The sequence below is a fragment of the Macaca fascicularis genome, chromosome 10 (assembly GCF_037993035.2).
Source record: "Macaca fascicularis isolate 582-1 chromosome 10, T2T-MFA8v1.1".
Lineage (NCBI taxonomy): Eukaryota > Metazoa > Chordata > Mammalia > Primates > Cercopithecidae > Macaca > Macaca fascicularis.
In genome coordinates this window covers 41,765,405-41,837,325 of record NC_088384.1, presented here as the reverse complement: position 1 = coordinate 41,837,325, position 71,921 = coordinate 41,765,405, and the positions used below count along the sequence as shown (strand labels likewise).

At 47.3% G+C, this 71,921-nt stretch overlaps 1 protein-coding gene and 2 pseudogenes across 5 annotated transcripts; 2 read left to right on the top strand and 1 right to left on the bottom strand.

Moving 5' to 3' along the window:
• Positions 1 to 40,489: 40,489 nt before the first annotated feature.
• On the bottom strand, positions 40,490 to 48,797 carry LOC135965507 (uncharacterized). Of its 5 annotated transcripts, none has more exons than XM_074004572.1 (4): positions 46,838 to 48,797; positions 45,120 to 45,229; positions 44,277 to 44,452; positions 40,490 to 43,471 (listed from the first exon to the last, which is right to left on the bottom strand). In XM_074004572.1, the coding sequence occupies exons 1-3, from the start codon at positions 47,784 to 47,786 to the stop codon at positions 44,291 to 44,293; spliced, it is 1,221 nt and encodes a 406-aa protein (XP_073860673.1). In that variant the 5' UTR covers positions 47,787 to 48,797; the 3' UTR covers positions 40,490 to 43,471; positions 44,277 to 44,290. The 5 variants fall into 5 exon arrangements, with proteins under 5 accessions (XP_073860673.1, XP_065378656.1, XP_065378655.1 ...); XM_065522584.2 differs by having other exon boundaries at positions 44,277 to 44,359; XM_065522583.2 differs by having other exon boundaries at positions 40,490 to 44,359.
• Positions 48,798 to 49,954: 1,157 nt separating this feature from the next.
• On the top strand, positions 49,955 to 63,019 carry LOC141407878 (endogenous retrovirus group K member 113 Env polyprotein-like; annotated as a pseudogene).
• On the top strand, positions 56,206 to 59,626 carry LOC102140895 (B-cell CLL/lymphoma 7 protein family member C pseudogene; annotated as a pseudogene).
• Positions 63,020 to 71,921: the final 8,902 nt, after the last annotated feature.

The following is a 71,921-nucleotide window of genomic DNA, read 5'->3' as shown; positions in this document are numbered from 1 at the left end:
GGGGAGAATGCATTTTCATTATCAAGGCTTTTAGGCTTTTAATTAAGAAACCAAAGACCAGTGCCTGAAGCGAGGATGCAGGGACTCTGCATGACCCACATGCTCATTTCCACCTGGTGCAAAGGACCCTGGAGTGAGGGTGCAGTGCCTGCTTTGAGTCACCAGCACACTCATCGTTTCTACTTAAAGAACCTGTGAGTCTGTCCCAGGACTTTTTCGCCTAGACCTGAAAATTCGCAGCCCAGGAAACCCTAACCATTTTAGGAACCTGAGGGGTGGGCCAAGGGGATCTCACAGAGTTTGGTGCTGGCTATGGGGCCAGAAAAGGGCAACTGGGTCTTCCCGCAAGCACTCCCGGGAGGCCGTGCACTGGACCGAGGCTGGTTCTGCCTCCTGTCCTCGGTTCTCATGCCCAGCCATGAGGAGAGCCCCCCATTCAGGAGTGGTCTCTGGCTCCAGGCCCTAACGTCCGTGTCCAGGCCCCTGAGAGGGCTGCTTCTACCCCAGGGAGGCTGGGATTGGAGACAGCCTGGAGCTCTAGGCAATCCTGGCAACCAACTGCTTCCCGAAGTGGCTGCAGACAAAGTCGTGTTTCCAAAACCTGGCACGGGTTGTGTGAGGCCTGGAACGCAGGAGGTGCACTTCGCAGTGTCCCTGCTCAGATACAAAAGCAAGGCTAAGAGCAGGAAAATTGTTTAATTACCCTCTCATGCTTATCAAGTAAAATCATAGTCGCTTAGACCCATGTGGACTGGAAGTATACACATTATAGAATTGTATATAAATGTAAATATATACATGTTTATTTTTCTTTTATATATCTTACATATATGTGTATACGTGCATATGTATAAAACATGGATGATAAACCATAGTTAAGATTTCAAATTGCAGTCACAAAGATCTCAGAAGCAAATTACTATCCTTAAATTCTAAACAAAGACGTAACATTTTACATTCTTACAAACAAAACGTTCTCTATTAGCATTTTATTTTAAAAACTAAGAATGCATTGCACTCTCTCAATTTCCATTTTAAATAATCACTTTCACTGATTCTATAACTTGCTACACCTTGAAGATTTCCAAAAATAGCAGCTCATTAGTTTAAGCATTAGGGAGTTTGTTTTTAAATACAACCACTGATTAAGAAAAACTGCTCTACAGGACTTTTGCTATTTTAAAGCATAATGATGTCTCTCTCTCTATACTCAAGAACAAAAAGATGGGCCGGGCGCGGTGGCTCAAGCCTGTAATCCCAGCACTTTGGGAGGCCGAGACGGGCTGATCACGAGGTCAGGAGATCGAGACCATCCTGGCTAACACGGTGAAACCCCGTCTCTACTAAAAATACAAAAAACTAGCCAGGCGAGGTGGCGGGCGCCTGTAGTCCCAGCTACTCGGGAGGCTGAGGCAGGAGAATGGCGTAAACCCGGGAGGCGGAGCTTGCAGTGAGCTGAGATCCGGCCACTGCACTCCAGCCTGGGCGACAGAGCGAGACTCCGTCTCAAAAACAAAAAAAAAAAAAGAACAGAAAGATGCCAGTGCAGATGTTTTCAAAGCAATTCAGACGAGATGGTCTAGAAACACAGTTTAAGACAATCACATTTTCAATGACGGAAGATCAAGACCAAATCCAGGATATTCTGAAAGTGTCACATTATATTTAAATTATTTCATATATTTGTAATTTGGGTGGATCATGACATCCTTAAAGATAACCAAATAATGCATCACAGCCCTTAAAAACCCACAGCATATCTCCTTTGTTTTAAATACACTTAATTTTGTCACATTTTCATTTTATAATTTCAAAATTTCTAAACCTCCTAAAGCCTCAAATCGAGATAGAGTTTGACTTTGGCAATTCCCAAGCCACAAGCAGGTTGTATGTCCACAGCTATTCGGAATGTGATTTCTGATGAAATCCTTCTGAATTGCAAAGGCTGACTCAGCATGTCTCAGAATGAAAATACATACATTTGTGATGGACGACAGAACAGATACTAATTACTAAAACAACAGGAAAGCCTACAGCACTTCTCATACAGAACGAATGCAAAGTGTTTGAGGAAAAGTCTTTCCAACTGAAAACGTCAGAGTTGATTGGAACAAAGCTTCTGAAGAAAATCCTGGCTGTTTTATGAGACTTCAGAATTTTCCTCATCTGCAAGTGAAAATGAACCTTCTGCTTGCCCACTGAGGACAGGGAGAGCACAGAGTAGGATAACAGGCCTTCGAATGCTTCACAGGGGGAGAAAGGAAGATGGGCCAGCCCCGTACACCTATTGGCACACCCACACCAGCTGTGCAGATGACTCAGCTAACTGCAATGGCCGGGCATCTCAATGACACAGCCGGGCACGGGTGACCTGCCAAGCGACAAAGATGGCCAAGTTTGGGCGGAATCCCTGGAGGGTGGTCACTCCAGGGCCTCTCAGGTCTGTGCCCAGGAATCTGCGTTTCCAAGTAGCCCAGGTGAGCTGCTGCCCAGAGGCCCTCACCAGTCATGGCTCATACAGGCAGTGGAACCCCGCATGCCTGCTCCTCCTGCAACGCCTGGCGTGGATTTTCCTTAATTGCCGACACCACGCTCCTCTACGCCTCCTCTCACCATTGGTCCCGAGTTTACTGAACTTGTCCCGAGTTTACTGAACTTACAAACAGAACACGAGAAGGTAACCACAAGGGAAAGCATCCACCTGAAACAGGACTGACCGGGGCTCGCGTCAGCAGACACAGCAAACGCGGCACATATCTGTGCATCGCTCAGCACTCAAAGCCCACAGCAGCGCAATTTCCACTCGGAAAGTCCGGGTGGCTGTGGGCAGGGAAATGCTGCACAGCTGTTTCTATGCTAAATATTTAAACATGTGAATTTTATTACATATAAAAAAATGTGTGTTTAGCGTACAAATGTGTGCATTTATGTTAAATACATGAAAACACATAATCTAGGTGTTTCGTTCATACCACTGTGGAGACTTTTCAATTTCTTTTCATACAACTGCCCAACTGGGGCCCAGAACCAACATCCTCCAGCTGTGTCACTGCATCTCTTGTTTTACTGTCACACATATCAGCCCTACCCCCCCCCCACACACACACACAAAAGCTATGGCACCTAATAAAAATTTAATTTTACGTTATTAGAGAGGACTTGTCCTCTTTGAAGAGATTGCAGCACATGAAGCATTTCAAATACAGGTATGTGCTGCGTCTCCTGATCTCAGGACCCGTCCACACTGGTGGTTTTAAGAGTGCTTCATGGAAACTTCCGGAAGGCATGTGTGTCATGTCTAAGAGCAAACTAGAGTTCACGTCTCAGCACTGTATGCCTCTTCTTTCTTCCATCCCACGGGCACCGTCTTCTCCCAGGGAGCTGGTGCTGTGCTCTGAGGCTCTGTCCCACCCGACAGAGCCTTGCTCCCTGGTACCATTTTGGAGAACCAGCTTCCATCTGTCCAGGTGTGTTGTGCAGAAAGCAACTCATCCAAATCTGTTTAAAAACCACACATTTGCGACACCTATAGGCCTCAGAAGGTGGAGGCAGACAGGATAAGGGCAGCTGTCGTGAGGGCTGAAGATCAAGGGCGTCTGTCTGGTGATTGATGGGCACTGTCTACACCGAGCCACCGCACAATTAGCGAGGCTGTCTGGCTCCTCATCTCCGCCAAGCCTCCACCCGTCGCATCTGGCCTGGATTCTCCGACACCTGCACGGCCTTCACTTGGTTCATAACTCAGCTCACAAAGGCCCCCTTACCGAGGCAACAACTGCGGTGGCTGTGGCCATTTATCCTCTCTGCATCTAGCTCCTCTCCCTGACGCAACAGTAACTCTGAAGTCACAGCCTGGCTCCCAGCTCTCCCCTGTCCCGAGCTGCTTGGCGTGTTGCTCTGCTGCACACACCTCAGCAAATACTGCTGATTAGCCAGAATCATCCGGAAATCTCTTAACTTTGATTCTGGCTGCTTTTGTAATTTGTAATATTTGTACTTCTGGTGTGATCTGAGGAACAACAAATTTTAAAATTAGAGAAGATGTGGTTTTTATTCTCTCCTTTCTACCTGCGACCTTGAAAATTCAAGTAGCAGCAAGGGTTTGTTGAAAGTAACTTCCACCAAATAGAACCTATTACAAATGTACTACAGAGTGTCAAATAACCACATAGATGTAAAATAGAGATGCAGACATAGATATAAAATCCAATGGTTAAACCAAATTGAGAAATGCTCACCAGTTTGTAGGACTTCTAAAACTTGACATAAATGTTGGCTAAGAAATAAAAGACGTTATGAGATGAGTGAGATGTTTGACCTAGGACAACAGGCTCTCTCCTCTTTACAGCAGAAAATCCATAAGGAAGTCAAATCTGAAAGAATCAGGTACTGTTGAATGACATAATCAGTGGTCTTTCTCATCCCTGGGCCAGCTGCGGTGAGTGCAGCCAGTCGTTCACCAACATCCATCATCCATCCTCCAGGCCATGGCTACACTTTACTGCCAGCTCCCTGCCATTATGTAGATTAGGTAAATCATGGCCACTCTTGCCTTAAGCCTCCCCCTGACAGCGTGGCAATCACCAAGCCCCAACCACAGCAAGGACAGCTGTGTCCTTGGGAACACAGAGCAGCGGTCTGGAACGAACCTGGATCCCTGAATGGAGCAGTCACCAGCCTGGAACATCCTCCCTGATGGGTTTGCAAGAGAGAAAACCCCTTCGGTTCCTCAAGCTACAATACTGCAGAGTCCCTGGTCACAGCATCCTTAACTACCCTCGTTAGGAGCCATTCATGCTCATCAAGACATAAGAACAAATCTGCAGTGGCACAGTCACACACACCCAGAACGCAGACCACCTGCTGCTCACATTCATCATATTAACACTAAAAAGCCACCGTGGTGGATATCCTGAATGTGAACACTCGGCGGCTTTTTGCTGGAGATGCGCTGTGTGTGTTTATCGCACGACCATCTTGGCGTCAGGAGGGGCTGCGCAGATGGCAGCTGTGCACGTCACGGGGAGTCTCACTCACTCACTGGACTCTCGGCCAGCTCCCAGCATCAGCGCCCGCAGGGTCTTCTCCTCTGGGAGCAAGTGTTTGAATGCCACAGTGTCCTGTGGATCCATACAACCATGCTGTGTGCCCCAGGAGCTTAGAAAGTACCACTGCATCATTGCGTCCACAGGTGAGGCCGGGGGCAGAAGCCAACCTCGACGGTCCTCCGTGGGGCTGGCGTCCAAGCAAGAAGGCGGCTCAGCAGCTCTCCTCTCACTGTGGAACTTCCTAGGTCCCCACATGAACAGAACCTAAATAACACGCAACAAACAACAGGAGCGAGAACGCTACCAGCAGCTTCTGAGATGAGCAAGCTGGGCTGATCATGAGACACCTGACGAGGACGGTGCCAGAGCCCCTCCCAGTGACCTGTGAGGACAGTGCTGCCAGCATCTCCCCAAAACCAGCCCAAGTCGATTTAGACTCGAGGCTTCCCAGGAGTGGTCAGATCCATTCAATCCCACAGTCTGAACCTTCTAGGCCGTCTCATGGCCCTCATCTCACAGTTGGGAACCAGGACACTGCACCATAGAACCGGCCCCAAGCCCCCGTTCCTTCTTCTACACCACACACCAGTACAGTGAGCACTCAGGGACTGGGCATTTGCGTAAAATGCTGCTTAACTAAAACTTCTGATTTAGAAAACGTTTAATTACTACTCACAGAGCTGAAAGTGTTCTGTCCGAGGAGGTGGCAGCTGTAATTAAGCTTGAGAGAAGAAGAAGGGATCAGAGCAGTGCCAAGTATTAAATATTCCTCTGTATCTATTCACCACATCTCCATGCTCCTGTCACCTGCTTCATTTTCTGTCCTTAAAAGACACAATAGTTATTTTTCAAAATAGACAACCTGTTTTACTGATGCTTAGCTATAAAGTAGTGAGCTACGTATCCAAAAGGGAGGTATGGGAAAACAGAAAATGTTCACAAGCGGTTGGGTGGGAGGGCAGCTGCAGCAGCACCTGGCTCTGATGCGTTGTGAGCCAGCCACATGCGCTGGACAATTAGCCACTGAAATTACCTCATCTAAGATTTTGTTGCAGTTGCTTTGAAAAATTCTCCCTCCTGCTATGAAGAGTAAGGTTTAGCTGGCTTTTTTTTTTTTTTTTTTTTTTTTTTTTTTTTGCGTCGGAGTCTCCCTGTCACCCAGGCCGGAGTGCAATATTACAATCATGGCTCATCGCAGCCTTGACCTTCTGGTTCAAGCAATCCTTCAGCTTCAGCCTTCCAAGTATCTGGGACCCACAGGCGAGTTTCATTTCTTTGCTAATGAATTCCTAATTCACCGCGTGGCGGGCCTGTCAGGGCCATCTGCCTGGACGTCCACCTTGCCGACCGGCTGTGTGGTCTCTAAGGTGGATGCACTCCGGTTGCCCGGAATCTGCACGCGATGCTGAATCTCTAAGTCTGCCGCGCAGCACGTGAGCACAGATCAAAGGGTGTCAGCAACTAACCCATTCCCCAGGTACTAAGCAGAGGACCAAGGAAGTGTTTAGTTCCTTATTTGCTATAGGCTTGATTCAAAACAGCTTTCTGGGATCCTGGGGACAAACACCTCTAATTGGTGAGAATTCTTGCTTTAGAAACGGAAGAATCACCTAATGCCCACTTTGTAACTGCTGTTCTCATCAGAACTTGAGACCAAAAGGAAAAAACAAAAGGGGGGCCAAGATCGTGACACCCCAGTTTGCACAAGACCAATCAGCCTGCTTGAGGGGGTGAAAGGAGTAGGATTTTTAAACTGCTGTGTTTTAAAAATATGGCTGTAGGCTGGGTCCACTGGCTCATGTCTACAAGCCCAGCACTTTGGGAGGCCGGGCTGGGAGGATTGCTTGAGGCCAGGAGTTCAAGACTAGCTTGAATAACACAGCAATACCCTATCTCTTTAAAAAGAAAAAAAAGGTTATTAAAATAGTAATAAAAAGGTTAATACAATAAATTACTATGTCAACATGGCACCCCCTGCTGTCAGACAAGGTGCACTCTCTGTGGCTACGATGAGGCCCGGAGAGAAATGTAACCGGCATCACGGGGAGGAAGGTCGACCCCAAAGCCCCACGGCACTAACTCCTGTACAGTTTGTTAACCAGCATGAAGTCTCCTCCACAATCAGACAGAAGCCTGGTTTAGAGGAATGCTGCCCACAGGACCTGGGTGGACTCCCGATGCCGGCCGACCAGACATCCCTATGCTGGGATCCTGCCAGCAGCCCCGACTGGACAGAATGGCCTCATGAGTGTCCTTTCCCACTGCAAGCTGCAGACCCTGAGCCAGTCCTGGCTGTGACTGAGTCTGCGCATAAACGTCTGCGCCCAACAGCTCACCTTTGTACATGACATGCTGAGTCCACCTCATTTCAAATGTTACACTCGCCCCAAGGCAAACATGGATGTTAGAGGTTAATTCACTGCACGTGTGCTAGGTTTTCCCTGTAAGTGTTCAGACATTCCACGAACCGATGAACAAACCCCACTTTCCCTGTAAACGTTCAGACATTCCATGAGCCCGATGAACACACACATCGAACAAACCCCGGAACGTTTAACGCCGTGGCCTCCTCCCCTCCTGAGGGGTGCGTGCTTACAGCTCCCCCAAGACCACATTTCCCAAAGCACAGACTGTTACTCTGAAAATAAAACGTTCTTTTTCCTTCCTCTGTAAATCTCGTGGTCATGTTAACAACTATTGCCACAAATGCAGAGAAATGCGGTATCATCCGTGCTGGTCACCGAATTCCTAGCACCAAAGCTTCAGGGCCCCCCAGTCTGAAGGAAGCTTCTATCACCCTAAAGCCAACTCTGGAGATGAAGGCCGAGCTGGGGAAAGGCTGTGTCACCCGCAAACCCACACCACGGGGCCCCTGCAGTTATGTGTTAGAATTCTTGGCCTGTCCTGGGGTTTTGGAAAATCAGGATGCAAGCAGATACCGTACGCTCTGCCACAGGACTGTGAAGTCTGTGGGACCTCAGAGGAACACGGACAAATGGCTGCACGAGTCCCACAGGCTGAGCCTCTACAGGCGCCCGTGTCAAGAGCACAGACACGCCGGGAGGGGCAGCCGATGCAGGCAACACCTGCAACCCCAGCACGCCACAACGTCTGAGTGTGTGGGTCTCTGGCCAGGCTCCACCACAACTGCCATATTCTGTGGCAAAATTTTAAAAATAGGTTTTAACTAGTTATAACTCTAACTTGTTTTACAGATAAACAGAACACAGGGTACCAACAGGCTCCAAAACACTTTGCCTAGAACCAAGTCTAGAATGCAGATGGCTGCTGCTCCGAGTGTGATGAGTCCCCTGTAGTGCCATAAATCCTAGATTTAGGTGACTAAGTGTTCTTCCTAAACCAGAAGGCACCCTGAGGCTCTGAGGGCACCCTCTGTCCCCAGGCCAGTCCATCAGCTCCGGCAGAAGCTTGTAGAGTAAGAGCCTGTGGATTTGTACTGGACTGATGTAAACCATGCAAAGTCACAGGGGCTCATCCTAGAAGTCCATCCATTTACCCACTCATGCCCTGGAGAGCCCTGCCCCCAGCTCCACACCCGCAGTCACGCTGAACCACGAGAACTGACTTCTAGGCCCTCAAGCCACTCCCTCTCGCCCCTGGACAGACCCCTCTCAAACCGTGAGGCCCAGAGTAGCCTTAACAGGTGGTCCCAGCAGAACTGGCCACTGCACGAATTGATGTTGTTTGTGTGTATACGTGTGTGGTGGTTCTTGTTCTGTCACTCAGGCACAGTGCACCATAAGTACAGTGGTGCTATCATGGTTCACTGCAGCCTCAACCTGCCAGGCTTGGGTGATCCTCCAGCCTCAGCTTCCCGAGTAGCTGGGACCACAGGTGCACATCAACACTCCTATTTAAGTTTTTGTAGAGTCAGGGTCTTGCTATGTTGCCCAGACTGGTCTCAAATTCCTGCTTTCAAAAGTGAATTGCCCATCTCAGCCTCCCAAGGTGCTGGGATTACAGGTGTAAGCCACTATGCCTAGTTTAGAATTTGCATTTCTTAAACCTGAATTTGGCACATGAACCTCACTTACATAGACATCAGCACACTCTCAGAGCTTGAGGATTTTTCTGAATCTCGATTCTATCCGTTCAAGGTCAATATCTAAGAAAGGGTCAGAACTAACCCTCCCTCAATGAAACCTAAGGGCAAATGCAGCAGCATCTCAGGGTATGAGGAGACAAAATAAGAAGGGCGGAAGATACACACTGAAATTCTAGTGTTAGAATCATAATCACCAACACTTTAAGAGGCAATCTGCTTTCCAAAACATGTAGCTGCTGGATTAACTTCAAAGTCACCAGATTCCACAGCCAGGCAGAGGGGCACAGCTTTCTAAGGCCGTACTGCCCAGGGCAGCCTAACAGCCTCGGGGCAAACTAAACAAAGGCTTGCTTCTCTCAAGGACGAAGGTGCTCAAGTCCATCCAAATAGATTCTTCTTCTAAGTAAGTTAGATGCCTCCTACAACACTGTTTGGAGTGCCAGTGTGTTCAGAAGCGTGAAGTTGAAAATACATCTCAGGACCCCAAAATCACTAAATTAAAGGGACATCAAGGTGGAGAACAGCTTAGGGCAAACCTGCCTCCCATGCTCTTCCTAACAGAGACAGCTACTGGGGGGGAAAAAAAGCCACGTACCTCCCTCACAACCGGTCCACAAGGAAATTCCTCATGGACAGAGGACAGAACTCAAAGTCACCATCTGCACACGGAGATAAATGCGGATCTGGCTGCTTCCTCTGGAAAGGTGCACCAGAAATGCATTTGTCTGATCTACCTGTGACCTGAAAACCCCCCCCCCCGCTTCGAGCTGTCCCTCCGTCCTGGACAGAACCAACGTACATCTCACATATATTGATGTCTCACGTCTCCCTAAAATGTGTAAGACCAAGTTGTGCCCCAAACACCTTGGGCACATGTCCAAGACCTCCTGAGGCTGTGTCTTTAACCTTGGGAAAATGAACTCTCTATGGGCCAAGAACCGTCTCAGAGATGCTTCTGGCTTACAGGAAACATTCTCTCCTATGGGTGTAACGATGAAATCATGTGGAATTACAAAATGCCACTTTAGTAAAGGCTGAAGGAATTAGGGTTCGATGTGCTTTAAAAAAAAAAAAAAAAAAAAAAAAAAGAACATTCTATTTATCAATGGACCATGAAGCCCACACCCCCTTCTGCAGTGAAGATGTCAACTGGGATGAGGGGACCCTCCTGTGGGTGCAGCAAAAGCTACCCTCTGACCCCACTTCCCAGAGTCCAGGCTCCTGCTGCTCAGGGAACAGCAACCCCTGCTTCACGGGGCTCAGGCCTCCAAACCCAACTCCCACCCATGCTGGAGAATCACCCCAGGGACTTGCAAAATGGCAGGTGCAACTCTCGCCTTATCCCCTTAAAGGAGAAAAGGCACCTTCCCGCTCCTCTTCCTGCCGGTGGGAACGGGGCAGGAGCTGGAGGAGCAGGAGCTGGAGGAGCAGGAGTTGGGCGGCAGGAGGGAATCAGCCTGGGTCCCTGCTAGTCACAGATGGAAAATGCGACCAGCCCCGACCTTCACATTGCAGAGAAGAAATCCTTCTCTTTTGTCAGGTTCCTGTTAGAAGTTTGCACTCATTCCTTTAAAAAAAAAAAAAAAAAAAAAAAACTCAGACACAACATGGGTGTTTTGCTGACAATATTTCAATTATTTGGGGTCCTTGGGTCAAATGACGCCAAAACAGGAAACTGAACCCTGTTATTCAGGAAACTACCTTCCAAGCCCCATCTACCCTCCCAGGCTGTCACCTTATGGTTGTTTGCTAGATGATTAACAATAACTGATCTTAAGAGCTAGCTGTACAGAACAGACAAGAAGTCAGCTCGGGTTGAGGGGAAGCAAGAAAAGATCCCCCTCCCTGCAGGATAGTGGAGGAGGAACCTTCAGCACCTGGGTTTGCAGGATGCTGGATCTTTGAAAGCAACTATCACAGTTAAAGTACGGCCAGACCCTCCTCTGCCACAACCTATTCAGGCGAAGGTGGCAACTGCCCTAGAGACCCACAGCCCTGTGCGGGGCTCAGCTGGAGCTGAAATTTCCTCCCTTGGTAAGAGTCAGGGCCAGGGGTGGGGAGAGAATCAGCAGACCTGAGGGGCACTGTGGAAACTCCATGCCATGCTAACTCTTGTCTGACGTGCTCCAGCCAAAGCCATGCTTCTCAGAGGGCATCTCCCTTCACACATCCAGAAATCATCAACATCTAGTCTCCCTACAGAACAGATCGTTCCCCAGGAGGTAGAGGCTTGGCTGTAACAAGTGGTAATGAGGTGTGCGCCTTCGTGCCCATTCTGTAGTGTTTCCTGTTACCTATTTTACCTTAAGCTAAAAATGGCTCCCGTTTACACTCTGCAGTGACAAAGACAGCAAAACACATGAGATTCAGTGTGATCCCACACCTGTCACTGATGACCTCAAGTTCTTTATTTGTTCGTTTTGCTTCTAGAGTTTGTACTCTCTCCCGGGGTTCCAGGCCTGTGGATTCAACCAACCATAGATCAAGAATGTTTTTTTAGCTGCATCCATGTCCCTACAAAGGACACAAACTCATCCTTTCTTATGGCTGCATAGTATTCCATGGTGTATATGTGCCACATTTTCTTAATCCAGTCTGTCACTGATGGACATTTGGGTTGATTCCAAGTCTTTGCTATTGTGAATAGTGCCGCAATAAACATACGTGTGCATGTGTCTTTATAGCAGCATGATTTATAATCCTTTGGGTATATACCCAGTAATGGGATGGCTGGGTCATATGGTACATCATTCTTAGCAAACTATCACAAGAACAGAAAACCAAACACCGCATGTTCTCACTCATAGGTGGGAACTGAACAATGAGATCACTTGGACTCGGGAAGGGGAACATCACGCACCGGGGCCTATCATGGGGAGGGGGGAGGAGGGATTGCATTGGGAGTTATACCTGATGTAAATGACGAGTTGATGGGTGCTGACGAGTTGATGGGTGCAGCACACCAACATGGCACAAGTATACATATGTAACAAACCTGCACGTTATGCACATGTACCCTAGAACTTAAAGTATAATAATAATAATAATAATTTTTTTAAAGAATATTTTTAATGTGTTTGTACTAAGCATTCAGACTTTATTATTCATTAAACAATATAGTTTAACAACTACTCGCAAGGCATGTCCATGGTATAGCTGTTACGAGTAACCCTGACATGACTGAAAGTCTGCAGGAGGATGTGCATATATCACATGCAAACACGATGCCATTTTATACCAGGGAGCTGAGCGCCCACAGACCTTGGATTCCATAAGCAGTCCTGCAGCCCACCCCCATGGGCACTGTAGAATGGCTATAATAGAAAATATAGAGGTTTCAAACAGTTATGTACTAAATCTAATCTTTTCTTAAGAAATTACTGTGTATCACGTGTACTGTTTGGAAGTCCTTCCTGGCCCAGAGACTTGACATGTTCTTATCTTTTGTCCCACTGATCTAGTCATTCCAGTAAGTTTGTTGAACACAAATCAATTTTACAGTTAAATTCTTACAGGAGTCACACTCATACTGTAAGCTGCTTTGGTTTTTAAAGTGAAATAACCAATAGTTTTGCAAACCAGCTATATCATAGAATAACAGGATAAAGCAGTCCCATGACATGCAAATACATGGGGTTTCAAAGCTAACCAGTATAAAACACGTTACAAACCCCTAAATATGAAAATGTTTTACACCACAACAGATATTCCAGAAAAAAACAAGATGTTCAAAAAAGCCCTTTGCAGAAAAGCACTTTTCCCTTCATTGTTCACACGCTTTCCAGAAGCTTGTATTTGGCAATGACCATGAAACCAGAAGGAGCATCCGCTGCAACTACTGCTCTACTGCTATTGCAACACAGAATATTAAGGAAAAAAAAAAAAGAAAAAACAAAAACAGGACACAGCATATTTCCTATTGATGAGAACAGGTAGAGTGTTATAAAAATGAGTGTGTTCTGAAGTCAACAATGTTGAAATTCTAGGTCTCTCGCAGACACTAGACGGTAACCGCCAAAGCTTATGTACTTGGCAACGTTCAAGGAGACCAAGTTCAGAGCTGTCCCAATGAAGCACCATCCTCACACGATTATCTCAGGTGGGATTGAGGGCAAGTGCCCCCGTCACAGCGGGAAAGCTACCCAGCCCGGCACTTCCTGAGATCATAGACCTTCGCCCTCCCACGTCTTCAATAGCTCCTTTACACTGGGAACCAGAGAGCAAAACCTAAAACACTTACTCAAATCTCAAGACAGTTTTGAGAGCTCTTCTCCTTGCCCCTTCTCTTACTGAAAAAGCCTATTTTGCAATCTGTCTAAAAAGCAATCTGTCGTGCTTACCAGAGCTGGGGCAGGAGGAGACCTAGTGTTTGGTAAACTGAGTTTCAAGCGTGGGGAGACCAGGAATTTCTGGAGATGGATGGCAGTAATCGCGGCATGACAGTGTGAACACACTTAATGCCAGCAAACCATACACTTAAAAATAGTTCGAGTGCTATGTAATTTTACCACAATAAAAAGACAGAAAAGTCATCTAAAATTGCTGACTCCAATATCTTGTATCCTGTAAGGTGCATTTGCTTTTGGAAATCCTCAGAGCAATCATGAAAGACAATACCCTGTCATCTCTGAAACGCCGGCAAAGTCAAGGGTTTTGATTATAGGAAAGTAGCTGGAAAGCAAAGCGTCCGTTAGACACGGCAGCCATGGTAGGACAAACACATGGTAGGAAGGTGGTGGTCATGCTACACGCAGATGGGAAGGGTGTGGGGAGCCACAACACCCGATGCTCAGGAGGCATCTGGGCAGGAGCTGAGAATGTGCCAAACACGTTCGATCACGCAACATTCACGGACCCTGAGTCCAGCCACGGCCGCTGACATCCACTGTGCCCGGGGTGTCCTCTGCCATAGAGATACACACCCTGCCGAGGATAGTGCACAGATTAAATGTCAAAGCACAGACATGCTCACGTCCAGCTTCTTAGATAGAAGCAAAAATACATTTCCCAGACACCAGCAGCATGACTCTCCACCTGACTGTACCCCTACGTCCCATTTATTCTCAACCACCTTTCTCCCGGACCCCACAGCATGACTCTCCACCTGACTGCACACCGTCGTGCATCTCCGAACCTATGTTTCGGCCCTCACTCCCTCCCTCCCTCGTTGGGTCAGGCACCAATAATCCACTGTGGGCCTGGTGCACTAAGCCTTGTCAGGGGCTTCTGGGCCGCGTGCCAGGACACGCACCAGAGAACCCCCAGTGCACACGTTGGTCTCCTGCAGGACACTTGGCTCTTCTATCTGCGGGAGCTGGCACCCACCCGTACAACTGGTTACACTCTCAGAAAAGTCACCGACCCAGCAGCACCCTGAGGCCACATCCCACTCGCCTGCTGGCTCCTGAGCCTCCCACCGTGTGACAGCTCGCTCCTTCCTGAGCTCCTTCGGCTCCCTGCCTTGAATCCACTGGTTCCTCTCCTCATGGGCCTCTTTCCTGTCATCTGTCAGGGTTCCACCAGGACCCTCTGGCTCTCATGCCACCCCAGCTCCACAGACCACCCACTGGGTGGAGCACATTCGTCCAGCCCGAACTTGCTGATATACTGCAGCTGGCTCTGGACTCGAACCACACTGCTACAGCTTTCCATCAGTGTGGCATCTGCGAGTTACCTCCTGGGCAATGCCAGGTGATGGTAACATCAACCAGGAGGCACCGCTGAGAAGCAGAACGTATGGTGCGGTGACCCGAACATCACATCCTTCAACAGACGTTCCGTGTCTTCTCTCCTGGCAGAGTTTCGCTGTAGGAAGGCGGCCATTCCTCCAGTGCTGCTACTTCCAACACCGGGGAAGGCAAGCTTCAGAAAAGAACGGCATCAAAGAAGCAGGACCCACCAGCAGGGCTGCCGGCGACCTAACGACCACACCCCCCAGCATTCCCCAGCCACCACGGCTGACAGTCCAGGCTCCAGAAATGCACGGCTTCAACCTAAGGAGTAAAAACCCTCAGAAGCCTACTATTATTTTCAACAATCGGATTGGGGAGTGGGGCGTTCTAACCCTGCCTCTCTCGACAGCATAGATCATCAGATCCCAGTTCTTATAGGATTGGAGAGTGGGGGGTTTCTAACCCTGCCCCCCTTGATAGAAAAGAACTGGGATCTGATGATCTGTGCTAAGTCAGCACTTTGCTTCTGCCACATGCAGTCATCCTCAGCATTAGGAAAAGTCAGAAGCGTTGAGTGATGACACCAATACCAACACATGCGTTTCTGGCGGCTCTGGCAACTGGCTGCACAAATACAACCTGACAGCGGTGAGATCCACGGACATCACCAGTCTTCCCAAGGATCGTGTTCCTGAATCTTCTGCATTCAGAATAACCATCTCCTTTGCCAGGGCTGAGCCATGGTTCCCTCTCGTCTGTCCTCTGCTTTCAACAGCTTCGTGCGCGTTTCCGGACAAGTGTTTGTGCAGGTGCTATCACTTATTTCCACAGCAAGAATGTACACAGACACCACACAGAAATGGGCAACCCTGTTAGGAGCTGTGCAGGGAGATCTAACTCATCCGATGTGCCAAATTCCTGTTGCCATGGAAATTAAACTAACGTTGCTATGACCGCATCACTTACTGCACCATTTAAGACCATCCAGGTAAGAGGAATGTGCCTCTGCATAGCATTCAGCTCACGTTTACATGTCCGTTTTCCCTGAATATGGTTGTTATGTGAGATAGAAATCAGTAAGATGGGCTGTAACACATAGTATAGGATCGTTGTGTCTCCTAGGCTCAAGCACATCCTTTAAGATCCTCAGAAAATGAAGTTTAACTCTCTGGGGACGTGAGTTACATAGTCACATGTTTTAGATACTGTCTCTTTCACATTCTAAGTATCAACACCAAAGAAGTTCTTGAGTTCCTTTTTAAATTGAAAAGCAATTTACAAACCATAAAAGTCCCAATATTAAAGGATACAATTCAGTCTTTTTAGCATATTCTCAAAGCTGCACAACAATCGACCACTAGTATGTAATTCCGGGACTTATTCACCACTGGCCACAAAAACCTTGAACCCATTAGGAGTCAGCACCTGCTCCTTCCTTACGCCAGACGGTGGCAATCACCAGCCCACTTCCGTTTCTCTGGATTTGCCCATTCTGGACACCTGTTGTGAGGAGAATTGTACAGTGCGTGACCTTTGGCGTGACCTTCGGTGCTGGCATCTTTCACGTCCAAGGTGAGTGGAATCTCACAGTGCATGACCTTTGGCATGGCCTTTGGTGCTGGCATCTTTCACGTCCAAGGCTCATTGGGGTTGGAGCACATGTTCTTTTGTTCCTTTTTATGGCTGAGTGATATTCCATTGTGTACATATTTTCTTCATCCATTCATCTGTTGACAGACACCTGGCTGTTTCTGCTATTACGAATAATGTTGCTACAAAGATTCTTGCATAGGATTTTTTTTGTAAAAATGTTTTCAGTTTTCTTGGGCATATGTCTAGGAGTGAAATTGCCGGGTCGTACAGTGATTTTATGCTTAAGTTTTCTGAGGAACTGCCAGACTTTTCCAAAGCAACTGTACCATTTTACTTCCCCTCCCACTAGCAATATATCAAGATTTCAGTTTTCCAAATTCACCAACACATTGCTGTCCAATAATGAGGTTTTACCCATCCTGGTGGTTGTGAAGTGGTAACTCACGGTGGTTTTTATTTCCATTTGTAAGGTGACGAATTCTGTTAAACATCTCATGTGCTTTTTAAGGCATTTATATGTCTTTCTTTGGAGAATGTCTATTCAAATCCTTTGTCCATTTTTTAATTGGATTTTTATTCAGAGTTTTTAAATGTATTCTTGACATCAGGCCCTTATCGGGATAATGTTTCCTGTTCTGTGGGTTGTCTTTTTACTTTAATAGTATCCTCTGAAATGAACATTTTTAATTTTGATATCGTCTTTTTCCCGTCAGCTGCTTGTTATGCTTTAGACGTCTCATCTAAGGGAACATTGCCTAATGCAATGTAACAGTTTCACCAGGATTCTCCCCTAAAGGTGTCAGGGGCTGAACTCTCCCCCCTCCAAGATTCCCATGTTAAAGTCACAACCCCAGAAACTCAAAATGTCACTGTATTTAGATACAGCACCTTTAACTTGGCAATTTATGTACCATAAGAGTAGGCCCTGATCCAGTATGACTGGTGTTCCTACAAGATAATTTAGACACACAGTCCTCAGTGTTGCATGCACATAAGAGAAATCTGTGAGGACACACAGAAGACGCCATCTACACAGCATGGGGTGGGGCCCCAGAGAATCCAACCCTGCCCGCACCTTGACCCCAGGCTTCAGCCTCCAGAACAAAGGAAACAAGATGCCATTGTTTAAGCCGCACGGTCTGTGGTGTCCGTTATGGTACCCAGCAGACTGACAGAATGGGTCTCACAGTCGGCTCCTTATGCTGGATCCATTTTGAGCTTTGTGTGTAGGGTGAGGAAGGGTCTAGTCCATCCTTTTCCATGTGGATACCCCAGTTGTCCCAGCACCATTGAGTTGTGAAAGGAAAAAAGTAAAGCAACCCTTACGTCCTTTCTCTAATCAACAGATTAGAAGATACACTTAAGAATCGTGGACAATTTTGTCACTTTAAGCCAGTGGTTTTCAAACTTTTGGGTCTCAGGAACACTTTGCACTTTATTAAAGATCACAAAAAAGCTTTCTCATGAGACCGGGAGTGGTAGCTCATGCCTGTAATCCCAGCACTTTGGGAGGCAGAGGCAGGTGGATCACTTGAGGTCAGTAGTACAAGACCGGCCTAGCCAACATGGTGAAACCCCGTCTCTACTAAAATACAAAAATTAGCCGGGCTTGGTGGCGGACACCTGTAGCCCCAGCTACTAGGGAGGCTCAGTAGTAGCTGAACTCAGGAGGCAGAGATTGAAGTGAGCTGATGTCACACCACTGCACTCCAGCCTGGGCGGCAGAGCAAGACTCCGTCTCAAAAAAAAAAAACAACTAACAATTTAGTTCATTTCACAATGATAAAGTCATTACCTCTTAACACAGTCTTAAAGAAGAAACCATTTTCCAAAATAAGCTGCAGCGTGGCAACAGGTTGTGCTGCTGTGAAAATACCTAACATCTCTGCACCTCAGACAGCAGGGTTCTTATGCCTGCATCTGCGTTCAGTGGGCTACAGAGTCGTAGCTGAAGTTTATGAAGAAAGTCCAACCCATGTTGATATACAATTAGGAAGAAGTATTTTCATTGTGTTTTCAGATAGTTTTAGGTATTCTCTGCTGCCAAATATAACAAGCGGCACTTCCATACAGGCTGTCTGCAACTCGGAGTCTGCACTCTGGTCGACCGGCCTTTCTGCCCCAATTCCTTCTAAGTCCACTGGTCCGTCCTGCATTTGAATGGCTTTTACCAGCACATGATTTTGTAATCACACATTGGTTAGAAAACACTGGTTCAGAGTTATGAGCAGCTTCCACATTTCGTTATACGTCAAAAAAAAAAAAAAATCAATATCACCATTGATCACATGAGAAAGTGGTAGACACAAGATTTTCATATTTTAATACTCACTGGAAAGCTCAAATGTCTATCACTGGGAATAATGTAAGGTATTTTCCTTGAGATGAGTCATTTTGTTCATTTTTCAGGACACACCTGCAAATACCTCCATCTGAAGTGGCATCATTTATAAGTCATTCTTTATATAAAGGCGGCCGTTAGTGGAAGAAGTGGTTCTGCAGGTTCATCGCTCAGAGGCACCGGTGCTCTCCCAAGATAACCATAAAATCCACAGAAGACGCACCTGTGCACACTTCCTGTTTCTCGCTCAGAACATTCCAGAAGGAACTCTGAACCCTGGTGCCGCAGCGGGACTGAAGTTTGCTCTCACCCACACAATAAACCCAGAGAGATCCCCCAGCCCCCACCCTGAGGCCACAGCCTTGGTCCTCTGTCTGGTCTAGGAGGGCTCCTGCAGCTCCAGCCTAACAGGAAAAAGCAGGCACCCACATGTCAGAAAGCCCTCTCAAGGCCCGGCGAGCACTTCTGCTTATGTGCCCGCCAAGTGCGTTTGACAACGCTACAGCCAGCTGTATGGCAGGCAGCGAGGTACCCAGCAAATACTTCAGGGCTCATGTTGCTGAGGAAGGAAGGTGGACAGCAAGGTAACCAGCAAGTACTCAGGGCTCACGTTACGGAGGAAGAAGCCAGGCAGATAGTGAGGTACCCAGCAGGGTTCACGTTACCAAGGAGGAAAGGAGGGTGGAGACAAGGGGGCTGAAACAGTCTGTCATAAGCTTTAGCATTTACAAGGCTCACTGAAGATTACCCGATTTGATCTTCACAGCTCACAAGATAGGCAGAAGCATGACTGTTGTCACTTCATAAAGAGATCCTGAGAACTGATGGTGACCACATGCTCTTCCCACAGGCTCCCAGAAATCATCCTCAGATCATCTCTCAGTTGTATACATGTGATAATATCTCAGTCACGTCCCCTCTCTGCAGGGGAATTTTAATGCCGTCTTGCTGTTCCTTCGGACCCCTGCCCTCTCCTGCATTTCAGCCATGCCCACCATCCATGGGGAGTCTGCCCCACCCCACCCCCGCGGCTGCTGATGGCTTGGGTCACCCTTATCTTTAATTTCCACCTGCAGGGACCTGTCCTTCCTTCAAATGCAGTTCAAACTCACTCATTGTGTGAAGCCTTTTCCAGCCATCACGACTGTCATGTGTAAAATCAGTGTGTGGAATGCTTCATTTAGGAGATGCTTATGTTGCCTCATTGGCTGTGATCGGGACCAAACTCTGAGCAAACCAGGAGGTCCCCTCTCCCCATCTCTGCTCCAGTGCACTTAAAACAAGGATTCCTGGAAGCACCTTTTTAGTCCAATTCACGCTTGAGTCTGTCCCACACCCTGCAGAAAAGCCCTGGTGGTCAGGGCTCAGGGCCCCCAGGTGGGTCAGGAGAGCTTAGTGCCCTCTATGGAGTTGTCGCCCAGAGACCCACGGCTGGAAGGGAAGAAACTTGCATCCTGTGAAACATCCAGGTCCCAGATCCACTCAGGAACAGAAAACGGGGAAGGAGCCTCAAACAGACCCTCGGGAGGGCAGTCAGCAGGAGCCACGGAGGTCACCAGAAGGGAGTGAGGCAGGCACTGAGGCCAGAGGTGATGTGGCCGGGAGGGAGGTGATGTGGCCAGAGGTGACGTTGTGGGGGAATGACCCGGCGTGGTGGGGGGAGGAGACGTGGCCAGAAGCAACGTTGCCAGGGAAGGAGACATGGCTGGAAGTGACAAGAGGGGTCTCCAGGCCTCAGACTGTGCCTGATTTATGGATGACATTTTAATTAAGATGTTATATCTAACTTTAAAGAAAAGTAGCAATTTAGAACCATTGTGTACATTTAAAGCACGGTACAAATATAGCACATTTCCCAAACCAAAGAACAGTGCATTGAAGGAAAAATAGCAGCTCACCAAAAAAAAAAAAAAAAAAAAAGTAAGTAAAGAAAAAATTCATTTAAGATCAGAAATAAAGAGATCCTACAGCTCTTCTAGTAAAATCCCCACCCTAAAGTGAATGGGGGGAAAAGGGAATTAGATTCTAGTCAGTCAGTATTAAAGGCAAAACCGATCCACTTTACTTTCTACTTGACAGAAAACAAAAAAAGCTCCTCAAGGAATCCCAACAAACAGGAGCTTTAGGAGTCCCCAAAATGCAAAATTCACCTTCAAATTAAATCAACTGCTAAGTGTTTATAAACTTATTTTTTTCAATATTGCCTTCCTCATCCCCAGGGACTCTTTTCGACCTTGTTTCCCCTTAATTGCCTCCAACACCCAGGAAATTTAAACCCCACAAGTAAACCGTGTCTCGATTCACACACAGCGTCCTTTGGAGCAGACAGTCCATTGCTCTAAGACATTCTTGTCACCTAAGCACTGAGTACAGCCTGAGAACGCACAACACGCACACACACAAACTCGGACAGACAACAGGTGAGATACCGCACATGAGGAGGAAGACGAGACAAATGAGCTTCACCGACACCCCAGATCCGTGAAGAAGTGACACATGCAGCCTGCTCGGGTGCCGGTGACTCCTCGGAAACAGCCAAGGGCAGCATTTGGAGAAGCAGCACCACAGGCCAGGAGAGTCTGTGGGCTTCAGAGGGGAGGGATGCCCCGACCAGGTGCTGGGGGCGTCAGAAGGGAAAGGCGCCCGACCAGGTGCTGGGGGCCTTCAGACGGGAGGGCGCCCTTGACCAGGTGCTGGGGGCCTTCAGAAGGGAGGGCTCCCCCGACCAGGTCCTGGGGGATTCAGAAGGGAGGGGCGCCCCGACCAGGTGCTGGGGCTTCAGAGGCGAGGGGTGCCGCAACCAGGTGCTGGGGGCTTCAGAGGGGAGGGTGCCCTGACCAGGTGCTAAAGCTTCAGACGGGAAGGCGCCCTGAGCAGGTCCTGGGGGCGGCAGGACAAGCCCTGGGTCCCCTCGTCCCTTTTCACTCCCTACTCCCGAATCTCATCCTGAAGTTGCAGCAAGTCGAGGTATTCATTTACCCACAAAATTAAGTATCTGAGTAACACAAGTCACTAATCCACACAGATGTGAGTCCACAGATACCTCTCACAGTTGCCACCATCCCTTCTGGCAGAAGAACAGCCCAGGGGCCCACGCTGCTAGGAAGGGAGACTGTCTCCAGCCTGACACTGCAGAGTCCTCAACACATAGTGTACCTTCTGGAACCATGCCGTCTCCACAGAAGCAGCTAGGGGCATGTAGGGTTTTTTTTTTTAATCTTTTTTTTTTTTCTTAAGACAGAGTCTCCCTCTGTCACCCAGGCTGGAGTGCAGTGGCACAATCACGGCTCACTGCAACCTCTGCCTCTCGAGTTCAAGTGATTCTCCTGCCTTGGCCTCCCGAGTAGCTGGGATTACAGGTGACTGTCACCACGCCCGGATAATTTTTTATATTTTTAGTAGAGACATAATTTCACCCTGTTGGCCAGGCTGATCTCGAACACCTGACCTCACGTGATCCACCCACCTTGACCTCCCAAACTGCTGGGAATACAGGCATAAGCCACGGTGCCCAGCCCATATAGCTATTTAAATTTGACTAAAATTAAATAAAATTAGAAGTTCAGTTTCTCATTTACACTTCAAGCATTCAGTTACCCACAGGTGGCCACTGACCAGAGGCTGGTAGAGACGTCACACTCCGCACTGCAGAAGGATCTATGGATGAAGTGGCTCTAAGATAATCTTGGCATCTTTATATTGAAGCTACCAAAGTTTTACTCTGATTATTGTAGGCATCAGCATTCTCCCACTTAAAATGTCAGTGCTATTGCAACGATCAGATCTGTGACTTCCCAGAAGCTCTCCTCTTCCTGGACAGATAACTGCAGAGCATCTGCACTCTGCCTCCACACTGAGGGACAACAGAAGCCTCCCCGTAAAATCAGGGGGAGGAAAAAAAAAAAAGAATCCCTAGTCCCTCTCCCCCTACAATTTTGTGAAACTCCTCTTAATATTCTTCTAGAATAACTGCCAGAGTTGCAATAAACAAGCATCCCTTGACCAGGAAGCAACAGGGAAGCAAGAAGAGGGAGATGAAAGGACCCTCTGTTCCCTCTGGAACCCCAGGCCCAGCCTGGACTGAGAAAAGGCAGCACAGCCCGGCAGACCTGCACACCTGATGCAAACCATGCACACGGCTTCCCCAGGCCTCGGTCCCCCGTTCTGCCCTCACTGGCCACTGTGGCTCTGTTAGAGGCAGATCCCTGAGCCCCAACACCCACAGCCAGTCCCTCCTTGCAGGTCTCAGCTCTGCTGTCACTGCTTCCCTGATGCTTCTCATCATTCACGAACTATAGCCCCTCTACCCCACAGCCCTTGCTACCGCCCACCCCACCAGGGAGTTTGGCACACAGCAGGTGCCTGACATGCCCCAACGGGCGGGCATGTCAGGGTAGGGCTTGGAGTTCCAATGGCCACGTCCCGCATACCACCACAAGTGCCACAGAGGCTGTGGAAGGGGTCCAGGCTTCAGGTTTCAGGCCTGCACTCAGCGCCTGTGGTCCCAGCTACTCGGGAGGCTGAGGCAGGAGAATGGCGTGAACCCGGGAGGCGGAGCTTGTAGTGAGTTGAGATCACACCACTGCACTCCAGCCTGGATGACAGAGCGAGACTCCGTCTCAAAAAAAAAAAAAAAAAAAAAAAGTGGCAAACACCCCATGTCTGCCCTGGCTCCGGCCATCTCCATGGGGTGGACAGAGCTTCAGAAAACCTCACTGTGGAGAGGTTTCCACAGGCCAGGCCTTTGCTCAGCAGATGAGCGAGAGGCTCAGCCACCCTAGGGAAGAAGCTCATATCTGCTATGTTACTGATGATATCCACATAAATTTCTATTTTGTCTCCCACACACAGACCTGGGATCCATGTTTGAGCAAGCGGCTCCTACCAACAGACCCTCCATGCCATCATTTCCCTGACCTCCCCAAGAAGAGCCAGGCCAGGCAGCGTCCCCACATGGGCGCTGGGGCCCAGGAAGATCTGGGTCCTGCCCCTCTTCTCCCTCATCCCTGCAGCACCTGGCTTGCTGTGGAAGCCCAGCAGTGCTGACTGAACCCACATTCACCTGGGGTGTTCAGGAGAAGCCTCTGTGCAGAAATCAGCTGGGAAGCAGGGCCGTGTGTGCTGGCCAGATCACTCGAATGGATTTAGAGAACTGAATTTTCAACACAGGTTCTGCCACCAAGTCCCTCAAACCCTTCGTGAGCCTGGAGCCACAGAGCCATTTGCTGCACTCCCACAATCTCTCACCACCCTGCGCAGAAGCCCAGTTTATCCAAAGGACCATAACATTTTGCGTGTAAACAAAGTTTGGCATAGTGAATTAAAAGTGAAGTCACCACTTCTATTTTCTATTAATCCATTCATTCAAACATTTATCTCTTGAGTATGGGCATCGAATACTGTGGAATTAGGATTTAGTCCATGCCTTCAAGAAATATACATCACAGAAGAAAAGGCATAGCTTGTAACTAACAGTGGTGAACAGGCAAGAAATACACATTGCAGAAGAAAAGGTAGAGCTTGTAACTGTAACAGTGGTGAACAGGCAAGAAATACACATCATAGAAGGAAAGGTAGAGCTTGTAACTAATATCATAGAATGAAAGATGTAGCTTATAACAGTGGCGAACAGGACAGAATCTCACAGGTTCATCAGGAGCCGCCGAGGAGGAAGCCATGATTCATTTCCACCTGCAGTAGATAAATGTTTTCTGGATAAAGTAACTTTTCTAGAGTGATATCTGCTCCTCATTATTGAAATCTTGCTTGATAGGGTATTAAATTACCACTTTATGTGCTGCTTATATAAAATACATCATTGTCAGGGGAGGTTATAAAATAACCTTAATACTTCACACAAGCTTCGACTGTGAATGGTGCGAGGCAATGGGACGATGTGTTCCCGTGTTCTCGAGATGCAGAAGGGGCAAGACCCTGGTTCCCTTCTCCTCCCCACCGCCCTGTTCCCAGATGAGGGGCAGAGGCAAGGCCGCTGTGCAGTCCTAGAGCTGGCTCCAGGTCCAGGACACCACGCCCGGACTCTCTGCACCCCATACGAGAATTACAGCTTGGTGGGCAATCACCAATTTACCTGGCAGTAGGGAGTCCTTCATCAAAAGCCTGTGCTTCCAGGAGCCAGCACAAAGTAGGAGCCCCCAGAAAAACTGTTTCAGGTGCTCCTGAAACCTGGGTAGAGTCACAGCCTGGCAGGAAGCACCAGTGATGAAAGTGTGCCCAAGACTGGGAGGATGGTCAGATGCCTGGAGACCAGACCAGCCTGCAGCAGATGACCACTTCTCTCTTGTTCGTTAGAGATAGACAGTCTGGGCTTCATTTTGTATGTGGAGTCTCATGGCACAGAAATACCACAAAGGGATTAGACTTCATGTACCCCAATTTTTTAAATTAAAAAAAAATCACATTTATTGCAACTAATTCTAAATCCAAAGAAGAAAAATAAATAAGTATAAAAATGCATGCCTACAAAATGTAAACCACAATCTCTTTCCTCACAGGAGACTCAAAATTTAGTTTACCTTTTCTTCAGTTTTATCTAATTTTTTTAAGCCATTACTGAGGTGTCTCCTCACTGCCTCATGAGGAGGTTCATGGGCTTTTGGGGGCTCTTTGCTGTTTTATCATTTTTTAGGTTTAAGGGCAGGATCATTTTCCCACACTTGTTTGCTTCCTTGATGGCCAATTTTTCACAAGGACATCATTGTGCATCTGAAAACCTAGTAACTGAACTTCATTAAAAGTGAAAAAAATAAGGTCATGTTGGCTGCTATGACAACATCCTCAGTCACCGAATCTCCCTGGGGTACCAGACACAACCCCAATTTCCTTGTAACCCCAGCATGCATGTATCGCTGCGGCTAACAGGACTGGCCTATCCTGGGGGAGGTATGAAAGCAAAGAGAAGAGAAGGCAGGTGACTCATTTAGGAAACTCAGGTGATCCTATCGAGCCACGTTTCTCAGGGCGTCAGGGGACCAGCCACATGCAGGGAACCTCCTGGCCTGGCAGGTGGCAGACTCCTGGCACCCTCCTCAGACACGTTAATCAGAGAATATAAAGGCGGGTAAATTCTGAAAAGTATCTGTAAAGGAAGGACTTAGCTCTGCTGTGAGCCCACTACATGCGGGGTCGTGCAGGACGCCACTCCCAGCGTCCAGTCTCCATTTCACCCTCCTGGGAGGAACACCCGTCAAGTCATAGAGCACGGTCTTCAGCGAACACCTTCCTGCGTGACCTCCACTGTCACCCAGCCCTGCAGGAGTAGCCGCTGAGTAGGGGAAACAAGTCTTTTCTTCTGATCCGGCCACCTTGACGCTGGGCATAAGACCAACACTCCTATGTCTCTGGGGAAAGGAGCGGCCCTGGGCAGGAATGCACTTGGCAGCCCCAGGGAGGGGCCAGGTGTGGAGGACCAGTCCTCTGTCCGCAGACACATCAGTATAGTATCCTAGAGCAGAACATCCAGCCCAGCTGAGCCTATATATGGCCGCACTCTGGACAGCAACTTCCCGGTGACCAGGGGGACTGGGCCAGAGCTGCTCAGCAGGGCTGCCCTGAATTTGCAACCTGAAGAAGCTGTACAGTCGTACGTGTATGTTGCCTTAAGCCCCTAGGTTTTGGGGTCACTTGTCAGACAGCGACAGACAGTGGATGCACATGGGCTCCCAGGCCACGATGGCCTCTGACGGCCTCACCCGGGCTGTCTCATCTGTTCCCGTGACATCACGTTTCTCAGAGCCAAAGGCTGCCAGGGCCCCTTCTTTTCTTCACAAAGTCGTTACAAGCTCACAATACACATTGAAAAAAAGCAATCTGTAAAATACAACGTATGACGCAATACAGGGTGAACGCGCAGGCACATACACACGTGAAACAGGCGCACACACAAAACAGGTGCATGCGAACAGGAACAGGTATACACGCATGAAACAGGTGCATGTGTGAAGGTGTACACGCGCCAAACAGGTGTGCATACACACGTGAAAGCACCAGACATGAAGGGCTGTCTTTGGGAGCCCGGTTTTCAGCCATCTCCCTCACCTTTTTACATCTGCATGATCAAACACAGCACACAGCTTTTTATTTATGCCACAGGTTGCATCACTACACTCTAGAACTGCAAGGCCTCCCACTACCAGGACTAGGTCAGGTCCACCCTGTGCTCCAGGGACCAGGCCGCCTGCCAGCCCACACGGGCCTGCCCCTCGGATGGTGTGGCTGCTTCTAAAACAGAGGCTGAGCCCCACCCAGAGACCTGCAGTACCTGTTATTAAATCAAGACTTGGCTGTGGGTAAATGTGAAGATTTTTAATAAACATGACTCTGAAACATTCAAAGGACCGTAACTGAATGCTCCTTTCGCAGCCACGGCATATTCAGACGCTCATGGAGAAGGCCAGGCCAGGGTGTGGGAACCCACAGAGCCCTGACAAGGCAGACTCAGAGATGTGTGGAATAGTTAGCACTGATTTTGTTTTGACACTTGCCTTTTATATTCAGATTAAAATAAAAAGCAAGATGCAAAAGTAGCTCACATTCTATTTCAAGTCTTTATTTTTGTAGTAACTGGGCCCCTTTCCCTCTGATTTCCCAGCCAAGCGTTAAATTGGCCCAGCTGGGATTTGACAAAGTCTGGGCCTCTGTTGTACAGTAAGTGACGGAGGTAGGGAGGGGAACAGGAGTGGTAAGGAGGAGTGGGGCATAGGGAGGGACAGAGGGAAGGAGAGAGAGAAACCACCAAGGGCTGGAGGCAGGAAGGATGCTCCCTGGCAGCCTCAGGCTCCCCCTTCCAATGTAACTGAGCTAGCATCACGCACGTGGTGCCGTCATATGACTTGGCTGACACACGCCAGAATTACAACAAAATGCTTAAGGAGAAGAGTAAACACCAGCATCTTCAGATTAGGGTAGTTTCCCAGTTTCACGCTTGCCTTGTATGACATTCTATAAATTGTAAATATAACGCATATTCTTACCAGCCACGCTGTTTCCCAAATACTAACTATAATAAAGACCAGACAGCATCTGAGTACTGAGCGTGTGTCAAAGCCCGGTGAGGTAGGCATCATTTACTTAGCTAGAGAAAGAAACCGGCTCTGAGAGAAACTTCCTGAGGCCAGGCAGCTGTCTCCAAACCCACCTTGTGCCTCTTGACCCTGAACGTGGAGGACCCAAGTCATTCACATGAATAATTTACCTACATGCATGTCAGATTGAGATTCAGCCCCCACATCTATCATCTCTATGTAGGAATGTGTCAAGGAAGGTACAATTCTATGACCTCGAGCTGGGGGAACAAAGGCAGGCACCCTCGACACAGATGTGGGGCGGGGGCAGAGGTGGGCGCCCAGTGCAGGGGTGGGCAGGAGCATGTCCAGCCCTGCCCAGTCACACAGCCACCCTGCCATGCCAGTGCAGGGGCTGCCACCGTGTCTCGGGGAAAAGCAGCTTCTCCTGCACAGGAATCTACCCCTGAAAGCGTATTCCTGAGAAGGTGTGGACCAACATCTCGGAAATCAGACACTGTGTAACACGCTTATCTCTACACGCTGCCTATGTCAGGGAATCATCTCGCCATCAATTATTTCTGGTAAATACTGATTATTCTAAGTTAACTGAGGCAACACAAGAACAAAATAATGGAAATGTCAGAGTGAATCCGCTCCACCTGCTGAAGAGCTGGGACTAATGATGAAACATAAGGAATCCTGGAGAACACAGCAGGATCCCAGACCCTGCGGACCAACCCAGCCTCCCCACAGTAGTTAGCCGTGGGGCCAACGAGTGGTTTCCAAGGAATCTCAGAGGTTCTCAAGGTCTTGAAAGTTTAACAGGAATTGAATATTTGCATCTGAGTCACACGAGCACATTAAAAGTAAAACGTCTCCTTTCCACTAGAATTATGAGCTTGGGGCAGTGGCACTGGCTGTATCTCATGCTCATGAGATGTTTGGGGGCAACTGTGCATCTCAGGTGAATCATTTATAATAATGAAAGAAGTGCTTGGGCCCTCGATCCAGGACCACAGACCCCACCAACGAGGGTCTAACCAGGACAAGCCTTGGCCTGGAATGGCTAGTGTCCGTGGGGTCTGGGAGGAGCACCAAGGAAACTCAGGGGCAAGCCCCACGCAAGCTCAGCGTGTCCTACCCCACGCAGTCGGCATCAGCCACAGGGATCTTTTGTTGTTTTTTGTTCAGGAAGGAACATATTAAAAAGCCCGGGGCCCAGGGCCTGGACTCCTCAAAGCTCCCCACAGAGCCGAGTTAATTGGCACCTTCCCTCCTGTTAAAATCAACTGTATATGGCTGCTGAGAGCATCTCAGAGCAGGTGCAACACTGAGCTTCCTTGCTGTCCGAGGAAAGCAGGAATTCCAGGCCTCTGCCTTCCTACCTCCCCAGAGGCTCTGGCCGAGGTGAGCTCAGCTTCTCCCAGGTAAGGAGCACAGACCAGCTTCCCACATGCCCCTCAGGTCACACAGCAGCGGTGCAGACCCTTTGCACCTTGGCACGAGCCCTCACAACCCACCCCAGAGGCAGAAGCCCACCCCTGTGGCCCTGGCCTGGCAGGAGGCAGCTACTGGGACCCCTGCTCAAGGTTCCGCACAGCGAGGTCCAGCCACAACAAGTGAGACATCCACCCACCCGGACATTCGTCTTTAACCTAAAACAGACACAGGAATTCAGCGAGGGGTTCCTTCCCCTGATGAACCCTTCCCTTCTGTTCTCATCTCTCCTTCTTGCCCAGTCACAGCCACCCAGCACTGTGCCCAAGGCCTGACTCCCAGTTTCACGGGGAATCCAAGACAATTAGTATTTTGAGAAACTGGGAGCTACATAGAAAACGAGTCGGTAAAGCCAGTGTCCACTGATCCTCCACTCCACACAGCGGACTGCTCTAGTCCTCGGGATAAACCCACACCGCGGGGAAGATGCGATCAAGGCGGGCAGGTCGGAGAAGCCGCAAAGCGGGTGGTTCAGAGAACAAGGTCACGTGAACACAAAGCTAAAGTGTTCAGCGGTTGGAAGACAAAACACAGGAGACAGAAACACTGACCGTTTAAAAAGAAAAGAAAAAAAAAAGCCTCACTGTTAAGAGTCCATCAAGATTTAAGTTCTCAAGTCACAATGTATCAGCACAGACTTCTCATAATGCCTGAAACTTGGGGCAGTAAACACGTGAATCAGTTCTCCCAAGTCCATCATTTTGTTTGATGAGTCTCTTGATTCTCAGGCTGGTTTCGAAGTAAGCCCTTCTCTGTTTGTTGATGACTTAATAATTAACATACTTGAAAACACATTGACTTCCAAATTAATCTGCTAACAAAATATTCATTTCCACACTTGCTGTCATCCACAGAGAAAACACAATCACTTTCTGGTTGTAAAAATATGAGAATTCGAAGCCCCCTTGGCCATCTGAACAGCTCTGCTTTTGACAAGGGCATTCCAAAGCTAATCTGAAAAACTAGTCCAGGCCATGATCGTTGGGGGTTGGACTTGCCTCATCACCCCACCTCCCTTCTGGAATTAGACAGAACTTAGACTCTTAGTCTGATGGGAAACATTTACAATCCTCCGAAGCTACCAGGAGGATTCCCTCCACGTGACAAATCTTGATCTCCACAACCCCTTATCTTACAACTCTCTCGACCAACTGTCAATCAGGAAATTTTTGAATCTACCTATGACCTGCAAATCCCTGCTTCCAGTTGTCCCACCTTTCCACACCAAACCAATGTACATCGTACATTTATTTGATTGTTGTCTCATGTCTCCCTAAAAGCTACAAAACCAGACTGTGCCCCGATCACCTCGGGAATACGTTCTTAGGATCTCCTGAGGGCTGTATCAAGGGTCATGGTAACTCATTTGGCTCAGAATCAATCTCTAAATGCTTCACAGAGTTTGACTCTCTTTGCTGACACAGTACCTTTCATGGGTATTCATCTGGAGGACTCACAATCAACCGGAGGTAGCAGTTGCCCACTATACAAAAGTCTCTGCAGGACTGAGCCTCTGGCATGGGGACTCCAACCCCTGAAGTAGCAGCTGTCCCACGTCCCACGGCCTGATAGACCTGCACCTCCCGGGCTTCTCATTTCAGAGTCTCAGCAACAAATCTAACAAATGTGGTAAGCATCACAGAATATTCGAGGCTTTTGGCTGTTGCTTCTCCCCAGGTTTACTCTAAAACCACAATGGGAACTCTGGGAACAGGATGGTTCTCAGTCACTGACCCTTCTGGTAACACACTGTCTCCAAGGCCCTTTCCCACCAGTCACAGCTTCCTTCGAGTCAGGCTCGAAGGCCACCTCCCCAAGAAGGAAACGTCTTCAATCCAGCAACCACAGCTCCTGGTCCCATCCAGAGCTTGTCTGCAAGGAAGGGAAGACTCCTCATTCCAGAGAGAGCAGGTGCCACAAACTCAGGGTTTTAGTCATTGTGAAGGCAAACACTCATGAAATTAATACACTTTTTCCGCCTTGGATACTGACGTTTCCTCTTCTGGAGGTCAGCCAAGGTCATCTGCACGAGTCACAAGTATGAGGTTTCTAGCCCCTCCTTCAGCGTCAGCAGCGTGGCTCCGCTCTGAGACCCTCCTGCACCAGCCAGGCCATGCACCTACTCCCACAACTGCTGTCAGCAGACTACAGCGATTCTAGAATCATCAGCAAGTTGATGTTCCGAAGGATGCATTTTAAAGAAAAGTGTGTAAGTTTTACTGCATGAAATCAGCTACATCTTTTTCTACTCCAGAGGCTTTTTGTTTTGCTTTCTCAAGGTCCTCTACAATGATCCCGACAGTCAAGGTTCCCAGTTACAGGTAGAGGGTTGGGCAGGCCAGGTCTGATGTTTAACACACACAGAGGATCCACGTCAAAGGATTTTTACTGTTCACCAATATCATCAGGACAAGCTTTAAGCAGTAATAATCTCCCTGTCTGGAAAACTGAGCTCACTGGAGAAACAATGCAATAGATGTGTTTGACAAAGTTGCAGGTGGACATTTTAGTGAATGAATCACTATTTCAATTAGGATAATGGCTCACTATTCAATGGCATGTTTTTGTCAATTTTTATAATTTCAGCTTCATGCATTTCAATCATGAAGTGAGACTTGTACCTGATATAGTACAGAATCTCTACAAAATAGACAAAATTCCAATTCTGTACATTCACTCTTTTTCCATATGCATACGGATGGTCGTAATTTAACTTGGCATTCCAACAGGATTTCTCAATTAAAATGTCTTCTACTTTAAACAGTACGTGTTAAACATTACACAATCCATTCTTAAACATTTATAACAGGGTCAGCATGGCCAGTTTTAAAGATTTCTTCCTCACTGAAAACAAGTGTTTAACCAATAAATGGTTTATTCTAAAATATTCTAGAGACAGAGATACATTTGGAGAGTGGACACACTCAACACAGAAATCCGGAACATCAAACAGGCACAACCAGCAGTGAAGGTGGAAGGGGTGCCATGTGAGTGCCCCTAAAAACACACACAAGCCTGGCTGCTTAAAAGGAATGAATATAGCTCAACACTCCTATATGAACCTTGACGTGTCTGCTGCCTTACAGAATCCTCCTAGCTGAGCTGCAGGAATCTTCCTTGGAGCCTTTTTTCACCTACACTGCCTACAGGTGCCCACTGGGCTCCCTGGGCAGTATCGTGTCTTTGTTTAGAATATCACAGTATTTGGAGGCCTGTTTAATCCCAAGTCAGAGCCTTATCATAACTCAGACACCATCCCTCAGGGCTTGTGGGCCAACTTCGGCTAATGCAGTCTGCTCCACAGTGCCCTGCAGGTGGGCCTGGTGCATCCACACGATTTTAAGATTTGGGGCTGCCGTTTTCTGCAGTCACAGATGCCGACTTACATATTCATCACGACTGAAGACAGCACGTGTGTTTATGTTCCTTCTGTAATGGTAATAATCATGGCAACATTTCCCCGATCCTTAAAAAAGCCTCCTAACAGTAGTTGTATTCCACCCCCTTCCTTAAAATTAATAGAATTTACCAAACTAGGTGAAATCAGTCTTCATGAGAAAGTGACAAATCAGTGTTCACACAATGGCATAGTAGCTGGGCATACAGTGTACATCAATATCCCAAACTAAGCACCCATCACAATTATTCCCAACTCGCAGGAAAGCTAGAAAAATCAGAAGGCTTAAAATATAATTATAAATGAAAATAACAAGAAACCAAAGTTTCTGAGGAACATTTGTTAGTCAAGCAAGGAAAGCCATTAACCAGTGCTGATTGCATTGCATTTGATTACAGCAGCCAAAGACGTGTCCAGAGGAAAAGAGACTTTAAAAGATTAGTCTTTCAGTAAGAATGGTCGCTTAACAAGTTCAGACTACTGGGCTACACCAATCGTCAATTAAGAAGCAAGGCAAATGAGTGTGAGTCATTTTCCTTGATTCTTAATGTGTCGAAAATCCCAACACCGCTAAGGTCATTCAGGGAATCGAGGCTCCATTTGAAGAAACTGAAGAATTAAAGTCTATGAATAATATGAATAAACCAATTATCTAAGAGAAGATTTCAAAGCTGAGAACACACTAATTCCACGCAACCTGAAGTGGAATCTGCTCAGATGTGTCATAACCAATAAAAAGACTTTGGGGAGCCAATTCTCACACCCTGTGAGAATATGAAGTGTCTCAGTCCATGGTGCTCCTCTCATTACTCACTGGCAGGCCCTCGGGGGAGAACTTTCCCCCTCTTGCGTGAGGTTGGGGCAGCAGTGTCCAGGTGAAAGTCACTGGCTCTCTTGGACATAAACATCCTCGTCTCCTTGGTCTCTCCGGCCCACAGCTCCAACTCCTCAACCACGGATCACCCTCCCCACACCCTCAGCCTGGACGCCACCTTGGGGCGGCCCCACTCACTTCCCCTCTCATCCACAGGCCTTCACCGCCTGACGTTCAAAGTCTTAAGAACCATCGTTCCACACATTTTCTCCAGAAACAGGAGCAAGTCTAGTACCCGTTATTCCATCTCAGCCAGAAACTGAGGGCTAAATGCAGCAGAGCTAAGGGTGTCCACACAGAAGCTGAGCACTGTGTTCTGATCCTGGTTCTGCCGCTCGACTCCGCGGCGTTTTGCCTGTCTCCTTTTGGCCTCTGTTTCCTCATCTCTAACATGAGGTAAAAGAAGTTCCCACCTTAGGAGGTTTCTATGAGGACTCAATGAGCCAATATGTCTGAATCACTCAGCATAGCGTCCGGCAGACACCGAGCACTGCACAGAACTCAGCCTACTCGGCCGAACACCAGCTCCCTACACTCAGTGCTCTTCGCATCTCAGAAATAAATGCATAACACATGAGCAGAAACTAGAAAACAAATATCTTCCTGACGTGACTTCCTAGAAGACTCACTCAAATGCACAATAGAAATCTTTCTTCTGTGTTTGACCATCACCTTTACGATAATATCCAAGCAAAACCACATTACAACTCAGTGATGTAACATCTACTAGACACCTGGTGAAGATGAAGAGAACACACTTTTCTGGTCCCCTTTGCTACCAGCAATTTCCCTTCCTCTGTTCAATGGCAAGCTGCCAGGTGCTGCAGAAGAGGGTAGTACTGTCACTCCCCTAATCAGTTAGAAAGCCCGGACCACCCCAGGTCAGTATCAGGGCCTCAAGTGAGCACAGACAGGAGAACATGTCCATTCCATCAATAGACCAGGTGTCAACATCCTCTCTGTACAAAGCATCATGCTGGCCTTTGTATGTATGCAGCGTTTAAGTACCACCCTTCCACAAGTTTCAATTCAGCTGAGGAAACCACATGAGACTCCTAAAAATATGAAACAGTGTCTGAGTTCTTAAAAAAACAAAAACAAAACAAAGGCCTAGACAAACACGCACACCCCTGTAATGCAGAGTCAAACTTTCAAAACCACACATTTCACATGCAGTGAAACTGTCGGCAACTATAGTCAGCCCAGAAGATCCCTTTTCCATCTTAGCTCTTTTTAAACAAGGCATATGAGGAGTAATCAGCTTTTCCAATAATAAGAGATGGCATTTTCCACAGACTAACCCAACTTCACCTAGAATTTAAAACCACAGAATTCACATGTGCTAAAGGAATAAGGATATAAAATCATGCATTTCCTATTTGCTACATGTAAGCTTAGTTTTAAAAGACATATCATCAAATGCACTTAAATTTCAAACTCCTGCAGTTGCCCAAAACCCAAGCATAAAAATGCATGCCTCTGGTCACGAAACAGTGTCAAGCACAGCAAGCAGATTAAAGCAGGAGTTACCCTCCCAGGCTGGTGCCCTGCTCCGAGGTACATAACAGTCTAATAACCGAGTCCAAGGGTGGAAGGAAACCACTGACCAGCACTTCACACGCTGGGAAGCAGGCAGGGCCATGTGAGCACTCAGCTTTCATTTGCTGTTTCAGATCCGCATCACCTGCTCTCCTGCTAGAGGTAACACCTTGGACTCCTGCAAAGGCCGGCATTCAGATGCTGTCGGACCCTGACAGAGATGGGGGGATTCCAAACCCACCAGAAAAAAATGAAATAAAAAAGAAAACTAAAAAACCTATCTCAACACTGGGACATGCTCTAAGAATAGAAACTTCTAAAACCAATGCCTTATTTTAGGTCTTTCTAAGATCTTTAGTCCAAACAAATGTAGTAACTTACATTTTAGAGTGTCTGAAGAAACGTAATCTTTTTGCCCATTTTTAAACTAACTGTAGTTACTCTTCACTAAAAGCCTGGCCAGGAATCTTACCAACACGCTTTTTCATGTGACCCTCGTGGGGTAACCGTGCCAGGCTTCCTCAGAAGCGGTGTTGCTGCTGCCGGTTCACCTGGTGCATGTGCCACTGACCCACCAGAGACTCCACCACACCCTGGAGCATGACAATTGCCTTTCCTCTCGAGTAGCACGCCACAAACAAACAGCACCAACACGCCGCACACTGATATTTCACAGTTCACTTAGACTTTGACGCTTACACATTCAGATAGCAAAACAGATGCCGGTGCTGAGGAGGCAGGTGTCAGCACCTTCTCCTGCCCTCTCCAGAGGCGAGGGCCCGTGGCCCCCGGGACACAGAAGCCCAGGTTTTCTTCATAGCAACCCCTGGCCGAGATTTGAGTCTCTCACATGGAGGCGGTGTTTGCAAAGACAACGGCAGCACCTCTGAGGGTCCCAGCAGGGTGCAGCCGTGGCCACAGGCACCACGTGGAGCAGCATCTGTGGCTACTGTGATGCCACAGAGACATCTCCACCACAGCACGTACTGCTTCTGAACCAAGGCTCGGATGACCGAAATCCCATTCCATAAACCATCAAAGGCTGAGGAAGCCATCTTAGAACTGATGTTCCAGTGGCTCAAATCTCATTGAGATGGACTGACCTATTCAGAAAAGGAATAATAATTCTTTGTAATTGGAAACAAGCTAAATGTTAAGACTCACTTGGTTGCACAGAGCCCAGATCAGCATCATCTGAGAATTTGGAATTACATGTATCCAGGGCCCAATCTCAGAGCCACCAAATCAAACCCAACTCTGGTGGTAGGAGGACAGGCACCATTTTGGAGGGGTCGTTGTTTTGTTTTGCTTTTTGAGACAGAGTATCACTCTGTTGCCCAGACTGGAGTACAGTGGCACGATCTGAGCTCACTGCAACCTCCACTTCCCAGATTCAAGCTATTCTCCTGCCTCAGCCTCCTGAATAGCTGGCATTACAGGTGCATGCAACCACACCCAGCTAATTTTTATATTTTTAGTAGAGATGGGCTTCCACCGTGTTGGTCAGGCTGGTCTTGAACTCTTGGTCTTCTGATCTACCCGGCTCAGCCTCCCAAAGACAGGCACCTGTTTTAACAGCCACCCCTGCTCCCAGTCACAACATGACTGAAAGTCGGCAGATAATTAACTGAGTTGTTGAGTCTCTTAATCCGAAAAGACTTCCTAAAATCATCTGAATATTTCTGCCAAACGAACATTCTCTCCTCTGCTAACAAGCCGTGAACATGATACAGAGAAGTTTGGTTTTGTTTTTCTGTGACAGAGTCTTGCTGTCATCCAGACTGGAATGCAGTGGTGTGATCTATGCTCACTGCAGCCTCCACCTCCCAGGTTCAAGGGATCCTCCTGCCTCACCCTCCAGAGTAGCTGGGACTATAGGTGGGCACCACCTCACCCCGCTAACTTTTAGTTCAGACAGGGTCTTACCACGTTGGCCAAGCTTGTCTCCAACTGCTGACTTCAGGTGATCCCCCTCCCCGGCCTCCCAAAGCGCTGGGATTACAGGCACGAGCCACCACGCCTGACTCAGAAGTGTTTGACAGAGGCTAAGGGGAGGCTCCTGTCCCATCCTGGAACATCCACGTCCCACCCAGCTTCCCACACCAACTACGACACTCAAAGCCGTCACAGCAAGGGCAGCTGCATCCCCGCAGTTCTCTGCACTAATGCCACAGCTGCGTGAGCTGCCATAGCCCTGGAGCTGCCACTCAGCCTTACCATGCTGGCACAAGCACAGCAGAAACTACCAAGCCCCCAAGAGGGAGGAGTGTGGCCCAGGGGAGTGAACCAGGAGGGAGGACTGGGGGCCCAGAGGAGTGAACAAGGAGGGAGGAGTAGGGGCCCAGGGGAGTGAATCAGGAGGGAGGAGTGGGAGCCCAGGGGAGCGAATCAGGAGGGAAGAATGGGGGCCCAGGTGAGTGAACCAGGAGGGAGGAGTGGAGCTCCAGGGCAGTGAACCAGGAGCAAGGAGTGCAGTCCCAGGGGAGTGAACCAGGAGGCAGGAGTGGGGGCCCAGGGGAGTGAATGAGGCGGGAGTGAACCAGGAGGTAGGAGTGGGGGCCCAGGGGAGTGAACCAGGAGGCAGGAGTGGGGGCCCAGGGGAGTGAACCAGGAGGCAGGAGTGGGGGCCCAGGAGAGTGAACCAGGAGGCAGGAGTGGGGGCCCAGGGGAGTGAACCAGGAGGCAGGAGTGGGGGCCCAGGGGAGTGAACCAGGAGGCAGGAGTGAGGGCCCAGGGGAGTGAACCAGGAGAGAGGAGGGAGGAGGGAGGAGTGCAGCCCAGGGAGTTAACCAGGAGGGAGGAGTGTGGTCCACGGAGGAACTAGGAGGGAGAAGTACAGTCCAGGGAGGAACTAGGAGGGAGGAGTGTGCTCCAGGGGAGTGAACCTGGAGGGAGGAAGGCGGCCCAGGGAAGTGAACCAGGAGGGAGGAGGGAGGAATGCGGTTCAGGGAATGAACCAGGAGGAAGAAGTGAAGTCCAGGGGAGTAGGGAGGAGTACAGTCCAGAGGAGTGAACCAGGAGCCTCTGAGTGTAGCAAGTTCACACACCTCAAATACCTCCCACATCCATCCGCGTTCAGGAAAGGGACAGAAGCCATGCAGGAGCTGCAGCGCTTTCTCCTCACAAATGAGGAGTGAGGATACCGACTCATACATGAAATCAGAGCCAAAGTTCTACCATGGTGGGGAGACTCTGTTCAACAAGTTTCATAGACCCAAATGGGAGCAAAAGGAAACCAATCATACAAGATGAGTGGATGGAAAGGGATCAGAAATTTAAGCCTGTAACAAGCTTTCAGAAAAAACTTCACTTGATCTGCAAGATGGCTGTGGCTCTGCTTGATCATTTCTGCAAATGTCTAACCCGTGATGAGCCATCTCAGAGCCATTCAAGAGGAGTAACAAAATCAAAACGCCAAGGCACGCTCTGTATTTTAGATGGCCTGCAACAGTACGGAAATGAGCAGCGGTGCCAGAGCTTTCAAATTTGTTTGAAGTAAATTCCAGCATGAGGGCAGCATTTTCCTGGCTGAAGCAATGAGGTGGGCTCCTGCTGACCGCATGGGAGAACAGCGTTCAGGTAAGGTGCAGTCAAGGGTCTGCAAACCATGATCCCCGACCGAGCCTTGGCCAGGGAATCAGAAGTGATTTTTACACTTTGAAGTTTTAACAGAAGAAAAATACGCAGAGACTTCTGTGGCCCACAAAACATAACACATTGCCTACCCTGCCCTTTACAGGAGCTTCTAGCTTTGGTGTCAGTTGCAAAGTGTTTCTATAAAATAATGTCACCAATTCTCAATCATGCCAGAAAATGTCACACTTCTGAACAACTCTCAGTGGAGATGCACCATCCTGTGTTTCACACAGATTTTAGTTTTGAAAAAACCAAAATAACGGAAGTAATTCAGCTAAGTATTATAGTAACACAATTTGAGATACATAATGTGTGACAACAGAATAATTGGCATTCTTGTGAGAAAATAAACTAGCTCAAAGTCAAACACAAAATAACAAACCAAAGAATGTTTTGGCCTCTCAAAGTGATCAGTGAAATTGGGAATAACATTCAGTTAAATGATACTTTAAAAAAAAAAAAAAAAAAAAAGCAAAAACAAAACAAATACCACTACACCATCACTCCTTAAATTTATTTAACTACTGCTGCAAAATAAAGTGGAGAGGCTTCTTACTGCAGGGTAATAATCGGCCATCTTCACCATGAAACAGACCGTTGTGGAGGCTCACGCCCTTCTGCCCACAAAGGCAGGGGGAGGGAGGAGAAACAATGGCAAGAAATGGACAGGGCAACCATCACCTAGTCAGCAATTGTACCCTCCCACCTTTCTGCTGGACTTGAAATTTTGGAGCCATCTGGTTTTACTTTCCTATATCCATAAGTCAGCAAGTTCTTGAAGCCAGAAATCTACAATCCTTCTGGCAGTCAAGTCCTCTTATCCTTCCCCCATGTTTTAGGGTCCCATCAGCTCAACCCTGGATAGAATCAATGGCCTTGGAGCTCCAGCCAACCTTGCACTCCACAGACTGAAGTATGCCAAGAGCCACTTGAGGCTGCCACTGCCATGACCAAAGGTTTTCAGAGACAGTCGCAAGCACTGCACAAATCCATGTGGCTTCATCAGGTGCAAAGCGACTCCAGCATTTCATCGAGCCTGCCGCTGCCACCATAGCTGTGAGTCTATGATGTGTCAGGAAGGGAAGGAGGACACCATGTAGATCATCTCATTTAAGCTTCAGTGTCACAAGGTGGATTTTGTCGTGCCAGTTTTATGGATCAGGAAAGTTTTAAAGAGGGCAAGCACAGGACCCTGCTGACACAACAGGAAGCCCCGCAGAGGCCTGGGCATGACCCCTGCCCCACGCTCCCTGGGTCCTGATGTCCACTCCTCCCCCATGGGAGCCTGATCCTGGGTCTGCCTGAATTGCTACCATTCCTAAGACACGACCCACGTCTGCCAACCTCATCCTTTATCTGTTTCCCGCAGCCCAGAGGCGTGTGCTTTTCCATCCAGCCAGACATCACACTTCAGCACCTGCACCTGACACCACTTCAGCCAAAAGCTTCTCTCAAACCTCCGCCCACACCTGCCGGTCACACAGGTCTGCACCTATCACCTTTCTTACATGAATTCTCACGTATTCCTCTGTAGCACCATCCAACTGATTATAGTCTGTTGAGAGGAGGAAGCTTTGTAGATAAGTCCACATGCTACTTTGCTCTCAGCACACCGTCTTGCATGAGGTAACCAATTAACAGCAAATTCATTTCAGCACAACATTTCCACTTGCAGAAATGCAGAGCTTAGAGCTCTGGTCACAATTAAAATTGGGTTTCATTCATCATTTGAAATTCCACGTACTGCTGCTGTTATGCCCAGACCGTTTATTCCCCGAAGAAGACCACCAGAGTCCAGAGTCAAAGCTAAGCAGCAAGGATCTTTATTACAGGTTCGAACCTGGAGCTCTCACTTGCTCGTGAAACGAGACGGGCAGGAGAGCTCCCCTACTGAGCTCCGAACAATGTTATATAGTCTAAGGAAAGTAGGCATAGAATCATTATACAAATTAGAGGTATGATTGGCTGGAGTTTGAACAAAGCGATTTGGCAAACTATGATTGGTTCCCGCCATTTCTGATATTTCAGTACAACCCTTGAGGCAGAAGAGCAGTTTTACACAAAGGCAGTTAATTATATTGCATCAGGTTGCACGACCAGTTTATGGCTATCTTGCTTAAACACACCTTGTGACCTGGCTATCTTACTTAAACATTCCTTGTGACCTGGCCTCAGAAAGAGAAACATGTACTTACAGAACTTACGAAACCTCTGGTACGTGCAAAGATTAGAGAGCAGAACAAGGGTGTAGCGGGTGGGGGGCGGGTACACATCTATCTTTGTGTCCTTTCATTTCTCCCTTCTCATAAGTAACTGGATGTCCAATCTTGGATTTCCAGAGTCTTATAATATAGCCTCACTTTCTGGGTGCAGGAGAGGCTGGTGATGGCTACGGAGGACCATTAGTTGGATGGTATCAAACCTTTCTCTGACAAATTGTAAAATTTTATTTACCACACAGGGGCCTATAGTGAATAGAAGTAGTAAAGACATTAGGGGGCCTAAAAGGGGTGCCAGAAGGGAAAACATTGAAGAGCTCCACCAATTGTTAGCGGCTGTAGTGAATTGTTGCTTTTTCATTTCTAAGCTTAGTTCGTGTAGGCGTTGGACTCTTTCCTCAACTAACCCTGACTCATTTATATAGAAACAGCATTCTTCTTTGAGGAACATACAGGTACCTCCTTTCTCAGCCGTGAGTAAGTCTAAGGCTCTGCGGTTTTGAAGGGTGACCTGTGCTAGGGAGGTGAGCTGCCGCTGAAGGGAGGCTAGGGAATAGGCGGAGTCTTCCATAGCAACAGAGAATTGTTGTAACAGCTTGTCGTTTTCTATCATGGAGTGTTGTAGGGCCCCTCCTGCTAACCCCGCTGCGACGACAGAGGTGGTTAAGGATATTCCGGCAATTAGTGGTAGAAAAACTGCTCGTCTATGTCGCGCAGTTTTAGTTGGGGCGGTCCCTGCCCAGCCTATGAACTCTGCCGGGGTTAGCAGTGTCAGTCGGGGAACTAGGGTAACAGGGATACACAACTGTCCGTCAGAGATGCTTTTGGACAGAGTTTTTAACAGAGTCATATTACACCAGAAGAACACACCAGGGGGAGCATATATGGGACTATTAGGGTATGTAGCCGATTGGTTGCAGAGGCTGTTGCTAAATGCCGAATAACAATAGGGGTATTTCTCTTGGTATGGGTCACGGTACAGGGCTACATCGGGTATCGTGACTATCGATGAGTTAAAACCTGTATAGTTTGTGGGAGGGGAGGATAGAGGAACAGCCGTTAATGGTGGTCTTCCTAGGGTTGCACACATAAAGCAAGAGGACAGGTCGCCTAAACCAGTGAGGTTGGCGAATGCTAGCCCTTCCCGTAATAGAGTTAGCCAGGAGAAGGGCTGCAAGTCTTGTGATAACTTGGTTTCTTGCCTGTGGATTTGTGTGTGGATTAAGGGTTGAATCTGGACTAGACTTCTCCACAGATATAAATGGCTACTGGGCCAGGTACTAGTTGATGAGTAATATACTCCCCCATGTTGTGGGGTTGTCCACCGAGAGTCCCATGGGTCTCTAATTATCCAAGTGTAAGTGACGGGAGACTCAGTTTTGTAAAAATACCACCCTTGTCGTTCTCTCCAGTATCGGACAGAGTGCGTCTTACAGTAGCTATATGGGCAACCTGCACTCTGGTGCCACCAATAATTTTTACAATTATATTCAGTTTGATCATATTCAAAACAGATCATGGGTGTTGCTGGTTGGGCAATCTGGAACCTAGTGAAATTGAGGTAAACTATAGTATTACACCCTGAGGGGGGGCAGTCTGCGCTAGCTAGCAGTTTACCCGCTTGGGGGGTTTCCCCGGGGTGAGTTTTGTTTTCATAGAGCCAGAACCTCCAGACATAGGGATTAGACGGCGCAGCAGTGAGGAGAGTCAGATGCATAAGGCATAAAAGCATAGGTAAGCTAGACATGGTTACGGCTATGGGGATGACGGCGCAGGGTTAGCTTTAAGGGATTGTTCTTAGCTTTGTCTACAGTCCATGTAACCGGTGCTCCAGACGGCTCGAGAAGGTCGGATGTTGGGTCCACTGGTTTGACGTGTGTGTAGTGGATCCACGAAGCGATGCCTTCTACTTTGAGAGCGGTGGGAGTAGTCAGGAGTACTTGCAGTGGTCCTTTCCACCTGGGTTGAAGAGTTTCTTGCCGGTGGCGCTTGACTAGGACCCAGTCTCCCGGCTGGAACGGATGAGGCGTCGGCGGAGGTCCTGCCTCGTACAGTTCTCGTAGTCTGGGCCAAATTTCCTGGTGAATTTTCTGTAAGGCTTGTAAGGAGAACAGGAGCTCAGAGACATTTTCAGTTTCAGGTTTGAGTAAGTCATCTTTTAGACTGGGGACCAGGGGTGGGGGTCTGCCATACATGATTTCATATGGTGTGAGGCCTAGTCTGTAAGGGGTATTTCGGGCCCGGAACAGAGCGTAGGGGAGAAGTACTACCCAATTAGCGCCAGTCTCCATGGTCAATTTAGTTAAGGTCTCCTTCAGAGTCCGATTCATCCTTTCTACCTGTCCTGAGCTTTGGGGCCTATAAGCACAATGTAATTTCCAATTTGCCCCCAGAATGGAAGCCAAATCCTGACTTACCTTAGCAACGAAGGCTGGTCCATTGTCTGACCCTATTTGGATGGGAAAGCCATACCTGGGGAGGATTTCTTCCAAAATTTTCTTTGCTACAACCTGAGCAGTTTCTCTCTTAGTTGGGAACGCTTCTGTCCATCCTGAAAAAGTATCTACAAAGACAAGTAAGTACTGATACCCATATTTTCCAGGCTTTATCTCAGTAAAGTCTATTTCCCAATAGATACCAGGCCTAGTTCCTCTACACCTAATTCCTGTGGTGGTCTGGGTTTGGGGGCAAGCGTTGTTTAGTTGGCAGGCTTTGCAATTTGTTGTGACATCGCTGGCCAGTTCAGCTATGCGCCTGATTCTAAACTTGGCGTGCCTGATTAAGTCCATCATTCGCCGGGCACCCAGGTGGGTTGTCCGGTGGATGTGTTCCAACACCTGCCGTCCTAATTTTTCTGGTAGGATGGTTTGGTCATTTATATCAGTCCACCACCCATTTTTAACCTGTTTTAGGGGAAGCGTGTTCATCCATTCGCGATCCTGTTCGGTATAGTCGGGAAAACATGGCAAATTTCGCGGGCCAGGATCGGGGAGCTGGAGCGCGAGGAGCTGACTGGGAGCTTTTGCTATGCTCCTTGCGGTTTGGTCGGCTAAGAAGTTGCCTTGAGCAATTGGCGTAGTTGGTTTCTGATGCCCAGGGCAATGTACAATAGCCAATTTCTTTGGTTTCCACAAAGCAGTTAATAGAGCTAGGATCTCTTGCTTGTTTTTTATTTCTTTGCCTTCGGCTGTTAATAGTCCCCTTTCTCTGTAGATGGCCCCATGTATGTGCGCAGTAGCGAAAGCATAGCGGCTATCCGTGTATACTGTTAGTTTTTTCTCTGCCCCTAGGGTGAGGGCCTGTGTAAGGGCTATCAGTTCGGCTCTTTGGGCCGATGTCCCTGGAGGCAAGGGTTCCGCCCAGATTACCTCAGTCTCTGACGTTACAGCCGCTCCTGCATACCGCTGGCCTTGGTGGACATAGCTGCTGCCATCAGTGAACCAGGTGAGTTCTGTGTTGGGGAGCGGACGATCTTGCAGGTCCTCCCGCACCCCATGCACCTGAGCCAGTATCTCAGTGCACTCATGGGACGGGGCGTCCAAGTCTGGATTTGGCAGCAGTGAAGCAGGGTTTAAAGAGGTTGGGGGCAGAAAAGTTATTCTGAGGGGGTTTAACAGCAGTCCTTGATAGTGGGTGAGCCGGGCGTTACTCATCCATCGGTCCGGCGGCTGCCGGAGGACGCCTTCAATGGCATGCGGGGTTATAACGCGCAACTCTTGCCCCATGATAAGTTTATCAGCGTCTCGGACCATTAGGGCGGTCGCCGCGATTATCTGGAGGCAGGGTGGCCAGCCAGCAGCCACTGAATCTAATTTTTTTGACAAATAGGCAACTGGCCTCTGCCAGGGGCCTAGGTACTGTGTTAACACGGCTTTTGCAACACCCTTACTTTCATCCACGTATAAGTGGAAGGGTTTGGAGACATCAGGGAGCCCCAGCGCGGGGGCTGATAACAAGGCAGTTTTGATTTGCTGAAAGGCCAGCTCAGCCTCTTCCGTCCAATTGAAGGGCTGCCGTTCCTTTGTTGCCTGGTATAGGGGCTTGGCTAACTCAGCAAATCCGGGTATCCATAACCTACAGAACCCTGCCGACCCCAGGAATTCTCTCACTTGCCGTGTTGACTGGGGTCTAGGGATGCGTAGGACTGTTTCCTTTCGGGCTTTGGTTAGCCAGCGTTGCCCCCCTTTTAATAGGTACCCCAGATAAGTTACCTCCGACTTGCAGATCTGAGCCTTTGTTGCTGAGGCTCGGTAGCCTAGCTCCCCCAGAGTCTTCAGGAGGTCCTCAGTCCCTCGAACACAAGTTTCCGGGGACCTGGCCGCTATTAAGAGATCATCAACATATTGCAAAAGAGTTATTTCAGGGTGTTGCCGCCGGTACTCACCCAGATCTTCATGAAGGGCTTCATCGAACAGAGTTGGCGAGTTCTTGAACCCTTGTGGCAGTCTGGTCCATGTTAGCTGACCGTTGATGCCCCTCTCAGGATCCGTCCATTGAAATGCAAAGAGTTCTTGACTTTTGGGAGCCAGAGGAAGGCTGAAGAAAGCGTCTTTTAGATCAAGAACGGTATACCACTGTTTTTTGGGATGTAAGGCACTCAGAAGGGTGTATGGATTGGGCACAGTGGGATGTATGTCCATGACCCTTTTATTAACTTCTCTTAAATCCTGTACTGGCCTGTAGTCCGTACTGTTGGGTTTACGAACAGGTAACAGTGGAGTATTCCAGGATGAGTGGCAAGCCCGTAGGACTCCCTGGTCTAGGAGTCGGCGGATATGGGGCGTAATTCCTTCTCTTGCCTCCAGGGGCATAGGATATTGCCGAACCCGAACGGGGTCCGTCCCTGGCTTAACTTCCACAAATATGGCAGGTCGATGTTTAGCTAGCCCCAAGCCCCCAGTTTCTGCCCACGCTTCAGGGAAACGCTGGAGCCAAGAGTCAATTCCCTGATCGGGGGGCTTTTGCTCTTGATGGAGTCGGTACTCATCTTCTAAGGTGACAGTCAGGATAGATATTGGCCTGTTTTGGGAATCAGTTATCTTGGGCCCTTCTGGCTCAAAGTGGATTTGGGCCCCCATCTTTGTCAGCAAGTCCCTCCCTAGTAGAGGGCAGGGGCTCTCTGGGATGACTAGGAAGGAATGGGAGACTTTTCCCGTTCCTAAGTCTACAGTCCTCTGGGTTGTCCAGGGGTATTTTTTGATGCCTGTGGCCCCGTGCACCCAGGATGTTTTCTTAGACATTTTTCCAATTGGTTTGGTTAGGACTGAGCGTTCCGCCCCAGTATCGACCAAGAAGCGAACTGGGGACCCCTCCACTTGCAAAGTTACCCTGGGTTCGGGGAGGGGGTCCGAACCCCGTCCTCCCTAGTCAGAGTCCTGGGTAACGAGTACGGAGGTAGGGTTAGCTGGTCTCCGTTTCTTTGGGCAGTCTTTAATCCAGTGGCCACGTTCCTTGCAATAAGCACACTGATCTTTTTCTAATCCTTGCCTAGGGCCTTGCTTTTTCTGCTTTCTGTTTTGGCCATTTCCTGCCTGGGGGAAAGCTGCTACTAAGACTTTGGTCATTTCTTTGGTTGCCTTGAACTGTTTTTCTTCTGGAGTATCCCTATTATTATAAACTCGCTGGGCCATCTGAAGGAGGTCCTGAATCTGCTTTCCCTCTAAACCTTCTAATTTCTGGAGTTTTCTTTTAATATCTGGTGTTGCCTGGTTTACAAAGGACATTACTACCGCTGCCTGATTTTCCGGTGCTTCTGGGTCCATAGGGGTAAACTGTCTGAAGGCTTCCATTAATCTCTCTAAACACACAGCGGGGCTTTCTGTCTTACCTTGTAACACAGAATATACTTTAGCCAAATTGGTGGGCTTGCGAGCTGCAGCCCGGAGACCCGCCATTAGAGTCTGGCGATAAATGAGCAGTCGTCCCCTACCTTCTGCCGTGTTGTAGTCCCATCTGGGCCGGGTCAAAGGGAAAGCCGCATTAATGAGGTCAGGATTTGCAGTTGGCTGGCCGTCATCTCCTGGAACCAGTTTTCTGGCCTCAACTTGGATTCTTTCCCGCTCCTCCGTTGTGAACAGGATTCGGAGGAGCTGTTGACAGTCATCCCAGGTCGGCTGGTGAGTAAACATGACACTGTCTAACAACGAGGTTAGATCTTTGGGATTATCTGAGAACCGAGCATTTTGGGACTTCCAATTGTATAAATCACTGGTGGAAAAAGGCCAATACATGAGACGGGAGAGCCCGGTATCATCGAGCGATCCTATTTCTCTGAGAGGCAGGGCTACAGTGGAGTCAGGGAGTCGGGAAGCTTGGTCCCGCTGTACGCGGCCTCGTGTTCGGCCGGCCGGCCCCCCCAGGTTACTTTCACTCTCGGCTGCTTCCGCTTCTCGGTTTCCCTCTACGGAAGCACCACCCTGGGGGACTGGGTCCTGCGGGATAAGGTGCTGATATGGTGGGGGAAATGTGGGTTCTAACGTTAGGGGGTCCTGGCTGTCCGGCAGCACAGGGGCCGAGGGAGTAGAGGGAGTCTTTTGTCTTGTAGGTCGCGTTACTAGGACTTTGCAGGGCTCAAGGATGAATGGAGTTATCCAGGGTGGTGGGTTTTCCACAAGATCCTGCCACACTAGAATATAAGGAATTTGATCAGGATGTCCTGACTGCCCTGGCAGGAAAATCTTAGTTTTTACCTTAGTAATAATAGAGAGACAGAAAGTTCCTTCAGAGGGCCACCCTACGCCGAAAGAGGGCCACTCCGAACGGCGGAAAGTAACTAGCTTTCCCTTCTTTAGTTCTACGCTTAAGTTACGCCCCCGAGCCTTCACATCCTTAAAATTGGTAACAAGGAGTGAGAGCGGCGTGCTCTGGTTGTTGCCCATCTTTGGACTGCTCCTACAAAGAGAAGGGGGGACGAAAATGAGTGTGAAGCAGAGGGGAGTATCCGACAGGTCCGGTCCTGGAGGGGGAAGAAAAGGTTTTATGTTTCGTTTTGGGCTTACACTTAACACTTAACAATAACGGACAGACAGTAATAACGATGAGCATTCGCGAGCGCGTGTCGGACTTCCGACCTGAGTCAGACGGGGCAACCAAGGATGGAGGCCCCCAGATGGGCACTGGGGAACGTCTCCCACCAGTCCCGAGTGGCTGTCTTCTAGCGCGTCCGCCAAGACCGTGCCACTTACAGAACAGACCAATACAGATTACAGATTACGGATTTCGCGAAATTTCAGGGAGACAGACAGAGACAAAGACAGAGACAGTGACAAAGCCGGCTTACCTACAGATTAAGATCCGTTGACTTGGGGGTCTGGTGGGCTTGGGGGAAATCCCGGACGAGCCCCCATTTGTTATGCCCAGACCGTTTATTCCCCGAAGAAGACCACCAGAGTCCAGAGTCAAAGCTAAGCAGCAAGGATCTTTATTACAGGTTCGAACCTGGAGCTCTCACTTGCTCGTGAAACGAGACGGGCAGGAGAGCTCCCCTACTGAGCTCCGAACAATGTTATATAGTCTAAGGAAAGTAGGCATAGAATCATTATACAAATTAGAGGTATGATTGGCTGGAGTTTGAACAAAGCGATTTGGCAAACTATGATTGGTTCCCGCCATTTCTGATATTTCAGTACAACCCTTGAGGCAGAAGAGCAGTTTTACACAAAGGCAGTTAATTATATTGCATCAGGTTGCACGACCAGTTTATGGCTATCTTGCTTAAACACACCTTGTGACCTGGCTATCTTACTTAAACATTCCTTGTGACCTGGCCTCAGAAAGAGAAACATGTACTTACAGAACTTACGAAACCTCTGGTACGTGCAAAGATTAGAGAGCAGAACAAGGGTGTAGCGGGTGGGGGGCGGGTACACATCTATCTTTGTGTCCTTTCACTGCAACAGCAGAACTCCCTCCTCGCTAGGCTCTGCCCAACAGACATCATTCTTCCAGTGCACGACTCCCATCAGAACCCCGGCAACAAGAGCCCCACAGGCTGCCCAGTGCCTCGGGCTGCAGCTTCCACACTGGGCCAGCACTGGCCTAATGACACGATGGGAGTGGTGCCATCAACAACTACAGGATCTGAAGCTGGCCAACTGCTCTGTAGAATGGAGACATGTTAGTAATCCCTGACATTTCCACTGACAGGCTGCCCAACTAAACTGGGAAAAATCCACAAAATACAAAGAACCTGTGGGGAGGAGCACTTCTCTCTCCAACCTGACAGCAAACTGTGGCTGTGCAGACGACCTCTTCGGGAATAACTGTGGACTGCATCTCAGGTCAGCACCAGCACCACTGAGGGCCAAAAAATCAGCTCCCCCCGACCCTCACTTCCTAAGGGTCAGCCCTGTGGGGAAAAGAAAGAGATCAGCCTGTCACTGTGTCTATATAGAAAGAAGTAGACATAAGAGACTCCATTTTGTTCTGTGTTTGTGATACTGTTAATCTGTGACCCTACCCCCAACCTTGTCCTTTGCAAGAGACATGTGTTGCGGTGACTCAACGTTTAATGGATTTTGGGCTGTGCAGGATGTGTCTTTGTTAAACAAATGCCTGAAGGTAGCTTGCTGGTTAAAAGTTATCACCATTCTCTTAATTTCAACTACCCAGAGACACGTACAAGGCCAAAGGTCGCAGGGACCTCTGCCTAGGAAAGCTAGGTATTGTCTAAGGTTTCTCCCCATGTGATAGACTGAAACTATGCTGCTAAAAGGTTTATGGAGATGTTTGCATATGCATCTCAAGGCACAGCATTTTCCTTTGAACTTATTCATGTCACAGAGGTTTTTGTTCATATGTCTTACTGCCGATTTCCTCTTTTTTCTTTGATCCTATTGTCCTGCCACTCCCCTGTCTTTAAGATGGTAAAGATAATTATCAATAAATACTAAGGGAACTCAGAGACCGGCGCCGGTGTGGGTCCTCTGTAAGCTGAGCGCCGGTCCCCTGGGCCCCGCTTTTCTTTCTCTATACTTTGTCTCTGTGTCTTATTTCTTTTCTCAAGTCTCTCGTTCCACCTTGCGAGAAACACCCACAGGTGTGGAGGGGCAGGCCACCCCTTCATCTGGTGCCCAACGTGGAAGCTTTTCTCTAAGGTGAAGGTACGCTGGAGCGTGGTCATTGAGGACAAGTCGACGAGAGACTCCCGAGTACATCTAAAGTCAGCCTTGCGGTAAGCTTGTGCGCTTGGAAGAACCTAGGGTAACAATGGGGCAAACTAAGAGTAAATATGCCTCTTATCGCAGCTTTATTAAAATTCTCTTAAAAAGAGGGGGAGTTAAAGTCTCTACCAAAAATCTAATTACGCTATTTCAAACAATAGAGCAGTTTTGTCCATGGTTTCCAGAACAGGGAACTTTAGATCTAAAAGATTGGGAAAAAATTGGCAAAGAATTAAAACAAGCAAGTAGGGAAGGTAAAATCATTCCGCTCACAGTATGGAATGATTGGGTCATTATTAAAGTAGCTTTAGAACCGTTGCAAACAGAAGAAGATAGCGTTCCAATTTCTGATGTCCCTAAAAGCTGTGCAGTAGATTGTGGAAAAGAGGCAGGGATAGAAACTCGGAAAGGAAAGGAAAGTTCACACTGTGAATGTGTATCAGAGCCGGCTATGGCTCGGTCAATGCAAAATGTTGACAATAATCAATTACAGGAAGTAGTATATCCTGAAACGTTAAAATTAGAAGAAAAAGATCCAGAATTAGCAGAGCCATCAGAGTCTAAACCACGATGGCCAACTGCTCTTCCAGCAGCTCAGATGCCTATAACTTTACAACCTCAAATGCCGGTTAAACGAGTACTAACTCCAAAAGAAGATCAAATAGGAAAAGATAGAGTCACTGTCATGGCAATGCCAATCCATATACAGTGTCCACAATATCAGCCGGTAGAAAATAAGACCCAGCCGCCAGTAGCCTATCAATACTGGCCGCCAGCTGAACTACAGTATCAGCTGCCCCCAGAAAATCTGTATGGACAGCCAGGAACATTTCCAGTGCCACAGGGCAGGGCACCATACCCTCAACCGCCCACCATGAGACTTAATCCTACAGCACCGCCTAGTACACAGGGTAGTGCGTTACATAAAATTATTGATGATGCAAGAAAACAAGGAGATATTGAGGCGTGGCAATTCCCAGTAATATTAGAAGCAAGACCACCTGGAGAAGGGGCCCAAGAGGGAGAGTTTCCCGTAGCTGAAGCCAGATATAAGTCTTTTTCTATAAAAATGCTAAAAGAAATGAAAGAGGTAGTAAAACAGTATGGACCCAACTCTCCTTACATGAGAACATTATTAGATTCCATTGCTCATGGACATAGACTCATTCCTTACGATTGGGAGATTCTGGCAAAATCCTCACTCTCACCCTCTCAATTTTTACAATTTAAGACTTGGTGGATTGATGGGGCACAAGTACAGTTCCGAAAAAATAGGACTGCCAATCCTCCAATTGACATAGATGCAGATCAACTATTAGGAATAGGTCAAAATTGGAGCACTGTTGACCAACAAGTAATAATGCCAAATGAAGCCATTGAGCAAATCAGGGCTATCTGCCTTAGGGCCTGGGAGAAAATCCAAGACCCAGGAACCGCCTGCCCCTCCTTTAATACAATAAGAGGAGGCTCTAAAGAGCCCTACCCTGATTTTGTAGCAAGACTTCAAGATGCTGCTCAAAAGTCAATTACCGATGAGAATGCCCGTAAGGTCATAGTGGAGTTGATGGCATATGAAAACGCCAATCCTGATTGTCAATCAGCCATTAAGCCATTAAAAGGAAGGGTTCCCGCAGGATCAGATGTAATCTCAGAGTACGTTAAGGCCTGCGATGGAATTGGAGGAGCTATGCATAAAGCTATGCTTATGGCTCAAGCAATCACAGGAGTTGCTTTAGGAGGACAGGTTAGAACATTTGGGGGAAGATGTTATAATTGTGGTCAAATTGGTCATCTAAAAAGGAATTGCCTAGTCTCAAATAAACAAAATGTAACTACTCAAGCTACTACAAGAACAGATAAAGAGCCACCTGGCCTATGTCCAAGATGTAAAAAGGGAAAACATTGGAGTGATCAATGTCGTTCTAAATTTGATAAAAATGGGCAACCACTGTCGGGAAATGAGAGGAGGGGCCAGCCTCAGGCCCCGCAACAAACTGGGGCATTCCAAATTCAGCCCTTTGTTCCTCAGGGTTTTCAGGAACAACAACCCCCACTGCCACAAGTGTCTCAGGGAATAAGCCAGTTATCACAATACAGCAATTATCCCCCGCCACAAGCGGCAGTGCAGCAGTAGATTTATGCACCATACAAGCAGTCTCTCTGCTTCCAGGGGAGCCTCCACAAAAAATCCCCACAGGGGTATATGGCCCATTGCCTGAGGGGACTGTAGGACTAATTTTAGGAAGATCAAGTTTAAATCTAAAAGGAGTTCAGATTCATACTGGTGTGGTTGATTCAGACTATAAAGGTGAAATTCAATTGGTTATTAGTTCCTCAATTCCTTCGAGTGCCAGTCCAGGAGACAGGATTGCTCAATTATTACTCCTACCTTATATTAAAGTTGGAAACAGTGAGATAAAAAGAACAGGAGGGTTCGAAAGCACTGATCCGACAGGAAAGGCTGCATATTGGGCAAATCTGGTCTCTGAGAGCAGACCTGTGTGTAAGGACATTATTCAAAGAAAACAGTTTGAAGGGTTGGTAGACACTGCAGCAGATATCTCTGTCATTGCTTTAAATCAATGGCCAAAAAATTGGCCTAAACAAAAGGCTGTTACAAGACTTGTCGGCGTAGGCACAGCTTCAGAAGTGTACGAAAGTACGATGATTTTACATTGTTTAGGACCAGATAATCAAGAAAGTACTGTTCAGCCAATGATTACTTCAATTCCTGTTCATCTATGGGGTCGAGATTTATTACAGCAATGGGGTGCGGAAATCATTATGCCCGCTCCATTATACAGCCCCACAAGTCAAAAAATCATGACTAAAATGTGATATATACCAGGAAAGGGGTTAGGAAAAAATGAAAATGGCATTAAAGTCCCAATTGAGACTAAGAAAAATCAAGAAAGAAAAGGAATAGGGTATCCTTTTTAGGGGCGGCCACTGTAACGCCTCCTAAACCCATTCCATTAACTTGGAAGACAGAAAAACCGGTATGGGTAAATCAGTGGCCGCTACCGAAGCAAAAACTGGAGGCTTTACATTCATTAGCAAAGGAACAATTAAAAAAAGGACACATTGAGCTTTCATTCTCACCCTGGAATTCTCCCGTATTTGTAATTCAGAAAAAATCAGGAAAATGGCATATGTTAATGGACTTAAGAGCCGTAAATGCTGTAATTCAACCCATGGGGCCTCTTCAACCCGGATTGCCCTCTCCGGCCATGATCCCAAAAGACTGGCCTTTAATTATAATTGATCTTAAGGATTGCTTTTTTACCATTCCTCTGGCAGAGCAAGATTGTGAAAAATTTGCCTTTACTATACCAGCCATAAATAATAAAGAACCAGCCACCAGGTTTCAGTGGAAAGTATTACCTCAGGGATTGCTTAATAGTCCCAACTATTTGTCAAACTTTCGTAGGTCAAGTCCTTCAACCAGTTAGAGACAAATTTTCAGATTGTTATATCATTCACTATATTGATGATATTTTATGTGCTGCAGAAACAAGAGAAAAATTAATTGACTGTTACACATTTCTGCAAGCAGAGGTTGCCAACGCAAGACTAACAATAGCATCGGATAAGATCCAAACCTCTGCTCCTTTTCATTATTTAGGGATGCAGATAGAAAATAGAAAAATTAAGCCACAAAAAATAGAAATAAGAAAAGATACATTAAAAACATTAAATGACTTTCAAAAATTGTTAGGCGATATTAATTGGATTCGGCCAACTCTAGGCATTCCTACTTATGCCATGTCAAATTTGTTCTCTATCCTAAGAGGAGAACTGAAACTAGGCCTCATAAAATTTAGAAACTAGGCCTCATATAGAAAAAATTAACACCAGGTGGCTCTGGATAGGGTCCCACCCTGCCTCAATAAGGTCCCACCCTGATAGAGTCCCACCCTGCCAATTCCGGGAAACAACCTCATGGGGTCCCACCCTGCCAATTCCGGGGGTCCCACCCTGTCTCGAAGTTCCCGGAATCAGCAACTCCAAGAAGAAACCTCATAAGGTCCTGCTCTAACCAATTAGCATAAGACACCTTGCTCAGGCCATAGACAGACCCAATTACCACGCGCCTAAAGCTTTGTTTGAATTTCGCGCCCTAAGCTGTGTTTGAACTTGTATTTGCCTATATAAACAGCCTGTAACAAGCAGTCGGGGTCCCAGGGCCAACTTAGAGCTTGGGACCCTAGCGCGCTAGTAATAAATAACTCTCTGCTGTGAATCTCGTGTCGGTGATCCTTCGCGGCGACCCCTGCCCAGGAAGGAATCGACAGTTCGGTTCCAACATTTGGTGCGTTGGCCGGGAAGTGGGGTCGTCCGAGGACCCCCGACCCATCCGGCGGAGACCTATCTGGCCCGGGCCACGGACTGCTGACTGAACGGACCTACCAGGTACCTTCGTTTTGTTCTGTCTGTCTTGCCGGCTAACTCTGAACTCTGGAGAGTACTCCTTCTGAATTAAGTGGGGAAGGGGGACAGACGTGTCCCGCACCTTCTCACTTTTCACCCTGGGGGACGCCCTGGCGGTAGTCTGGGAGAAGGCTAATGACTCAGTCAGCCTCCTCAAATCTGTAGGCAGGCCGCCCCTGCCGTCTGAATATTTTGTAATCTTGTGGCGCTACTCTCTGGCCGCGCGGCTTCTCCTTACTTGTCTGGTCTTTGTTTTTGTTACTTTTGTTTTGTCCTTGTTTGTTATACGTGGACGAAATAAGACAGACGTTGACGACTCCTTTGTCTCTGACCCTGACTCACTTCCCTGACGTTCGGGCTCGAGCCCACAACCTCTCCATAGAATTCCGTAAGGGACGATGGCGAAAATTCTGCTCGTCCAAGTGGCCTACCCTCCATGTTGGGTGGCCCCGGGACGAAACATTTAACCTCCCAATTATCTTACAGGTTAAAGCAACAGTGATGGATCCTGGGCCACACGGACACCCAGACCAGGTGGCCTACATAATTACTTGGGAGGATCTGGTCCGAAACCCTCCCTCTTGGGTGAAACCCTTCCTCCATTCCCCTTCCCCATCCCAATCTACCCTCCTTGCCTTAGAAGCCCCAAAGAATCGGAATCTGGACCCGCATAAGCCAGTCCTCCCAGATAAACCCCAGAGGGACCTCCTCCTTCTCGAACCCCTGCCTCCTCCACCTCAAAACCCCCTTCGGGGACCTCCACCTTACGCTTCACCCTTGCCCCCTGTCTTGTCCCCAGCTCTTTCCTCTACCGCCTCGACCCCTACCTTTTCTCCAACTTCTCCCTCGGCCCCTCCCTCCACCCCGTCTCCTCCTCCAGCCCCGCCCAAACTCACCCCTCGGACGCCGCCGCCGACACCTCCTCGTCTCCGCTTGCGGCGGACTGAGGACCCAGAAGGCCCTTCCACTTAGCAATCCTCCCTTTTTCCCCTCCGTACTGTCAGTCACACAGTCCAATACTGGCCCTTCTCTGCCTCTGACCTCTATAACTGGAAGACCCATAACCCTTCCTTTTCCCAAGACTCTCAGGCCCTAACCTCGTTAATAGAATCCATTCTCCTCACCCACCAGCCCACCTAGGATAATTGCCAGCAACTCCTGCAGGTCCTCTTAACCACTGAAAAAGGCAGCAAGTCCTCTTGGAGGCCCAGAAAAATGTGCCAGGACCAGGAGGCCTCCCAACCCAACTTCCCAATAAAATAGACGACGGATTTCCCCTCACCCGCCCGGACTAGGACTATGAAACGGCACCAGGTAGGGAGAGTCTCCAAATCTATCGCCAGGCTCTGTTGGCGGGTCTCAAAGGGGCAGGAAAACGCCCCACAAATTTGGCCAAGATAAGAAAGAAACCCCTAAGGAAAGGGAAGCCAGGTTAGCGAAGGAACAGATAGAGCGAGAGGATCGTAAAAACCGAGTAAAGGATAAGCATTTAACAAAAATCCTGGCAGCAGTTGTGAGAAAGAAAGGACCAGGGAGAGAGGGAAAGAAGCGGAGACGGCCAAAAGTGGAAAAAGACCAGTGTGCCTACTGCAAAGAACAGGGGACTCACGGAGGCGTTAAGGACAAAAGAGGGCGCGGCCAACTCCCGGAGGAACGGCAGGCCGAGAGTGCGGCGCCCGGGCCTGGCGCCAAGCCTGAGCCCGCCAGACGGGAGGCGGCCCCGCCGCGGGCTCGGCTCCGGCCCCAGCCACGCCAGCATGGCCGGCCGGACCGTACGGGCCGAGACCCGGAGCCGGGCCGAAAATAACATCAAGAAGGTAATGGCGACCATCAAGAAGGTCCAAAAATGGAAGAAGCAATGAGTGACTGTAGGCGACACTTCCCTTCGTATCTTCAAGTAAGTGCCAGTGGTGGACCCCCAGGAGGAGGAACGAAGGCGGGCAGGTGGCGGGCCAAAGAGATCCCGTGGCCGGGAACGTCGGGGCAGGGGCGCCAGTCCCCGAGGGGGTGGCCCTCTCATCCTGCTGGATCTCAATGATGAGAACAGCAACCAGAGTTTCCATTCGGAAAGTTCCCTGCAAAAAGGCACAGAGCCCAGTCCTGAGGGCAGCCCCCAGCCCAGCCGCCCTGTGTCACCTGCCGGACCCCCAGAAGGGGTCCCTAAAGAGGCTCAGCCCCCACGGCTGGGCCAAGAAAAAAATCCCGGGGGCATAACTGCTGGCAGCACTGACGAACCCCCAATGCTGACCAAGGAGGCCCTGGCAATGATCCAGCAGATGCATGCCTGGACACACTTAAATAATTGAAAGCTAAAATTACTGATTAAAAAAACTGACTTTCTAATCCCAAAGACAAGTACCCTCGTAGAACAAGTGACATCTGCCTGTAAGGTCTGTCAGCAGGTAAACGCTGGGGCTACCCAAGTGCCAGAAAGGAAACGAACTCGTGATAACCACCCAGGAGTCTATTAGGAAATAGACTTCACTGAAGTAAAACCTCACTATGCTGGATATAAGTACTTACTGGTGTTTGTAGATACCTTTTCAGGATGGGTAGAAGCCTACCCCACCCGGCAAGAAACGGCACACATAGTAGCCAAGAAAATTTTGGAAGAAATCTTTCCTAGATTCGGACTTCCCAAGGTAATTGGGTCAGATAACGGGCCGGCCTTCGTTTCTCAGGTAAGTCAGGGACTCGCCAGGATATTGGGGATTAATTGGAAATTACATTGTGCCTATAGACCCCAGAGCTCAGGACAGGTAAAAAGAATAAATAAAACAATAAAAGAGACCCTTATTAAATTGACCTTAGAGACTGGTTTAAAAGATTGGAGACGCCTCCTATCCTTAGCTCTGTTAAGGGCCCGGAATACACCTAACCGTTTTGGGCTCACTCCATATGAAATCCTCTACGGAAGACCTCCCCCTTTGTCAACCTTGCTTAATTCCTTCTCCCCCTCCGATCCTAAGACTGACCTACAGGCCCGGCTAAAAGGACTCCAAGCAGTACAGGCCCAAATCTGGGCCCCCTTGGCAGAACTGTACCAACCCAGACATCCACAGACCAGTCACCCCTTCCAGGTGGGAAACTCTGTCTACGTTAGATGGCATCGCACTCAAGGACTAGAGCCTCGGTGGAAAGAACCCTACATTGTTCTCCTGACCAGTCACCCCTTCCAGCCATAAAGGTTGACGGAATCTCCACTTAGATCCACGCATCCCACGCCAAGGCTGCTCCAGAGACGTCCGGATCAACACCACTTAAGACGTGAAAACTCCAACGCTCCGCGGACCCGCTCAAGATAAGACTCTCTCGTATCTAACTCCTTACTTATTGTTTACCCTTCTTCCCTGCGCCGTCTCTAGTGTAGTTTTTGACGCTAACCCCCACCGGCCATTTAGCCTGACCTGACAGATAATTAATTTTAATAATCAAGAGGTCTTAAATAAGACCTCCGAGAATGCTCCTATAAAGACTTGGTTTCCAGACCTCTATTTCAACCTAAAAAAATATATATATAGCAAAAAAAATTAAAAGACACAGGTCCCCGGTTTACTAGTCCCACAGGAGTCCTATTAAGAACTCCTCAAGATAGACAAAAATAGAAAAGACAGGCTAGAAAAATGTCCATCAGCCAGAACAGGTTTTATGCCTGTCCCGGATGCAAGACAGAACCAATAAAAAACTTGTAGAAATCTGACTCACTTGTATTGCAAAAGCTGGTCCTGTGTAACTACTAATAATAAAAAGTAAAAATAAGCCACAAAACCTTAGTATATAACTATGCCCTTTGTCCAGCCCTGTACCACAACCCGATATTCAGAAAATTGCAACCTGGTTCACATCAAGTTTAAAGATGCGGCAAAATCTGATAACAGATAGATAACAACAAAATTAATATAAAGTCTCTATTTATACCAGCACAACCCACCTAAAATTCCCCTCCAAATCAGACTATTAGTCAATCCAGACACTGCCCCTGTTGCAGTAAGGCCAGACCAGGTTTTATTAGAAGCTAAGAAGCCCCCGGTTTCCATATCGGAGAAGCCCCAACTAAAAACTCCTCAAAGCACTTCCCCGCCCTTAATCTCCCTCACCCTCGCCGACATGTTAAAAATTAAGGTAGCGGCTGGAGTTAAGACCAGGACAGCAGCCCTAGTGCATAGTAACCATCATCTGCAACAACTTAAAGTAGCCATAGATAAAAACCTTAAAGCCATAGAACAATCTATCACAAAACTTGAAAAGTCCTTGACTTCTCTGTCTGAAATTATATTACAAAACCGACAAGGACTAGAAATTGTCTTTCTGAAAGAGGGCGGGCTCTGTGCAGCCCTGAAAGAGCAATGTTGTTTTTATGCAGATCATTCAGGAGTAGTTAAAGATTCTATGGCAAAACTGAGAGAAAGATTAGACAAGAGAAAAAAGAGAGAGAATCTCAGCAAAATTGGTTTAAAAATTAGTACAACCAATCCCCTTGGCTTAGCACCCTAATCTCCACCATCTTAAGACCCCTCATCCTGCTCACGCTCATCCTGACTTTCAGGCCATGCATACTCAACCACTTACTCACCCTTATTAAAAATAGATTACATGCTATGGTTCTGACCCAACTATACCAGACCCTCAGGACTAAAAAAAGAGGCTCAAGATTGAGCCTCTGACACAAAAAGAGGAGGAAATGAAACTAGGCCTCATAAAATTTAGAAACTAGGCCTCATATAGAAAAAATTAACACCAGGTGGCTCTGGATAGGGTCCCACCCTGCCTCAATAAGGTCCCACCCTGATAGAGTCCCACCCTGCCAATTCCGGGAAACAACCTCATGGGGTCCCACCCTGCCAATTCCGGGGGTCCCACCCTGTCTCGAAGTTCCCGGAATCAGCAACTCCAAGAAGAAACCTCATAAGGTCCTGCTCTAACCAATTAGCATAAGACACCTTGCTCAGGCCATAGACAGACCCAATTACCACGCGCCTAAAGCTTTGTTTGAATTTCGCGCCCTAAGCTGTGTTTGAACTTGTATTTGCCTATATAAACAGCCTGTAACAAGCAGTCGGGGTCCCAGGGCCAACTTAGAGCTTGGGACCCTAGCGCGCTAGTAATAAATAACTCTCTGCTGTGAATCTCGTGTCGGTGATCCTTCGCGGCGACCCCTGCCCAGGAAGGAATCGACAGTTCGGTTCCAACAGAACCAGACTTAAATAGTAAAAGAATATTAACCCCAGAGGCAACAAAAGAAATTAAATTAGTGGAAGAAAAAATTCAGTCAGCGCAAATAAGCAGAATAGATCCTTTAGCCCCACTCCAACTTTTGATTTTTGCTACTGCACATTCTCCAACAGGCATCATCATTCAAAACACTGATCTTGTGGAGTGGTCATTTCTTTCTCACAGTACAATTAAGACTTTTACATTGTACTTGGATCAAATAGCTACATTAATTGGTCAGGCAAGATTACGAATAATAAAATTGTGTGGTAATGACCCAGACAAAATAGTTGTTCCTTTAACCAAGGAACAAGTTAGGCAAGCCTTTATCAATTCTGGTGCATGGCAGATTGGCCTTCCTGATTTTGTGGGAGTTATTGATAATCATTACCCAAAAACAAAAATCTTCCAGTTTTTAAAATTGACTACTTGGATTTTACCTAAAATTACCAGACTTGAGCCTTTAGAAAATGCTCTGACAGTATTTACTGATGGTTCCAGCAATGGAAAAGCGGCTTACACAGGACCAAAAGAGCGAGTAATCAAAACTCAGTATCAATCAGCTCAAAGGGCAGAGTTGGTTGCAGTCATTACAGTATTACAAGATTTTAATCAACCTGTTAATATTATATCAGACTCTGCATATGTAGTACAGGCTACAAGGGATGTTGAGACAGCTCTAATTAAATATAGCATGGATGATCAGTTAAACCAGTTGTTCAATTTATTACAACAAACTGTAAGAAAAAGGAATTTCCCATTTTATATTACTCATATTCGAGCACACACTAATTTGCCAGGACCTTTAACTATAGCAAATGAACAAGCTGACTTACTGGTATCCTCTGCATTCATAAAAGCACAAGCAAGAACTTCATGCTTTGACTCATGTAAATGCAGCAGGGTTAAAAAACAAATTTGATGTCACATGGAAACAGGCAAAAGATATTGTACAAAATTGCACCCAGTGTCAAGTACTACACCTGCCCACTCAAGAGGCAGGAGTGAATCCCAGAGGTCTGTACCCTAATGCATTATGGCAAATGGATGTTACCCATGTACCTTCATTTGGAAAATTATCATATGTTCATGTAACAGTTAATACTTATTCACATTTCATATGGGCAACATGCCAGACAGGAGAAAGTACTTCCCATGTTAAAAAACATGTATTACCTTGTTTTACTGTAATGGGAGTTCCAGAAAAAATTAAAACTGACAATGGACCAGGTTATTGTAGTAAAGCTTTCCAAAAATTCTTAAATCAGTGGAATATTACACATACAACAGGAATTCCTTATAATTCCCAAGGACAGGCCATAGTTGAAAGAACTAATAGAACACTCAAAACTCAGTTAGTTAAACAAAAAAAAGGGGGAGACAGTAAGGAGTGTACCACTCCTCAGATGCAGCTTAATCTAGCACTCTATACTTTAAATTTTTTAAACATTTATAGAAATCAGACTACTACTTCTGCAGAACAACATCTTACTGGTAAAAAGAACAGTCCACATGAAGGAAAACTGATTTGGTGGAAAGACAACAAAAATAAGACATGGGAAATAGGGAAGGTGATAACCTGGGGAAGAAGTTTTGTTTGTGTTTCACCAGGAGAAAATCAGCTTCCTGTTTGGATTCCCACTAGACATTTGAAGTTCTACAATGAACCCATCGGAGATGCAAAGAAAAGCGCCTCCACGGAGACGGAAACACCGCAATCGAGCACCATTGACTCGCATGATGAACCAAGTGATGATATCAGAAGAACAAATGAAGTCACCACGCACCGAGAAGGCGGAGCTGCCGACCTGGGCACAGTTAAAGAAGCTGACACCGTTAGCTGGAAAAAGCCTAGCTAGCACAAAGGTGACACAAACCCCAGAAAAAATGTTGCTTACAGCTTTAATGATTATATCAACGGTGGTAAGTCTCCCCATGCCTGCAGGAGCAGCTGCAGCTAATTATACCTACTGGGCCTATGTGCCTTTCCCGCCCTTAATTCGGGCAGTTACATGGATGGATAATCCTATTAAAGTATATGTTAATAATAGTGTGTGGGTACCTGGTCCCACAGATGATCGTTGCCCTGCAAAACCGGAGGAAGAAGGAATGATGATAAATATTTCCATTGGGTATCGTTATCCTCCTATTTGCCTAGGGAGAGCACCAGGATGTTTAATGCCTGCTATTCAAAATTGGTTGGTAGAAGTACCTACTGTCAGTCCCACCAGTAAATTTACTTATCACATGGTAAGCGGAATGTCACTCAAACCACAGGTAAACTATTTACAAGACTTTTCTTATCAAAGATCATTAAAATTTAGGCCAAAAGGGAAACCTTGCCCCAAAGAGATTTCCAGAGAATCAAAAGATTTAGTTTGGGAAGAATGTGTGGCCGGTAGTGCAGTGATATTAAAAAACAATACATTCGGAACTGTTACAGATTGGGCACCTAGAGGTCAATTCTACCACAATTGCGCAGGACAAACTCAATTCTGTCCCAGTGCACTAGTGAGTCCAACTGTTGATAGTGACTTAACGGAAAATTTAGACAAACAGAAGCACAAAAAATTACAGTCTTTCTACCCTTGGATATGGGGAGAAAAGGGAATCTCTACTCCAAGACTAAAAATGATAAGTCCTGTTTTTGGTCCTGAACATCCAGAATTATGGAGACTTACTGTGGCTTCATACCGCCTTAGAATTTGGTCTGGAAATCAAACTATAGAAACAAGAGATTATAAGCCATTTTACCCTATCAACCTAAATTCCAGTCTAACAGTTCCTTTACAAAGTTGTGTAAAGCCCCCTTATATGTTAGTCATAGGAAATATAGTTATTAAACCAGACTCCCAAACTATAACTTGTGAAAATTGCAGATTGTTTACTTGCATTGATTCAACTTTTGATTGGCAGCACCGTATTCTGCTGGTGAGAGTAAGAGAAGGCGTGTGGATCCCTGTGTCCATGGACCGACCATGGGAGGCCTCACCATCCATCCATATTTTGACTGAAGTATTAAAAGGCATTTTAAGTAGATCCAAAAGATTCATTTTTACTTTAATTGCAGTGATTATGGGATTAATTGCAGTCACATCTACAGCCACTGTGGCAGGAGTTGCATTGCACTCTTCTGTTCAGACAGTAAGCTTTGTTGACAATTGGCAAAAGAATTCCACAAGGTTGTGGAATTCACAATCTGGTATCGATCAAAAATTGGCAAATCAAATTAATGAACTTAGACAAACTGTCATTTGGATGGGAGATAGACTCATGAGCTTGGAACATCGTTTCCAGTTACAGTGTGACTGGAATACGTCAGATTTTTGTATTACACCCCAAGTTTATAATGAGTCTAAACATCACTGGGACATGGTTAGACGCCATCTACAGGGAAGAGAAGATAATCTCACTTTAGACATTTCTAAATTAAAAGAACAAATTTTTGAAGCCTCTCAAAGTCACTTAAATATTGTGCCTGGAGCTGAGGCGTTAGATCAAGTGGCAAAAAATCTTTATGGATTAAACCCCACGACTTGGATTAAGTCTATTGGAAACTCTACTGCAGTAAATTTTGGAATTATGTGTCTCTGTTTAATCGGCTTGTTTTTAGTGTGCCGGACCAGTCGAAGAATCCTGCGTCAAAATCGAGAGAACGAACAAGCCTTCATCGCCATGGCACATTTATATAGAGGAAAAGGGAGGGAGAACGTTGCGGGAAGTCAGGGACCTTGAACGCAGGGACTGGCTGAAGCCACGGCAAAAAAAATAAAATAAAATAAAATGTGAAGATTTCATGGACATTTATTTGTTCTCCAAAATTAATACTTTTGTAATTTCTTATGTCTGTCTTTACTTTAATCTCTTAATTCTATCATCTTCTTTGTAAACTGAGGAGGATATATGTCACCTCAGGACCCTGTGATGATTGCCTTAAACTGCACAAATTGTTTGTGGAGCATGTGTGTTTGAACAATATGAAATCTGGGCATCTTGAAGAAAGAATAAGATAACAGCAATGTTCAGGGAACAAGGGAGGCAACCTTGAACTGGCCGCCGGTGAGCCGGACGGAACAGAGCAATATTTCTTCTCTTTTCTTATGCAAATAGGATAAATATCACTGAATTCTTTTTCTCAGCAAGGAACACCCCTGAGAAAGAGAATGCGCTCTGATGGTAGGCCTATAAACGACCCCCTTGGAGGCGTGCCGCCTTTTACGGTTGAAGCCGAAGGGATGAAATAAGCCACGGTCTCCTGCAGCGCTCCCAGGTTTATTAGGACGAGGAAATTCCCACCTAATAAATTTTGGTCAGACAGGTTGTCTGCCCTCAAACCCTGTTTTCTGATAAGAAGTTATCAATGACAATGCGTGCCCAAAATTTCATTTAAAAATTTAAATTTAACACCATCCTGTGATCTCATCCTGCCTCCACTTGCTTTGTGATATTCTATTATGTTGTGAAGTACGTAATCTCGGTGTCATGATGACAATGGTGGTTTTGTTGAAAAGAAAAGGGGGAAATGTGGGGAAAAGAAAGAGATCAGCCTGTCACTGTGTCTATATAGAAAGAAGTAGACATAAGAGACTCCATTTTGTTCTGTGTTTGTGATACTGTTAATCTGTGACCCTACCCCCAACCTTGTCCTTTGCAAGAGACATGTGTTGCGGTGACTCAACGTTTAATGGATTTTGGGCTGTGCAGGATGTGTCTTTGTTAAACAAATGCCTGAAGGTAGCTTGCTGGTTAAAAGTTATCACCATTCTCTTAATTTCAACTACCCAGAGACACGTACAAGGCCAAAGGTCGCAGGGACCTCTGCCTAGGAAAGCTAGGTATTGTCTAAGGTTTCTCCCCATGTGATAGACTGAAACTATGCTGCTAAAAGGTTTATGGAGATGTTTGCATATGCATCTCAAGGCACAGCATTTTCCTTTGAACTTATTCATGTCACAGAGGTTTTTGTTCATATGTCTTACTGCCGATTTCCTCTTTTTTTTTTTTGATCCTATTGTCTTGCCACTCCCCTGTCTTTAAGATGGAAAAGATAATTATCAATAAATACTAAGGGAACTCAGAGACCGGCGCCGGCGTGGGTCCTCTGTAAGCTGAGCGCCGGTCCCCTGGGCCCTGCTTTTCTTTCTCTATACTTTGTCTCTGTGTCTTATTTCTTTTCTCAAGTCTCTCGTTCCACCTTGCGAGAAACACCCACAGGTGTGGAGGGGCAGGCCACCCCTTCACAGCCCTCCCAGGCCGCCTCTCCTGGAAGATCAGCTCTGACGCACCCATGAGGCTCAGGAACTGGCTCCAGGGCTCATTTCCCAGGCTCCTGCCCACGGCCCTCTCTCTTCCTCCTTTCTCCATCTCCCTTTTCACTCCCATCCTCCCTCCCCCTTTCACTTCCCTTCTCTCCTTTCCTCTCCCTCCCTCATTTCCTTTCAGCCCTCACCTTCCTCACTGCACTTCCCCATCCAACTCAGCTGACGAATTCTCAGGTCAGTAGAGGGTTTTCTTTCACTCTGTTTTTATTGTAATGATCATTCTTAATGAACAGAAACCTGTTTCGGACCATGTGGATGCCACCTCATGACCAGCTGCTGCTCCGTGGCTCCGTATCCACTCAGTGTCCTCACCGTGCCAGTGTCCAGCAGTATGGCTGTGACCAGCAGTAGCAACATGGGACATGGGAGAGGTATTCCAGCCAAGAGACCCTGCAAAGCCTCCCCAGCAAATCGGAGCAAGGCCCAGGGCGGTGGGGAGAGCGCCGTGCTCATGATTTAAGCAGTTCAGCTTCTGTAAATTGTCCATCGACTGCAAATTACTTTGTTTCCCTGGTTACAAAAGAACCACAAGCATTCTGAAATATGTTCTTGGTTTCATGTTTGCGAAATCTAAGCAACATTATAAGAAAAATCACTGAATTCTGCCCGAGGCTCTAGGGGTGTTTTCCTCTCTGAAAGGAGCCCCTTCCAGGACACGGGATTGAGTGACAACCTTCAATCACGGTTATCCAAGTGGTAACAGGGAACTCCTCAGCCTGCCGGGACCTGGGGCCCTCCACAGCCTCACAACTCCACACGACAGTGTTCTAGGGATCACACGTGTGCAGATAGCAAAGCTTGCTGCACACACGCCAGGTGCTAACAAGCCCCAAACGTCTCACTCATACTTGCTAACCACATCTCTTCTCTCAGCCTCCACAGCATTTCACACTCTGCCTTTATATAGAGATGAACTATGCATCCTGAGCGCCACAAAAATTCAACTCCTTCCGGGCAGAGCGGTGCATCTTTCCATCACGGGGTTCTCACTCCAGCCGACACAGGATTTGCACAGTGGGCGAGTCTAATGCTGATGACACTTTCTCAATACTCCTTTCACATCCCTCCAAAAACAAAAGAGTACTGCCAGCTTCTTACCGAGGTTGTAATGAAGAAAATACTTTTCTAATATTTGTCACTTTTAAACTAATACTTGTGGAGAATGTGACTCTGTATGTACCCTCTAAACACCCACACCGTGAACATTCTGCTCTCCCGTGACTGTATTCACAGGTCACAAGGACAAAACTTCTCCATAGTAGCCAAAAAAAAAAAAAGTTTAACATGATTTCCACTCATCTGAAAGTCACAGACGTGGTTTTTCCTTCATAAAAAGATCCAAATGATCCACAAGCCAGGTTTAATAAACACATTGGTCCAGGTGGGAAAATGACCCCTCAGTCTCCCTCCCCTCAAACACCAGGGCAGCTAGGAAAGTGTGCTCTCCAGTAAATGACAGCTGGCAGGATTCACTTAATAAGCAGCTGGAAGATTCCCATCTTGCAGAGCGTGCCTTTCAAGACTCAAGATGTCCCCAACTCCCTGAATGTCCTACAAAGGACAGGACTACCCAACTGCGGACTGAGGCAGTAAACAAACATGTTTTAGGCAGGGTGCGGTGGCTCACGCCTGTCATCCCAGCACTTTGGGAGGCCGAGGCAGGCAGATCACAAGGTCAGGCGATTGAGACCATCCTGGCTAACATGGTGAAAACCCCGTCTCTACTAAAAATACAAAAAATTAGCTGGGCATGGTGGTGGGTGCCTGTAGTCCCAGCTACTCAGGAGGCTGAGACAGGAGAATGGCGTGAACCCGGGAGGCAGAGCTTGCAGTGAGCCGAGATCATGCCACTACACTCCAGCCTGAGCAATAGAGCGGGACTCCGTCTCAAAAAATAAAATAAAAATAGTTTTCAGCAAATAGCATCATCGACCCACAAATGAGAGATACCGTTTTCATTCTAGAAGGGAAACGCTACAAAGCGCATACATTTTAGCCCGTAAGTGAATTCTTTGGGTATTTCTGTGTCTGCTGTCAAATGCAGCACATCACCTCAAAAGGCAAAGTTCTATAAGTCACATCCAAGGAGGGGAAAAATCATTATAAGTTTTAGCAATCCAGTAAGAACCTGATCCAGAGAAGCCTACTTGTTCCAGACTCTAAGCAGCAACATATTGCTACAATGTAATGAAAACACAGGGATGATTAAGAAAATTTCAACGCTAATAAAAGACTAAAACGTAATTGGATTTATTCTACTCTAAACAGAGAGCAGCAGGGCAGTTCACCCATACGTTATTATCGTTGCTGTTTTTCAGACAGGGTCCCAATTCTGTCAACAAGGCTTGACAGCAGGGGCGTGATCTCCACTCACTGCAAGCTCCACCTCCCAGGCTCATGGGATTCTCTTCAGCCTCTGAGTAGCTGGGACTACAGGTGTGCAGTCATCATGCCCAGTTAATCTGTGTGTTTTCAGTAGAGAAGGGATTTCACCAGGTTGCCCGGGCTGGTCTCAAGTTCCCAGGCTCAAGCAATCCTCTCACCTCAGCCTCCCAAAGTGCTGGGATTAGAGGCGTGAGCCATCACACCTGGCCCTTTTTTTTCTTTTCTTTTCTTTTCTTTTTAAGTGATTAATGTGCTTCAGAGTCTTGTAGGCATTAAAAAAAAAAAAAAAGGAAAAAAAAGAACAAGGAAAGTAATTCTGTAAGGGCAAGAAATCATTAACACATTTTACACATCTCAAAACTCAAAACTGAAACGCTAAGAATAAAATGTATTTTATTCACAGAAGCAGCATCCTTAAAGTTCTGTAAAAGTGATACCATAGACAAGACCACATCACAGACGAGCATGGCAGGACTGCTCAGATTCCAAACACATTCTGAACAGTCCTCCTGTCACTTTCCTCAATGGGAACACTTCAGTCTGTCTTCTATTCAAATTAAGTATCTTGCAAGGGAGTTGAAGAAAACTGCATAGCAGATTTTAAAACTTCAATGCTTTTCTCAATTTTTGCCACATTCTGATGCATTTTACTGACTACATGGCCAATAAGTTTAAAGCTTTTTGCATCGATAAATACAATGCTCCTTTTAGCAATAGGCTTTTTGTTTTATATACAAAGATCTATAACTTAAGCTAGTAAACTGGGCATTTCACAAATATTTTGCACAATTCCTAGCACAGATTTTAGCAAAATAAAACCGGTATCTTTCCACAGTTAAATGACCAAGGATAGGAAACTGCACGGTCAAAATAACCGTTCCATTATTTTATATAAATACAAATGATAAAGTAGAGTATGCTTTGGAAAACAGTATTTCCATATGCTAACGATGAAGTAGAAGACAGTTCCTCAGCCTCATATGACACTTGACAACCGAAGTACTCTGGCCCAAGCCTAGCCCGGTTAAACAGAAATGAGGTAAACGTGTGAGTGACCATGGTGGGGCATTCTGATAGCCACAGTCCAGGAAAGAACAGCTAACATCTTTCTTCTTCATGGGAAAACCGAAACATGCTCAGAGACCTTGATTCTTTAAAACACAGTGTGCCCCAGTACTAACCTTAAGCTCCCATTGATCAAGATTGCGATAAACACAGAGCTGTTTATCCAGGCCCTCGAAAATCACGGACATGGTACATACACAATGTTTTCAAACACTCAGTGCTGCCAGTATGTTAAATGTCCTGTGATACCAGAGGTCTTGTGCAGGACCAGAAGCGTCGCAGCCTGGTTACCTGTCCTGGTGTTCAATGCTTTGTATGTGCAAAACTTGCTGTTACAATTTACTGGGCTTAATGTGATTCGGTTGGTCACAGAAGAGAGCTATGACGTTTACTAAATTCCACGCACAGATTCTCAGGTTCACCTTCCACGAGTGACTGCTCTGTCCACAGGACAGCGGAGGGAAGGCCCAGGAAAGGCCTGGGAGATGCCAGGCGCTCACAAACTGGTATCAGTCCGCTGGTTTTGGCTTAAAGGAAAACGGCCATAGAAGGAACTAAAAGGGCTCACTACATCTAATATCACAATGTTCTCAACTTTACCTTAGCCAAAAATAAAAGCGGAAAAGCAAAAGTACTCCAGGGTATGATTCCAGTGCTAATTTGAAACACGGAATATTTAGAAGACAAAGCTTATTGTGAGTGCAATTAATATACACATGAAACACTGGTTTTGCAAAACCCTGTCTTTGTGATTGCTTTTACAAAAGTAAAATTCTCATGAGGCTCACATACATTAACTGATTTTCAAATGAAAGGACTGGTAAACTTCAGGGCATATGATTTCTGCCACACACGAGGGGAGCAGTGAGAGAGAAGAGCTAGGATCAAGTGTGCTGAAGCTGTCCTAGGACTGAAATTCACTTTCTGCCAAAACAAAACAAACACAGGAGTCTGTCAACTTCGATAGCAAGCTCTGCTTGAGAATCAAGACGTTAAAGTTGCAGAGGGGCTTCTCCCTGCTATGGGCACATGTGATCCTTGCAAACACATAGCTCAGCATCATCAAAAACCAGAAGCCAACACAAGCCTTCCAGACATGAAATTCAAGAGCAGAAGGGAGCAGAGTCCAAGCTTGCTCCGCAGAACTGTTCCTGGAGGAGAGGATGTCACAGGGAGGGCAGGGCAAGCAAAAGCAGCTTCCGTCTCACAGCAAGCAGGGTCTGAGCCAGGGGTGCAGTCTCCTCCAACCTGACAAGGAGGTGCGAGGAGCCACAGAGAAGTCAACTTAGGGTCCATTTTCAGGAAGGGGCAACAATGAGAAACATTCTGGTCTTACCCACCCCCTTCTCCACGGTAACAGCTGAACTTGCATGTCCAGGATCTCAGGGGTTGTGCGTCTGTCACATTCCCCACCCCCTCATGCAGATGCTCTTCCTGCACCCGGGTGCCCCTCTCTGCGCTGCTCCTGAGGCCACACCTGTTGTCATGCAGTAGTGACCAGGAATTCACTTTTGTCCAGGAGAAGTAAACACAGAGTTCACACACTCCTGTACGGGTTTGCTGGCCGAGAATCTAACCACACTGTCCAATTCCAGATGTGCCGGCACCAAGCAGAACGTCAGATGTCCAGCATTTATAAATGGTATCAGTGGGTTCTCCTGGGACTCCCAGGCAGCTGCACGAGGAAGGGAGCTGTTGCCCAGTTATCCTGAGCCAAAGCAATGCTGCGAGGCAAACACCACAGGTCACATTGCACTCGAGCACTGATTTGAGAATTGCTCATTCGCGTGTTGAAAGGCAGTATTAAGAAGAGTTTGGGGTACAGGCATCAGACAGGCCTGGTCTCAGCCATGGGACAGCAGTGACTGCCCACAAGTCCCATATCTAAGCCCTGACTCCCCATCCGGCGTTCTTCAGGATCAATGCCCACCTCACAGTGCTGCCATGAATGCTAAGTCGGCACGTACATACACAACCAAATTCATTTCAATTGTGCTTTCTACCCCAATTTAATACAACCAGGCGCTATCATTGAGACTGAATAACCAATATTAGAACAGAAAGTCAGGCCAGGGATGGTGGCTCAGATGTGTACTCCCAGCACTTTGGGAAGCTGAGGTGGGTGGAACACTTGAGGTCAGGAGTTGGAGACCAGCCTGGCCAACATGGCAAAACCCTATCTCTACTAAAAATAAAAAATCATCCATGCATGGTGGCACACATCTGTAACCCCAGCTACTAGGGAGGCTGAGGCATTAGAATCACTTCAACCTGGGAGATGGAAGTTGCAGTGAACCGAGATCGTACTACTGTGCTCCACCCTTCCAGCCTGGGTGACAGAGCAAGATTCTGTCTAATTTTAAAAAAATAAAAATAAAAGGTCAAGATGAAAACTAATTGCCAAGGCCCACGTTCCATGTACTTAAAATATAAAATTCATTAGCTGGTACTTGATCAAGTTGTTGTTTTCTTCATTACAATCTAGTATATCCTAACACGGCTCAAAACGTTTACATTTGAGCACACCTCGAGTGTGACTAACAACAAAATATAAAGTGCCTATATTTCATAAATGAGCAAGTTCCAGTAAGGCTGCATTCTGCTCTAGTTAATCCTTTGACAACGTAAAACTGAGCCATCCTGACAGCACTGACACATGGTACAAGAAGAATGACCTCCAGTTAAGTCCCTAGTTTTAGAGAACACATACAGTTTATCACTACTACACTAGCGATTAGCAAGAATTTAAAGGAAGAAAAAGTATCAGGACTGTAACTTGGAATAAAGGCAAAAAACATGAGAAATTAGTCACGTTCAAATCACCCTTTCTGTGTGGTCGTAACAGTTTGCACACCTGGTGTGTATACTTTATCATGCATAAGCTGTCACCAAGCTCTCTATGAAGGTGGTAAGAACGTCCCGAGTCGCAGAGCCTCATATATCGCATTTAAACCCTAAACAGCCAGCACCACACACAGCACGCACTGAGACCTCTGAATGCTCAGAGGAACGTGTGATTGGATGAAGGGCCCCAGCCCTGCCATCAGCCTGCTGCTTATTAAAACTATAAAAGCCTTGCCCTTCAAGGTGCTCAGATCTAACTAGCACAAGGTTTTGCTTTTAACAAGTTAAATTACTATATATACATTCTCTTAGTAGAAAGAATGTATAGGATAGCTAGTTGGGAACATTTTTTTTTTAAGTTTGTATGGAGTGAGTTATCCCAGGGAGCCTGGTTCATACCTGCATTAAAAGGCAATTCATTATTCTACATCAAACCTTTACAGAAGGTTCACAGTAAGATCCCGGGAAATGGCTTTCCCATAGTGAATTCTCAATGCTCAGATTTCAGTATTGATACACTTTTGTAAGCAGTCAAGAGAGGGGCGGCTCAGAGGCTGAAAGCACACAGGTCTGGGCCCTCCTGTGTCCGACAGCC

Bases quoted from the DNA above. Each gene is read 5' to 3' on its own strand.
- LOC135965507 (XM_065522581.2), bottom strand. From the start codon at position 47,786: ATGGGCAACAACCAGAGCACGCCGCTCTCACTCCTTGTTACCAATTTT. The intron at 43,472-46,837 runs GTAGGGGACGAC...TTGTCTTTGTAG, and splicing joins GGACTACAACACGGCAGAAG to ATACTTTTTCAGGATGGACA.